At 42.9% G+C, this 71067-nt stretch overlaps 3 protein-coding genes across 3 annotated transcripts; 1 reads left to right on the forward strand and 2 right to left on the reverse strand.

The window, feature by feature from the left end:
- Positions 1-2308: 2308 nt before the first annotated feature.
- TMEM14C (transmembrane protein 14C) lies at positions 2309-9427 on the reverse strand. The gene is made up of 6 exons (XM_007073110.3): positions 9311-9427; positions 8250-8312; positions 7855-7931; positions 6903-7004; positions 3731-3818; positions 2309-2808 (listed from the first exon to the last, which is right to left on the reverse strand). The coding sequence occupies exons 2-6, from the start codon at positions 8270-8272 to the stop codon at positions 2754-2756; spliced, it is 345 nt and encodes a 114-aa protein (XP_007073172.1). The 5' UTR covers positions 8273-8312; positions 9311-9427; the 3' UTR covers positions 2309-2753.
- Positions 9428-16542: 7115 nt separating this feature from the next.
- Positions 16543-29243, reverse strand: PAK1IP1 (PAK1 interacting protein 1). The gene is made up of 10 exons (XM_015534702.2): positions 28995-29243; positions 26576-26741; positions 22962-23082; positions 22812-22886; positions 22224-22276; positions 21677-21822; positions 21485-21582; positions 19247-19346; positions 17887-18010; positions 16543-17518 (listed from the first exon to the last, which is right to left on the reverse strand). Exons 1-10 carry the CDS (start codon positions 29076-29078, stop codon positions 17319-17321), a joined length of 1167 nt encoding a protein of 388 aa, XP_015390188.1. The 5' UTR covers positions 29079-29243; the 3' UTR covers positions 16543-17318.
- Positions 29244-34742: 5499 nt separating this feature from the next.
- Positions 34743-43672, forward strand: CB2H6orf52 (chromosome B2 C6orf52 homolog). Its single transcript, XM_007073182.2, has 4 exons — positions 34743-34813; positions 35033-35210; positions 40066-40111; positions 43357-43672. The coding sequence occupies exons 1-4, from the start codon at positions 34743-34745 to the stop codon at positions 43503-43505; spliced, it is 444 nt and encodes a 147-aa protein (XP_007073244.1). The 3' UTR covers positions 43506-43672.
- The last annotated feature ends 27395 nt before the right edge of the window (positions 43673-71067 follow it).

Consider the following 71067-nt stretch of genomic DNA (forward strand, 5'->3'; position numbering starts at 1 on the left):
CAGTCTCCTGTCCTGCTGTCCTGGTCATAACCACACGACTTGCTGTTGCCCAACTGTGCCAGATAGCGTCATGCCTCTGAGGCACTGTGCATATTTTCCCTTCCTGCAACATTTGTCAGTCCTTGTTTATGAATTCCTCATTTTTCAAGGCGTGGCTCAACCATCAACTCTTCTAGAGTCCTTCAACAGAACTGACCATTCCCTTTTTTTGTGCTCTGGCTGCAGTATCCATCTATCTCTATTAAGCATTTATTCCTATTATTGCCTCTGGTGGTTTAGATTTCAGTCTTCTCCACTAGATTCCAAGAAGGCAAGTCATCGCTTGTTCTTTTCCTTCTAGGACCCAGCACAATCTTAGGACAGTAAGTACTGGGGAAATTCTGCAAGGAAGGGGCAACAGAAACTTGGCAAGGGCACTACCCGGGCGGCTAGGCATTGAAGACCATCCCACCCACCCTCTAACCCCAGTCTGTGGACAGCCTTAAACCTTTCGGAGCTGACCACTGGGATCAAACAGTTACACGGGGATCTACTGTGGACCTAAATAAATTCCCACCTCCAGGGACCCCTGTTTTCAGAGTTTGATGCTAGAACTGAAGGTGACCAAAATTGGTGCCTTTGGAAACACTCCACAACAGATGAACTGAGGCCAACACGGTGATTCAAAATCCTATCTATGAAAGCCTGGACGGATGGCAGCTTTGGGTGGCCCCATGCACATGTCACTGGCGTACGTGCATATGTGGCTGGGCTCGGATGGAGAAGACAGAAAATATAGATGAGGATTACTAAATGGATCTAACCATATTTCAAGAAGCTATTTATCAAAATGATCATAGAAAGGCTAGCTTGGAACCCAAAATGTGTCTGATGAATAAATACAGAATGAGTATTGGGGTTTTTTTTGTTAGTGTTTTGTTTTTTTTTTTTTTTTTTTTAGAATAATCTTTTTTCTGTGCTTCTGCTCTTATACTTCATAGGATTCAAACACCTGGGGAACAAGTCCACCTGGCTTTCACATAGCAGGGTTTTGGGGAAAAAAGCACTGAAGATGAAGGTTAGCTCTATGAACATATACAATACACACACTGCTCTTTGCTGCTCAAGAGAACACCCAGGTCTGATCTTTGTAACACTAACTACAAACAGTTGTTTCTTTTCTCCCCCAACACATTTCCATAAAAATCCATTCTTAAGATATCAAAAACATAATGCAATGTTCTACCTACCTGATTTTATCTGTTTTCTTCTTAGACCATAAAAGACTAATGTTTGAGAACAGTTCATAATAATCTGATCCACCAGGGCATGAAATCCTATCACACACCAATGAACTATTTGTAAATGGATTTGTCTTTGTAATTTAAAGCATGAATTTGGTAGCACTACAGGATAAAAGGCAATTACTGACTATGCCAGGAATTAATGGGGCACTGTAATTTAATCAATGTATTTGCAAGTATGTGACATCAAGCAATAACCCCTTCTGATCTGTGAGTAGTTATTAATAGCAGCCTGCAAGAAAAGGGCCTGAAGTCTCAGTAGACCAAAAGCGTAATGAGTCACTGCTGTGATGGGGCTGTCCAAAAATCTTATTTTGATCCCAGCTGCATTAACAGAAATGCAGAGTCTCAGACACGGTACCTTGGTCGCACCCAACTTGTGCAGAGCTCCAGGCATTACGACTGAAGAGCAGGCCCAGGCAGAAATGTCAAAACCATGTTACATAAAACGAGAATGAGAAAACCAGGACTCCTTTCAAAGAGTTTAAGGAGACACATGATACTGATCAGTAAGTGCCTGAATTACACTATAAATACAATCAACAGCAGTTAGGGAGGAGGGAAGCCGCAAATATCCCTTTTTTTCGAAAGAGGGGGAAGCTAAAGTAAGAAGGACCAGATGGGAGTTAATTCTCAATGCTGAAAAAAGGAAAGTGAAGTGAAAATGTGTCAGTACCCAGTTAATGTGTGTAGAGACCAAATTAGATAACTCAAGTTTCCCACAGGTCTTTTCGTTTCACATTTATAGGTTAGCTAATTAACCACAATTTCATTTTTTCTTTTTCATTCTGTTGCTGTTGTTACACAGTCCTAACCATAGAAATCCTCACTAAAGATCACCTTTAAAACAAGCTTCGATGCAATGTACAATCAAGTCATACATAGCTTTCCTTGGTTCTTAAATTATTCAAAATACATAATTACTAAATAAAACATTAACTGAACACTTCCACGTTCCCATAGCTTCCTGCCATTCACATCCCAGTCTATGTTCTAGACAACTCTGGCAACGAAGACACCATAGAAAATATTAATGGTAAATTTTATTTTCATTGGTATTTCATTTAACATAATTTCAAAGTAGGTCTGTGCTCTAAGATGAGCCAAAAAACAGAAACCCTAAAGCTCATAAGAGATGTTTTTCACACTGTTCTGAGTAGGGCATGGGGTTTGGGGGTCCCCAAAGTTGATACCTAACGTTTTACCCTTTGAGGTTTTACCTATAGACACAGAAAGAAGAGAGAACATCAACACACAAGAATCAAAGTGTAATAAGGAGCTCTTGGGTTACAAACTACCACCTCTTTAAGGCTGTAGTGAAATGAATGATTTCTTCTGCAAAGTTCAATGTCATTTTTTTTTTTTAAGTAAAATGTCAGAATATGTGAAAATGCTGCACTTGTTTCTCTTAATACACTGATATTGGAGAAGTTTGTAAAATCTTCATGAGTCCAAGCTGGGACATGACTACTACTGATGGGGTCTATTCAACACGCTAATTCCAAGTTTGGCGACCATCAGCAAACTGTTCAAAAGAAACACATAAACAAAAACACATCAGGTAAAGAACACAACAGGTACTCGACTGTTTTTTTTTTTTTTTTAAGAAACTAAGACTACAGGCCCTTCGCAACTACATGAGGAGACGCCGAGGCCGAGCAGGCAGAGGTGGAGACTTCATTCTTGGAAACACGAAAGTAGTAACATGCGAAGGGGCAGTCTTGCCCTGCACCCGCCTCAAAATGGTACGTGTGAATTGGGAGTTCCTAATCTCACTGCCAATAATTCAAAGAGATGAGCAAACTGAAGGCTGAAAGACCAAGGTCTCTCGGGGTCACTGAGCTAGTTAATGGTAGATTTCCGGTCTCCCAGTTTACTGCTCTTGACCTTGGTGTACACGGACTATAAAGCATTATGCCTGACAGCATAACTATGACTGAAGTCAGGTTAGTGATCTTCTTTCGAACAGATTTTTAAAAATTCTGTCCTCAGAGTATCTTTATCACACGTAAGGAAAACGTTTTTAAAAACAATCTGGTCTGAGTTTTGTAACTCAAGTTAGCCAGCAGGATTCAGTCAAAACTCCCTTTTAACAAAATGGTCAGTGATAAAGGACACCCACACGTCTAAGAAATCTGGAATGCACGCTGAAAGTCGCAGAAAGAGCCGCTGTCAGGGCTTTGCCTGAAGCTCCTTCTGACGGAGGCAGGAGCCAGGATGGACCAGATTGCAAACGTGACAGCAAAGCCATGAACTTACTTACTTCATTCTGACATCAAATCAACTACTGTTTTTGCAGCCTCTCCTATTTGTGTGTAAATTAAATCATTTCGGTTGATGTCCAGCATCAGGTATACCAACACAAGTAAATTCTGGAATGTACAGTGTATCTGGGGCCCTAAACTCAACTCCATCCCGGTGACGAACGGCAAGGGAACAGAAAATACCTGGCACCCGCGATTAAGCCCGCAGGCAGAAATTTCCCAGAGTGGTAGAATCTCATCCCCATAATGCCAGCTAAGGTTCCAGATGTAGCTGAGGGGAAAGACAGAAAGAATCGAGTATCATTACATCTTCTATACGGGAGAACCAATGTCCCACCCACCTTTCAAGGGCCAGATCCCCTCTCATACCATCTCCTCCACGCTGGGGGAGCGCTGGGGGTGCTCCGTGGCCACCCGCGCCCTATAGGACTAAGTACAAAGACTGGAATATAAGGCCCTCACCATCTGGGCCAAACCTGCCTTCCCGGCCTCACTACCCACCATTCTTCCGCCATAGTTTTCTCCACATTTGCGGTAGGTCTTCTTCTATTCCCTGTTGATGTATTTACCTTAACTGTATGCTCTGCTAGTCAGCATGTGAAGACCTATTACATGTATTCCCATGCACTCACTGCACTAGGTGCTGGAGGGCAAAACTACCATCATAAAAGGCCTCTAAGAGGATCCCGCCTATTCGGGAAAATGAGGAAAGGATTTGCTGAGGAAACGAAGACCAAAAAGCCAAGATCTGAAAAGGAGTGAAGAGCTAAAAGGGGGAAGAAAGCACATTCCAAGAGAGGGGATAATAATGGTGGGGCCTTGTGGTGAGAGGGAACCGAAGGCTCAACTGTGGCCAGTGAGGAAGAGGGGCCAGAGCACAGAGCCCTGACAGCCATACTGAGGACTATGTTCTTCGGCCCAAGAGCAATGAGAAGCCAACAAAGCATACCAAGCAGAGGGATACGTGAACATAAGAGGACTGTAAAATCAGAACTCGAGCTGCTCCATGGAGAACAATCCGGAGGGAAACCAGAGCATGTCGGGATACCACTGAAGAACCTCCTCAAGAATGCAGGTCAGATAAGGGGTACTGGGATGAGAACGGTGGCCATGGAGACACAGAAGGAGACACTTCAGGGTATGGGCTGGAGGTAGTGCAAATAGGGACTGACTGCTGAAGGAGACAGAAAGATGGGAGGAGGACAAGATCTAAATGGATGGAAAACACCGGCACCAAACACATCTGTAAGGACATGAGGTTACGTTTGGGCAGATGCCTGGAGACAAGATTTCAAGCACACAACCTTTACTTATGAGTAAAGCTTGGAGGAGTGATGCCTTTCTGAATCAATTTTCCGTTTCAATGGTAATTTAAGGCCTAGACCCCAATAACACTGCCAAGCAAGACGGTATAAAGAAGATACGGGGCGCCTGGGTGGCTCAGTCGGTTAAGTGTCCGACTTCGGCTCAGGTCATGATCTCAAGGTCCCGGAGTTCGAGCCCCGCGTCAGGCTCTGTGCTGACAGCTCAGAGCCTGGAGCCTGCTTGGGATTCTGTGTCTCCCTCTCTCTCTGCTCCCTCCCCCGCTCATGCTCTATCTCTGTCTTAAAAATAAACATTAAAAAAATTAAAAACAAACAAAAAAAATATACAAAGAGCCAGGTCTTAAGAACTTAAATATTTAATGGCCAAGAAGAAAGATGGGTCAACAAAAGAGAACGAGAAAATAAGAAGGAAAACAGGAGAGTGGAAAATGGCTTGGTCTCCTATGCTGAAAAAGCTAAAAGGACAACTAGAATGAGGATTAAAAAATGTACAGTCGGGTTGCCTGGGTGGCTCAGCTGGTTAAACATCTGAGTCTTGATTCCAGCTCAGGTCATGATCCCAGGGTCATGGGATTGAACCCCGTGTCGGACTCCACACTGAGCATGGAGCTTGCTTGGGATTCGCTCTCTCTCTTGCTCTTCCCCAGCTCAGGCACACGCTCTTTCTAATAAGTAAATAAACACTAAAAGTATATACACTGGATTTTGAAAATCCAGGTCACTGACAGGCTCAAGGAAAGCTATTTCCATGGACAAAGGACACAAAAAGGGGGGTCGAGAATGTGAGAGGTGAAGAAGTAAAAACAGGGAGTAGAACGGATTGTTTTAGGGAAGTTGCTGAAGGGGAAGAAGAAGGGCAGGCAACTGGAGAAGGAAGTGGGGTCACGAGAGGTCCTTTCTTTTTTAATGGGTAAGAGAGGACACCTTTGAACATGAGTGGGAGGGATTCACCCGCAGGGCAGAACACAAATAAGAGATGACATCTCTGGCAGCATAACACCCCAAGAAGGTGGGGAGAAGAGACCCAAAGCGTGGGTGGAGGGATTGGCCTTTGAGAGAGAAACAGCACAGCGGAAGGCCTGGGTGATGATGGCATGCTGGAGCCTCCGTGTGATGACTGCTGTTTTCCTTTACGTAGGCAGCGAGGGCAGTTGCTGAGAGCAGGAGTAGAATCAGACACGAGGATAAAGGAAGCCTAAAAGTCATTCAGGAGCTTGAGCGAGGGAGCTGGGAGGCAGAGCTGAGAGCGGGGCGCCTCCTCCTTCCACGGGCATGCCCCAAATCAGCCGCCACGACCTCCCTTCCCAACCCGTGCCAACTTGCACGAGCCACTCGGTCAACACACTTGTTCTCCCCACCACTCTTCTAAGGGCCGGCACTGCACGTGTTCCCACTCTGCGTATCTGGGGAGACGGCGAGATGTCCACGCTCCCGGCAGAATGGCTGATGTGTGGGGAGAGCTCAGTGAAAATGCACCCCAGGCCACGCTGATAAGAAGTGATCTTCCTCCCCGGTGCTGCTGTTTGGGCTGCTCACGGGGCACTTCAGCAGCCCCGCAGTCACCCCAACAGCATCAGTCAACGTAAAGGCTCCTCGAAGGCAAGGCCTATGCCAGACATTCAGCTTAGTTTTAAAGGGCTAACACGTGACTTGCAAAGGCAAACAAACGCACTATTGAGGCAAACCTCACCCAGGCACGTGATCCTCCGGTAACGGTCAAGCACATGCTCTTCAGTGGGCAGACATAATGATTACGAGACGTCTACTTGCCTTGTACAAGCTTAACACTAATTCCGTTGGCTAGACCTAAATTGTGAGTCATGAAAACCTTTCCGTATTCTGTACATAGAAAGTAAACAGAAATCAGCACCACTCTCCCCACTCCCAGTTTTAAAACTTCCCCAGCACTTGGGCAGAAGTAGTAAAACTGTCTTCATGTGAAGATCCTGCCACATGCCACCGAACCAGAGCCTTTGGGTAGAATGTTCTGGATACATAACTGTACCAGAGAGACAGGGAAGTGGACGTACCTAGGAAAACCCAAATGTTCCTCGGATCCTGAGACAGCTGATAGGCACCCAGGCCTGCTAAACTTCCGAAAAGAAGGCCAGCAGCCAGTGACGGGACGCTACCTGCAGAGAAGCAAACACAGTCCTGCATTATAACGTCAGACACTCATCAACAGAAGTCACCAGATTTCCTTTCCCTCCAGGGGAAAACAGCCAAGAGAATTTCTCTCAACACAGCTCATAACCAAGGAGCTCTCAAGCAGGCAAATGTGTGCGGCGTTTGCTATTTTACGGAGAAGTCGGGGTAACGTCACATTATTCCTCTCCTTTTTAATATTCAGACACTTGCATCTGGGGACCAAAGAAGGGCTCCTGACCAGGCCTGATGAACCTGTCAAGCGTTGGAACTGTCCACAGGCAGAACCTCAGGCAAATCCCCAAAGGAGAAGGAAATAGGGGCAGTGAATTAAAACAAAACAAAGCCTGGAGAGTAAGAATTCTGGTGTGTGTGTGTGTGTGTGTGTGTGTGTGTGTGTGTGTGTGTGTGTGTGTGTGTTGGGGTGGGGAATGCAGGCTAGGAAAGAGGTAGAAACAGCAGGTTTGCTGATAGAACTATGCCTGATGAGAAAAGAGGTTTCTGCCTACTCCAAAGAGCACAGAGATAATAACACCCTGGGGTCAAGGCAGATGTGTGGTAGTCGATGATAATAACAATCTACTACCACTCCTGCCCGGCATCTTAGATAAAGACACCAAGAACAAGGGAGTAGACAAGAAGCTTGACTTAGGTCAGCCAGATAATGGGAAAGCAAGTGCAGGGGCAGCTACGGGACTGAAAAGGAGCCTGTACCCCAGCTAGAGGGCTTCAAACAAACCTGACTCAAACAAGACTGAACTCTGGGGACCCCGGGGACTCACTCTCTACCAGCAACAACGTGAAGATCTTAAGAGGTCAGGTAGCTACAAACCATACCTGCTTTCGCATAGCCAATGATCCCACCAGAAGCGACCAGTGCTGCATAGCCAAAGCCAATCCAGTGTAAAGGCACTCTGAAAATAAAAGAGTAAGAAACCAGTGCCAACCATGTCTAAAAAATAAAAACCACAATCACAGGATGGGACTAAAACGTCATCATTCCAGAACAGTCATATCACTGTACAAATGAAAATAAAGCCTAGAGGTTAGAGGACTTGCCTGGAGACAGTGACGGAGCCGGGACTCAAACTCAGGTTCCCAGCCTACATGACCAATGCTCAGATACCCCAGGCTGTCCGGCACTCTACACTTAGTGCACTTTTCAGATCAGGAAAGAAGCTCTGGTTTTGAGAAGTTCTTGGCTATTCTACTCCCAATCACTGTGTACTTACAGCGGGCCAGAGTCCTTCTGCATTGTTCTCTTTCACTCCAACAGAAGAGTACACCTGCTGCACCTGGGAACGAGGGACTGGATCAGAGGTGGTAAACAGCACGTCTCTCTAGCAGTCAGAAAGAAGTGGATCCTAGTTCCAGCTCCACTCCTTAGCAGCTAAGAAGTAATGGACAAGCTCCCAACCTCTCTTAACCCTCAGTTTCCTTCATTGTACCATGAGGATAAGAATGGTACAAATTTCCTACAGCTGCTGTGGGCATTAAACAAAATAATAAGTAAACGTGCTTAGCCGCTAGTAAATGCTGAGCAGATACCAACCATTTTGGTAATAACCTCCATTCCAATAGCACAGGACTACAGGAAACAGCAAAATTCACGGACCAGCTCTGTCCAGGTGATAAGTTTACCTTTTCACCAGCTAACCAAATTATTACTGAATCGGAAACTAAGTATCTCCTGTAACCTTAATTCAACTATTTCAGTTACCCCTTTCCACTCCTGCCCAAAGAACTGAATTCTTTCAAAACTCAACACTTGCAAAACTTTCAGACAGCTATTTAATTTTGCATCCAATTCCTAACTCTTGTTAGACTGGGGACGGTGAGGGGGGGTAAAATACAGGAAAGTCCAAATCATAATTAACGTGGAACACTTCGCTCTTGGCAAAGAAATGCATCTGGTATGGTTTAACTTGAAAGCAATACAACCTTTTGTTTAAATTTTTAATTGTCGGGCAGGGGCTACTTGGAATTGTGCCAGTCATTAATTGCAAGTAGCACTCAGCGAGATTTTCAAGCAGCAAAAGCAATAAAACCCCCAGGAAACTAATCACCGCTACGCTACACTGGTAAGCACTGGCCTCCAGAGCTCAGGGGTTCTGCAAGATTCACGACTACTTTAAGGAAAGCAGAAAATGCACGACTAGAAAGGAAACTGTGACGCAGCCTAAAGCCCCTGCCTGGATCCGGGGGACAACGAGTAAGCGGCAGCAAAGCCTCTTATATAACCCCAAACAAGTCAAAATGATATAAAATAGTAATTAATTCCCAAGCACCGAACCTCTTTCCCCTACGACTGCACCGGTCGACCGCGGGGTACCAGCGGCGAGGCGTGGGAGTCCGGGCCCCGCCGGAAACGTCGCGACGCGCTCTGCGTCCCGAAGGCAAGGCGGACCGAGGGGTGGGGCGGAGCATGGGGCGGGGCTTGAGGGGGAGGTGTCGCGGCGCGCGCATGCGTTCCAGGAACGGGAGACGCCTGGGGCGGGGCTTGGGAGGTAGCGTCCAGGCGAGCGCTCTGCGTCCGGGAGGTGGGGCGGAGAGTCGCGGCGCGAGACTGGAGTCCCTACGCCGGTGTTCCCAATCGCCGCTCCGGCCGTGCTGATCGGCCTTCGAAGCTCGGCTCGCCAGCAGCCCGCCTGAAACCCAGAATTTGAGTCGGGTCTTTCCAAGTGGCTTCGCGAGCTGGGCCAGGTTAACCTGGTGTAAACCAAAGGCATGCCATCCGGGAGGATTCTCACTCCCCGAATCACGGTTTTTGCCTGCCATGGTTAAGAACTACTTTCTTCCTGCAGAGCTGGTGGCCACAAGCCAGACAATAATGTGGCTTTATTGTTATCTGAGAAGCAACTTAAAGGAAGGGAGAGGATAAGTGAAATATAATTTCCTACTACCGCAGTATGCGCCAGTGTCCACGAAACATCATCTCCACTCCCTCTCCAGATTGCGTCTCTTCCCTGCGTTTCCTGCGCGACCACTCAATCGCTGTAAACCAGAATTTGGATGTTATCCTTGACGTCTCTCTCCCCTTCATCCCCTGTAAGGATCAACGTAGATAAATCTTATAAATACAGTCTTCAGTGAAAAAAAGGAGATTGCAGCTCCCGCATCTTCCAAAACAAAACCTTGTCACTTGCAACATCTCTTAACCTTTCAGATACCCAAACTGAACCCTGTGGTTACCATCGCTGATTCTTACCAGCCAAAGCAGATAAGGACTAAGAAGAACCATTGGTAATTCTAGTAGGCCAGATCCTCACCAAATTACTGGAAGACTCCGCTTAACAACCAACAACGGGACCTATCTTAACCACCTCGGAACGGACTTAGGGATGCACGCCTCCCGATACAGGTGTATACGTAAACCTTAGTTATCACCACCATGATCTTACCCCTGCCCTTTAGACTTAAATTGAACCACAGAGGATTAAGTTAATTACCTACAACTGTAATGCTTGGTAGAGCTGTTATTTGAAGTAAGGTCTTTCAAAACCTACACCCTCACCTTTATGTTGTATTGCCTCGTCATTCCTCAACCCGTAGCACACCCCATTTCTCTGTGTGTAGCCCCAAAATTTATTGTCAAATACATTGGCTCTCTGCTCTGTTTCAGTTAGTTACAGAGTAAACCAAATTAACGATTTGTGTTCAGTAATGTTTCTCATTGGCATTAACATATTTTAGGAGATAGCTCAGTTCTCAGCTAGGAACCCCTGAGCCACAAATGTGTCAATGGAGTGTGACCAAGATCGTGTGAGGGAGAAGTTTTTAGTCCTCTGGTCACTGGGGCTTCTTAACAGGTTGTTTCTGTTTGTTTCTTTCACAGAGGCCTAGGGTCCAGACCATGTTCGGTAGACAGACAAACGTAGCCACGCACATAACCAGAGCAGTAAAGTCCGTCGGCCAAAACGGAAGAGCTTGTGAAGAAGAAGGAATAGTGCCTCAGTTTCAGCATTATTTGACCCTTTTTGGAACCTCATTCATGTGTGACTTCACACATTAAGAAATCCCAAAACAAAAATGTCAAAAACAAATTCCCGGTTGCAGTGTTTCACCTGACGTCTACTGAGGATCTACAATACCAGTTTCTAGGTGTTCAGGATTATTTTGTAGCTTTGAAGAGGACCATCATCCATCAATAAAACCTTTCCCCAGGAAATTGATGAGTGAGGTTATGAAAAAATATTGCCTGCGTTCTCAACCCACCCTATCTGCCACATGCTTCTGGGACCTCATTTATCAGAAAGAAAACATGCGGCGTGTTAATTGTAAGCCAGACACTGCATGAAGTGCTTTCCGTAGATGAACTCGTCTAATCTTCATACTAACCCTTGGACTAGAGACTCTTATTATCTCTTGCTTTCAAACACAAGAGGAGAAAGAGGTTACCTAATAGGGACATGGCCACTGGCCTTAATAAATGGCAGAGCTGCCCTAACTCCTTTCGTCTGTTCTCGATACAGTGACCAGAGCACTCCTGTTATGAGTCAGTTGTGGATACATATGCTCAAATCCCTCCAATGGCCCCCTTTCTCGCGCCCACCTCTGAGCACCTGCACGTGCTGCTTCATCAGCCCAGAGCTTCTCCCCAGATCATCTCCCAGCTCACTTCCTCACCTCCTTTGTCTTCATTCGAAGGTCACCCGCTCAGTGAGGCCTTCCCGGATTATCTGGGTTAAAACTGCAATCCCTCCGCAGTTCCCTCCACGGCTTATTTTTCTCCATGACGCTTACCTCCATACACAGTATGCTGTAAAACTTACTGACTGCACAATCATCCTCCCACCCAGCACGTAAGTTCCTTGAGAAGGATGTTTATGCGGCGCTTGGAATGGTGCTTGGCACACAACGGCTGCTCAGTGAGCATGGACTGAGTGAGAACAGACGTGGAGTAAGAGAGGCCGGTCTGCAGAGAGAAGCGTGAAGACAACGCGTGGAGTTGGAGACAAGGTGGAGAGACCGCCCTGACTGCACCCTCTCCCTTTCTGAGCTCTGGTTCTCTTCTGTCCGACGCACCTGTGTCTTTGTTAAAACTCCAGCCCCGTGCCCTCTGTTTAGAATAGCCAGAGCAGCTTTTTTGTGTCTCGCAGCTAAGTCTCTCTTAGCTGAGACAGCACCCCATTTCCTCTGCCAGAAATGCCCTTTTATCCTTGTCTAAAAACTCACATCTCCTTTTTTTTATTAAAGTCCTCAGTCAAGCGGCCCCTGACCATCCCAGGCCATTACAGGTGTTCTGCGAAAGGGAGGTGACTGCCAAAAGACCTCCAAAGACCAAAGGAGCCGCTAGACCAAACAGAAAGGCCGACGAGTCTAGCTTGACAAGAAATGGCCCCTTAGTAGGGGGCTTGTGGACGGAGTGTTCCTTTGGCTGCCACAAGACAAGTAGGTCTCTTGGATCCCACTCGCCCTAAGACTTGCTTTTCGAGTGCCAGGGGCAGGGAGTATGATAGGAAAAGATAGGATTCAGTAGGCAGAGAGGGAAAGGTGAGGACCGGAGGTCCCTGGGTGTGGAAACACATATTTTGGGACAATGCTGGGAGCATCTGACCACAGAAAAACTCCCTCCGGCGTACGGTTCCTCTTAAGAATGTAACAGTCACCACCTCCTCCCTCTCAGGTTCCCCTCAGGAATTTCACAAAAGGTCTTTTGTGAAAGACAGACCATAAAAGGTATGACCCACAAGGAATGATATGGCCACATAGCACCCACAATGGAATCGAGCCAATAAGGAATGGACAACCCAGCACCTAGAGTTCTCTCACCGATAAGAGGAGGACCTAAGAAGGAACCCGGGGGAAGGGAAGGGAGGGCTGACCAGAATTATAAAACAAAGATCCTTACCTAGTGTTGTGGGTATTCACCTCCAAATGCCCCCGTCTATAAAGAGACATTTCATACTATTTTTTTTAACTTTTTTTAACTTTTATTTTTGAGGGACAGAGCGTGAGCAGGGGAGGGGCAGAAAGAGAGGGAGACACAGAATCTGAAGCAGGCTCCAGGCTCCGAGCCGTCAGTAGCCGTCAGCAGAGAGACCGACGCGGGGCTCAAATTCACAAACTGCGAGATCATGACCTGAGCCACCCAGGCGCCCCCTAGTCTTACTTTCTAATCTTCTACGCGAATAAACTTTTGCCTGCTGCTCATTTTGTGTCCACTTCTTCATTCTTCAAAGCGCCGAGACAACAAAACCCGGGGTATTGAGGCCAAAAAAAAAAAAAAAAAAAAAAAAAAAAAATCCTGCAACAGAGTATGTGCTGAGGGACCACCCAAGAGGAGGATGTTAAAGACTAGGTATGTTTCTTAAATTCCACATATGAGTGAAATCATATCTTTGCCTTTCTGACTTATTTCACTTACAAACATAGGCGAAAGGAAGGAAAAAAATAAAAACGGAGGGAGGCAAACCGTAAGACACTTTTAAATACGGAGAACAAACAGGGTTGCTTGGGGATGTTGGGAAGATGGGCTAAATGGGCGATGGACAAGAAGGAGAGCACTTGTGATGAGCACTGGGTGTTATTATAAGTGATGAATCACTAAATCCTACTCCTGAAACCATTATTATACTGTATATTAACTTGGATTTAAATTTTAAGTAACTGGGTGCCTGGGCAGCTCAGTCAAACATCCAACTCTTGATTTAGGCTCAGGTCATAATCTCACGATTCATGGATTCGAGCCCCACGCTGGGCTCTGCGCTGACCCTGTTTGGGATTCTCTCTCTCTGCCCTTGCCCTGCTCGCACACTCTCTCTCTTAAAATCAGTAAACTTAAGCTTAAAAAAAAAAAAAGAATAGGTATGTGTCAGTCATATTTGCAGGGCAGATCAAGGATGTTATGCACCGAGGGTATACTTAAGGGTGTGGTTCAACAAAAGGAAAGAAGGGAGGGGTGCTCAAAAAGGCTTCAGGCTATAGGAGAGTCATCCAGGCAGATCTGTTCACGTAATGTGTAATTATTTACCAACTTTCGTCCTTTAGGCTGGGATCACACTTTTCCTTTCAGCACCCAGAATCTAGGGTAGCGCCTGGCACAGGGCTAGTGAACAAAGGAGGGGGAGATATAGGTGACATGGTGCATTCTGAATTGGGAAAGAGTGAATCTGGGAAGAGAATCTGCTCAGACACCAGTATCAAAGTGGATAATTCGACATGTAGATGGCCAAGACTATGTGCAGACTGTACATAGAGGGGAAGGACAAGTAGATCAACAGAACAGAATAGAGGGCCCAGAAATAGACCACCACAAATACAGATGACTTTTGAACAGCTCAGTTATGGGCCCTGACCCTTCAGGCAGTCAAAAAATCTGCATATTAACTTTTGTCTCTCCTCAAAGTTAATTAAAAGTCTACTGCTGACCAGAAGCCTTACTGATAACACAGTTAACACATATTTTGTATGTTATATGTGAATTATATATGTGTTCTTACAATAAAGCTAGAGAAAAGAACATGCTAGGAAAACACAAGAGAAAATGCATTTACAATACTGTATTTATTGAAAAAAATCAGTAAATGGACCCATACAGTTCAAACCCACATTGTCCAAGAGTCAACTGTACAACCAACTGATTTTTGACAAAGGAGCAGAGGTAATACTACAAAACAAAAATAATCTCTTCAACAAATGGTGAACTGAACATCTATGTGTAAAAAAAAAAAAAAATATCTAGACACAGACCTAACATCTTTCACAAAACTTAACTCAGGATGGATCACAGACCTAAATGGAAAATGCAAAACTGTAAAACTCCCATAAAGAAACTTAAGAGAAAACTTAGATGACATTCGGGGATGGTGAAGCCTTTTTAGATACATCAAAAATATGACCCGTGAAAGAAATAATTGATTAGCTAGGCTTCATTAAAATTAAAAACTTCTGCAAAAGATAATATTATCAAGAGAATGAGAAGACAAGCCACTGACAGGGAAAAAAATATTTCCAAAGACACATCTGATAAAGGATTGCTATCCAAAATACAAAGAACTCGTTTGTGTGTGTGTGTGTGTGTACATACATATACACACTTTTCATTTTTTTTTTTTTTGAGACAGAAACAGAGCATGAGTGGGGGAGGGCCAGAGAGAGAGGGAGACACAGAATCTGAAGCAGGCTCTAGGCTGTCAGCACAGAGCCTGATGCGGGACTAGAACCCACGAACTGTGAGACCATGACCTGAGCTGAAGTCGGACACTTAACCAACTGAGCCACCCAGGCGCCCCTGAAGTACAAAGAACTCTTAAAACTCAATAGTAAGGAAACTATTTAACTAAAAAATAGGCCAAGTAGCTTGACGCTTTACCAAAGATATCCAGATGGCACATAAGCATAGGAAAAGCTCCACGTAGGTCCTCAGGGAAATGCAAATTAAAATAACGAGATCCCACTACACACAAGATTGGCCAAGATCCAGAACACTGACAAATGTTCTGGACTGAAAAATGGTACAGCTACTTTGGAAGGCAGGATGGCCGTTCCTCACAAACCTACACATACACTCACCATACAGTCCATCAGTCACACTACTTAGTATTTACCCAAAGGAGTTGAAAACACATCCACCCCAAAACTTGCAGATGTTTACGGCAAGTTCGTAACTGCCAAAACTTGGGAGGCAACCAAGATGTCCTCCAGCAGTGAATGAGTGGTAATGTGTGACACATACGATGGAATACTATTGAGCATTAAAAAGAAATGAGCTATCAAGCTATGAAAAGACACAGAAGAGACTTAAATGCATATTCCTAAGTGAAAGAAGCCAATCTGAAAAGGATACAGTACTGTAGGATTCTAAGTACATGCCATTCTGGACAAGGCGAAACTATGGAGGCAATAAAAAGATCAGTGATCGTGGAAGGTTGGGTAGGGGAGAGATGAACAGGCAGAACACAAGAGTTGTTGCAGAGCAGTGGAAATGCTCTGTGCATTATAATAGGTCATTCTTCCAAACCCATCCAGTGTTCAGCACCAAGAGTGATCCCTAAGGTAAGCCATGAACTTTGGGTGAATCGATCGCGTCAGTGTAGGTTCATCCCTGGTAAAAAGTGTACCATTCTAATGAGTGATGTGGATATCAGGTGTGGCTGTGCATGGTAGAGGCAGTGGGTACATGGGAAATCTCTGCACCTTCTCCCTTTTGTTATAAACCTCAAACTGCTCTAAAAAATATTAAATATTTAAACAAAAACATTAACAAAAAACCCAAATCTATATTCATCTTTGTTTGTAGGTCTGAAGTTAACGAGGAGGTAGCCTGAAATGTCAGACACGGATTCTGGCTCACTTCCTAGATGATTTCCTCCTGTGAAGTGAGTGGCAATTCCAGTGTCCAAATGCTTGATGTTTTAATTAGCCTGAACAGGAGGGATTCCCCTGTCGGCTTTAGGTATTTGACATCTGGTCAGCTAATTCACATCTATGAATCCTCTATTAATGTGTCTTTTCAAAATACCCAGGAATCTACGGGGGGGGGGGGGGGGGTGGGCAAGGAAGAGAGAGATGACAAGATTATAATTAACAGGCTGAATTTAAGATTATCTTTATTGGATTAACTAAATGACTGTTTTTGTTGGCCTGAAACAGATGGGGGAAAAAAAAATAACATACCCGGAAAATGTCATTTTCCAAACCTTCAGTTATCTTCTCATCCACAGCATGGAAGCAGAGTAGTCTGATGAGGTTTGGCAATCTAAGAACCTTAAGGACATAGCCCTGAATTTAAGCATACACTTTATGCATACATATTTTACGTGCCCATGAGTTTTGAGTTGGTCTTAATATATACTTACTGGTATGAAAATCTTTTTATACCTTGGTTACGAAAAGGATCAAAATCTGCATTAAAAGTACTAGAACCATCTGAAGAAGCCAAAGGAAGGCTAAGTTTTATTCTTCCCCCATTTAGGAGAAAAATCTGAAAAACAACTTTTTTATCCATCTCTGGTAAAGAATGTGTTCAAAACTGTGCATATTTTAAACTAAATATTTTAAGATCTTTATTTGCTTTATACAATGGTAAAAATTATATATTACACATTAACATACTATATATCACGATATATAATATATAATAGAACACTGCCTACCAAAAATTGTTTTACCATTGTTAAAAATAAAAAACAAAAATAGAAAACATCTAAATGTGTTTGTTTTTTTAAGCTGTACATCTTCTCCAAAAGAAGAAATTTCTAGCTTTTACTCGTGGAGGGGAGGAGGCAGGCACATTTGAAAAGAATGATTCCATCTAGTAAGTTTTTCTCATAGAAGGAATGTGGGATTGACTGTATCACTTATATTTTCTTTTTTCTCTTCTTTTTTTCCAACATTTCTACCATTTTCCTCTTCTTGGTTGACACCAGGCTATTTCCTTTCGTTGGCTTATTACTGTCATCAGTTAAACCACATTTCTTCGTATTAGGTTTGGACTGCCTTTCTTCTTCCTGCACTACATTGCCAGCTTCCTTTTTGATTCTGGACTCTTCTTTACTTACTAAAACACAAGAGACAGTGCATTTATTTATTTTTAATATTTTATTTACGTTTGAGAGACAGAGAGAAACAGAGCACAAGCAAGGGAGGGGCAGAGAAGAGGGACACAGAATCCAAAGCAAGCTCCAGGCTCTGAGCTGTCAGCACACAGCCCGACGCGGGGCTCGAACTCATGAATCGTGAGATCATGACCTGAGCCGAAGTCGGATGCTTAACCGACTGAGCCACGCAGGTGCCCCGAGACAGTGCATTTAAAGACTGCTTTTTCCTTCTTGAAATAAACACAACCTGATGATGAAGTGAAGTTATCTGAATGTCCTCCACCTCAACAATTCAAGAGCTAATTAAAAAACAATCACTTTCACTTACCAGGAGAAGGCTCTGCAGCCGGAGGAAGGCTTTCTTTTGTGTCTGTCACTCGGTCTAGCCACACTCCAAGGCATGTCAGCCTGGCATTAGTTTTTACTTCACAGAGTAAAGATGGAGGAACTTTCTAAAACAGAAGAAAGAAGAATTCTTAACATGGGGGAATTTTAAATACTTTTCTTTTTCCATAATCAAGTGAACTTTTTTTCAAAGGTTTTATTTTACATTTTTAAGTAATCTCTACACCCAACGTGAGGCTCAAACTTACAACCCCAAGACCAAGAGTCACATTCTCTACTGACTGAGTCAGTCAGGCACCCCTGAGTGAACTTAATTCAAAACTTACTATATTTTCTTGAGAATAAAATACACTGTTTAGAAGAATTCTATTATCTTGATCCATGTTTGGTCTGACTATGCCCTTCGCAAGGCACTTTCTGAATATTCAGAAATTGTAAATTCACCAAGGAAAAGGATCGTGTCTCGTTCATTTCTAGGTTTTAACAAAGAATCTTGCACAAAGCACACACTCGACAAACCACATTTGTAGAATGGGTTTATAAGAGAACCAAGCAAAACAAGTAAAAACAAGAAAATCTGTTAAGAGTGAGACCACTAAAGGGATTTAATTTTCCACTTATCTGGTTCAAAACTATTCTAAGATTACTGATCAGGAATTTTCGAGTTTTTAGTAATGGCAGTATTTTTTTTTTTAAATAGGCTCCACACCCAATATGCGGCTTAAACTCACAACCCTGAGATCAAGAGTCACGTGTTTTACCGACCAGCCAGGCACCCCAGTAATGGCAGCATTTTTATCTAACAAAATCTTACAGAGAACACCAATCTATACACAAAAGAGAAGAAAGCAGCATTTCTCTGATTGAAAAAGCACGAGTTCTCGTATCCTGCCAGCTGAGACTCACAACACCAACCCCCACCGTGGCTCTTGGAACCCTAACTTTAAAACTATGAGTATCCGGGGGCGCCTGGGTGGCTCAGTCGGTTAAGCGTCCGACTTCGGCTCAGGTCATGATCTCGCAGTCCGTGAGTTCAAGCCCCGCGTCGGGCTCTGTGCTGACCGCTCAGAGCCTGGAGCCTGCTTCACATTTTGTGTCTCCCTCTCTCTCTGACCCTCCCCTGTTCATGCTCTGTCTCTCTCTGTCTCTAAAATAAATAAACGTTAAAAAAAAAAATTTTTTTTTAAACTATGAGTATCAATCACGCGTGGAAGAGATTTCAGGTTTTTTTAAAGATCTCTGCCTTATGACCTTTGGAAAATATTCCACCTCACTTCACTCAAAACAATACCGATAGTAAAGACTTGCATTAAAGCCCATTCACATTGTGCTGAGACACCAACCTTATTCTGCTTAAGCTTCCACATTTTGACGAAACCATCACTTGATGCTGTAACAATAACATGATGCTCTGGAATTTCAAAACTGAACATGTCCTTTATCCTAAAATAGAAATATTAACACCATAAAGGATCCTTTCTTCCAGATAGTACAATACCATTGTAGAGCTTCTACGCACACAATCTCTCAATTTTTCAATGTTTCAAGTGCTTCCAAACTGCTCAAGGAACGGTGCTAAAATAGAACTGTGCTTCACATCCCCATCAGTCAGTGCGCCATTTTCAGGGTCTAAGTTCTAAGATAAAGTGGATTATTAACGATATGTTAAGAAAAAGTGGAAAAGATGATCATGATAACCATAAGTAATTAGGTTATCACAAATGACATAAAGATACTGAAAGTCCTTCACCTCAAGATACTCCAAGATCAGTATGAAGAGCCAAGTAAGACAACGAAGACGAACCACGGGCTTCCTCCTACGCACCTGTTTCTACCCCCCCTCCAATGCCACCACCCTAGTCTAAGCCACTACCCCTGTTCTTCTGGATTACCAGCGAGCCTAACTGGTCTCTCTGCTTCCATTTTTGCTAACAATTTTTTAAAACTATCAATCAAATCATGTTACTCCCAGGCTTAAAATCCTACAAAACTAGGATCTTTTTTAAAATAACACAGGATAAGGGTGTCTGGGTGGATCTCGCGGTTCGTGGTTTCAAGCCCCGTGTCGGGCTCTGTGCTGACAGCTCGGAGCCTGGAGCCTGCTTTGGATTCTGTGTCTCCCTCTCTCTGCCCCTCCCCCACTCATGGCTTTGGTTCTTTCTCTCTCTCTCAAAAATAAATAGACATTAAAAAAATTTTTTTTTTAAGTAACACAGGAGAGGAGGAAGGGTCTGGGGGTATATATAAAGCATGTCTGGCCATAAACTGACAACTGCTGAAGCTGGGTGGTGGGTCTATGGGGGTTGCTTCCTTAAACTGGTCTATTGGCCTTTACATTTTTCCACAGTAAGAAACAAAAAATCTACAAAGGCCCTTAGCTAAAATCTAAACTCTTCACCAGTCTACAAGGCCATGTACCATTTGGCTCACTCTGATCTAGTCACAAAGTTCTTCCATCTCTTGTTAAAATACATCCAGCTCTTTCCTCCCTCAGGTGACTGCGTGTCATCACTTGTCTCTTCAGAAACGGCTCCCTTTTACCCCTCTCAAGTCCTACCCCCTCCCCGCTTCTGGATCAAACTGTGCAAGTTATGTCTGTTATTCTTACAGCACACATTTCTATTCCTGTTCTAATTACCTGCTTACTTGTTCATTGTCTGTCTGTTGCTCTACGACTAGAGCCACTAAATGCAACTTCTTGTCTTTTCCATTCATCATTAAATACTAAGTGCAGTTCTTAATGGATGCTCAATGAATACTTGTTAAATGAATAAACAGCCAAATATCCTAAGTGTTAGCTTAAGTGTACTAGTGTTATTAAGTACCTTTGACATGGCCTTGAATGAACACTTCCTAATGCAGGGGAAAACCAGGGCCGGTACACTGCAGTATTTGAGTATTGCCAAGAGATTTCTTAAAAACTGTTATTTGGAAAGTAAAAACTAGGACTTACTTAAGACATAAAAGGACAAGTAAATGAAGCACATTAAAGTAGAACAGTGCATTATCACCCTTCCCAAAACTGTAGTAGAAAAAGCAGAGGCAGACAGGACTGGGTTTGGATCCCAGCTCCAGCACCCAACAGTGGGGTAACCTTGGCCAAGTCACTTAGCCTTTACTCTGAACGGCAGTGTCTACCCACAGAGATACAGTGAGCCGTGACAGGTAAGAAAGACTGGCATAAAACAGAAGTCATTGCTGTCACATATTTCTCCTGCAGGAAAAACAAGTAGTGTGCACAGGGAGAAGTGGAAAAGAGGAATAAAATAAAAGGACAAGAGAGATCCTGGCAAAGCTCAAGATCGTTTTTTTTTTGTTCCTCTTCAAATATGACTGATTTTAGGCCCCAAGCCTAATATTATTGGAAAAACATCTTGTGCAAATCACTAGTCCTGATGACAACTTCCCTACTTTTGCACTAAGGCCAAGACATTTCTACCATCCTCTCAGACTCCAGAAATCATATATATGTAGGAATGTACCCTACCTTATGAAACTGTTGCATACGTGACACTTACTGGAGACTCTACACTTACATACACACATACACATAGAGACTGGCAAGGAAAAAAAAAAAATACCTGTTATCATGAGCTTTAAATTCACAGAGACACATTAGTGAATCACAGTCAAAAAACCTTACAACTTCTTCATCTCCAGCCACTGCAAGGACAGACTCCTAGAAGAGAGAAAAAGAATATCCGGAATGTCATCAACAGTTGCAACCATCATCATATACACTAAGATTCCACCACTGATTTCTCATCACTTACTGAAAGAAACGTAACAGAAGATATTCTCTTTTCATTTGTGATGGTGCCACTAACGGATGCAGTGTCAAGTTGATAGATATCTATTTTATTCAGCATAACAACTACGTATTTCTCTCCTCTTGGGGACCATTCCACTATGTGAGCATCTGCAAGTTAAAAAAAAAGCTTTTTTTATTTCATAAACAATGACCAGAGTAATAACAAAAATAGCAAACAGCTGTACCATGCATTTCACATCCACTGTCCTATTTACCCTTCATAAGAAATTTCTGATGCATATTTTGCAAGTTAAGTTTTAGAAAATAAACTGGATTAAAGAATCATCAAATGTCAGAGACCTGGTAGGTGACAGAGTCACAACAAGAATCCCAATCTAAAATGGGAAAAAAAAGAAAATGGGAAAAGTAACCCAAAGCATTGCTCTAGGAGGTAACCACCATCATGCAGGGGAAACAAAGGTGAGCACGCACGCACACACACAAGAATGTGTGTGTCTACATTCATATTCCATCAAGTTATAAAAAACATTCCAAATAAAAGTACTCACTTTGCTTTATGTTTTTTATGAATGCTGATCTTCCTTCCACAAGATTCCATGTTCTGCAAAACAGGAAGCTCACTTATGGCATGGTAACTTTTACTAGGTGTAAAGGTAAGCGTAATGAACACTTACTCGAATGACAATTTACTACAGATGCCGCTATTTGGAACTGTCATGTTTCTTACAACAACACTGGAAATATTTACCATTAAGCAAGATTAATGCATCCATTCCCACACCCCTTTCACCTACTTAAAATGTTTAATATATTTTCAAAAGGTTTCACCTCTTAAAACATTGCTTTTTAGGACCATCCTCTTTGCTTCCCAACTCCGAATGAATGACTGGGATGTAATGTGTATGTCTGAACACAGAGTCTGTCCTTTTTTTTCCTCTACCGTCACGAAAAGGTTCACTGGCTTTCAGCTTTTCCTTGTACTGCAGTATCTCTAAGTAGCTGACAGCCAGGACACAAGACAGAAGTGTATCTAATTATTGTAGTAAAAAATACCCTGATGGTTAGGTTCCTGCTATTGTACTTGGAGAACAAAGACCACAACTGAGAAAAGATGCTCTTGGCATTAATGACCTTACCTCAATGTCTTATCCGTACCCACAGACAGGGCCAACTTGCCAGATGGGTGAATAGAAAGGAAGGTCACGTGTCCTCTACAAGGAAACCAACAGTTAGCCCCCAACTTGACTGGTACCTGGAGACCACCAATGGGAAAGGACTAGACTCACTTGTGAGCTTTAATGGACTTCAGGCACTCCCATTTCTTTGCATCCCAGACACAAATGACTCCATCTTCTGCCCCACTGATTAAGTGCCTGTTGCCATAGAATTTCAGGCAAGTTATTGTGCCTGTGGAAAAACCGAAATAGACCAACTTAATGTTCATTTTGAATGCAAACTCCATTCCTGGTTTGAAGGCTATGCTGTGGTAAGTAAAAATCTAACGTCAGCATTAGTGAAATAAACCTTAAAGTCTTAGGTGAAGAAATTAATTTTTTCATATCAGAACATACAATTTCAAGGCTGTGCAAATACTTTCAACAGAATTTCTCTAGTTGTAGATACAGACTAGAGCTAATCAGTTCATTTACTTGCTCTATGGGTCCAGAATCATAAATTTAGGAGACGGCTGGCTAGGATTGTTTGAGCAGAAGTCAAAAAAAACCAACTAATAAACCAGCTAATCTGGGGAACAAACCAAGATATACAACCATATAACTTCTTCCTTTCCTTTCCCTTTTCTTTGTTTTGGTTTTTGTTTTTGCTTTGTGTGGGTTTTGTTTTTGTTTTTGTTTTTGTTTTGAGAGAGAGAGAGAGAGAAAACACAAGTGGGAAAGAGGGGCATCAAGCAGGCTCCACGCTCAATGCAGCTGGATCCCAGGACCTGGGATCTTGACCTGAGCCAAAATCAAGAGTTGGAGGCCACCCAGGCACCCTGGCTCCCTCCCTTTCTTTCTTTATTGAAAGAGAAGAGAGGAATGAATGATTATTACTTTCTAATCAGTTAGTTAGCTACCCAATCATCCACAATCCAATTATTATCACTCCGGAGCTGTTTTCTATTTGATTTCTACAGCTTTCATTCACTGTCCTAAGAATTTATTACAGGGGAACCCGGCTGGCTCAGTTGGCAGAGCAGATGACTCTTGATCTCGGGGTTGTAAGTTTGAGCCCCCACAATGGGTTTAGAGATTACTTAAAAATAAAATCTTTAAAAAAATAACTAAAAATTTTTTTAAATCTTAAAACACAAAGAATTTATGAAAACAATTTTATAAACTGTCCTACTGTTCAACTATGCCTTCTGTAATCTCCTTTGTATGGTTCACAAATTTTCCTACAGCTTTTCAACTTCTTCACAAACAACTCCACTCCCCTCTGCCCAAAAATTAAAACCTGAATCTCCCATGAATTTCTTCTACAGCTCTTGAGATAGAGAGACAAACATGTTCTATACCCTCAAATATTAACCTCGCTGGAAGGAGGTTAAGGTGATAGAGGAACCCAGCATTCTTCTGACCCCCAAAAGCAGTCCCTGTATATGGACAATGCATGATACCCTGACCCTCAAATAAAACTCCCTATCCTTTAAAGCTTGTGTCCGTCAGCTTACTCTTCCTATAGCTCAGTGGTCAACAAACTACTGTCTCTAAGCTAAATCTGGCTGGTGGCCTGTTTTAATAAATGCAGTTTTCCAGAACACAGACTTGCTTGTTCAGTTCCCAAATGTCTATGGCTGTTTTCTGCACTGCAACAGCAGAGCTGAGTAATCAAAACAGAGACCATATGGCTGCAGAGCCTAAATATTTACTATCTTGTCCTTTTCAAATAAGAATATGAACCCTTGGGTCACTGTTGTTCACCTGCCACCTCCTGGTCAGTCCTTTACATTGTCCTTTATAGGGAAGGGTAAAAGTTCTCTGATAAATATAATTTTGCACACTGCCCAGCCCCATCCCCAAATATATGGGGTAATATACAACCTTATCAAAGTGGGAGTCTTTAGCCACCTTTGTCCATTTTCCTTTCTATCAACTTATTTCCTACCTTGGTAAAGATCTTATCTATTACCAACTGTTAGATAAACAGGAGTTATACAAAGAATGAAGGAAGTTAGGAACCGTACTTCATCCCCATCCAAACTCCTTCTAAGTCAGTCTCATCCTTATTGTGCAACACCTGTACCAATGGCTTTAGGCAGACCAGATTGATTTAAATTATTTCTTCCACACCTAAGGGAGAGAGGACTTTCTTGAAGGAACTGGGAATAGGAGGCAGAAGGGAAAAAGAACATATGTTGAACTCACTCAAAGTCTAGCTTCTGTTGAAAAGCAAAAACTTGTCAAAGTAGCTAAGGACCATCTGAGAAAGACACTGAACACTCCAAATTACTGCTAGAAATCAGTGCGTAGCTGTCTTATCTCCCTTTAATCGCAGGAAATCAACAACCTGAGCAGAGCTTCCCCAAACTAAGCACATATCTAACTGATTCTACTATTTTGAGTTCTTCCTTTCCATTTCCCTTCTCCTGGAACACGTGTTAAACCTCATTCTTTGTGCCTTGGGAAAATACAATAAAAACAGAATAATGTTCAATACTGGAAAAACACACACCTATTCAGTCTTCTTATCCCTAAATCCTACCACTATCCTGGACAACTTCACCATCAGTGCGGAAAACCCAAGCATGACTGGAGAATCACCAGGCCCTGACCTCCACTCCAGTGACCTTTGCTTCCTCTCTAGTTCAGTCCCTCGCACCTACACCCAGGACATGTTACCACCTAGAGCTGCTCCACATTACAACTCTTGAAGAATCTCTTCCCTGCCTGCAACCTCACCTTTCACCAGCCCCTTCTTGCCCCCTTCATTCACTCCACGTGCTTTTTTATTTCAGAGATCTGCAGGCCCTTAACACTCCATTTTCTCTAGACTGACAACTTAAACCATCTTTCATCAAAATCCTTTGTAAATCAATCCTTCCGTTGCATGGGTACCGGGTAACTTTCTGCTCCCCACAAAAATGCCTGGAGCTTAGTGCAAACGGATGTTACTCGGGCCACAGCCTCCAACTTCAATCAGGCAGACTCTCACTAGTCCTTCTGCTTGTCCTTGGTCAGCATCTCTCGTATGCCAGGTGCCAGCACTTTCCTCAAGCCCACACCGCCCCTCCCTACCATTCAATCCCTAACCTCTTCTTCTCAAGGACCATCCAGGACGTGGCCTGTCTAATTCCCCAATCACCTTAACCTCCGTTCTAACCTTCTCGTAATACTGACTTGCTTACAGGTCCCCATGCACCCAGTGGTTAACGACATGGGCTCCACACCTAGGTCTGAGTTCCAGTTCCACTGTTTTGTGACTATGGGCAACTTACAAAACATCTCTGAGTCTTGGTTTTCTCTTCTAGGAAGCCGAAGATGCAACTGTACCTTACTGGCAAACTGCTGGGTACGTGGTACTCCCTCAACGAAGTCAGCCATCAGCATGAGGCTGCTACTGTGCTCCGTGCACTTCCCGTGCTGCCTGGGATGCCCTCTCTCCCACCTTGAAACTTCACCTGGCTAACAACTGGCACTTCTCTTCTAAGATAATTCAGTCAGATGTCATTTTAGGGAACTTTCTGCTTCCTCCCACTCCCTCCAGATGCAGTTAAGTGCCCCCCTTCTGTCTCTCAATATGGACCGTGAAGAACTTGAAAACAAAAGACATGTTTTTTTTCATTTCTGTATTTCCTAGCACAGAATCTACTATGTAATAGGCACTTAATGAATTGTTCAACTCAAGTCAAACTGTCAAGTAATGACGCCTCACCACTGTTTTAAGGATATAATTTTCTTACCGTTGTGATGCACTAGAGCCCCATGGTCTACCTTCTTTTTCATGTCATATATGTGAATTGTTTCATCTTTGCTCCCAGTGACTACAAAACGACTATTTACAGCCACCGCTGACAAGGAGGCAGTGTGGGCATGGTGAGTGAAGTCAGCCACGGGAGTCCATTTTTGCTGAAGAGTAAAACACGCAATCAGTGTCACAATCACATCACAGTTCTCCAGAAACACGTTAAGTGGTTCCACAATCCATGAAAACTACCAGTGGATACTTACAAATTGAGAAAAAACTATGCAAGGATAGCAGACTAAGAAAAACAAAGACCCTGAGAATTAAAAAAGGCAGGCAGCAAGGAGACAGGACGGCAATCAAGACTCCAAAACAATTATGGAGACCGGATTACTTTAAGGTCCTATTCCAATCCTTAACTCCTTCATATATGTACTTATATGTGAGACTTCACTATTCATTCATTCAAATGTTCAGATTTGATTTGAATTTATTCGTTCAAATACTAAATGACTACTATGTGCTTGGCATCATTTTGGACAGTTGATACGTAACAGTGAAGAAAAGAAAGCGGTAATTCTAATGTAACTGCCATCCCTGTGGGAGAGACAAACTGTAAATAAATATGGTATCACATAGAGAGGAGTATAAATGACAAGTCTTATAAAGAAAAATAAACAGGATAAACACTGTGTCTCCCTTAGTACTAAAATAAGCCCTAGAGAATGACCAATGATGAGATCTCAAGAACTCTACGCTTACTGATATGCAACTTTTGGACAAAATAAGTGAGACTGGTTGAGTGCGAGGAATAAGAGAGCTGAATACATACACACACCTCAAACTGAGGGAGACGCATCAAGAAGTATTAGCAAATTGGGGCACCTGGGTGGCTCAGTCAGTTAACTGTCCGACTTCGGCTCAGGTCATATCTCGCGGTTCGTGGGTCTGAGTCCCACATCGGGCTTTGTGCTGACAGCTCAGAGCCTGGAGCCTGCTTGGGATTCTTGTCTCCCTCTCTCTCTGTCCCTCCCCCACTCGCACTCTGTCTCTCTCAAAAATAAACATTAAAAGTTTTTTTAAAAAAGGAGTATTAGCAAATCAAACAAACCACGGAAGAAGAATCCATCAGATTTCTTTGAACACACTTAAGATGTGTCATTGCAAATTAATTTCTAAATAACTACAGCATCAGACAGTCCTTCCATCAATCAGGACCAAGGGAGGCTCTTTTGAGTAAAGGCACAATATTCCTGAGGGGCTGCTATGACCATAAATCAAAGACAATCTTTGCTTGTGACTTTACAGAAGGAATGTTGATTATCTGAGCTCTGGTCTGTCTCGGTTTAGAAGCAGCAGCGGGTAGTATAAGAGCTTCATGTTTCAGAGACATCTAGGGACTTGAGTCCCAGGTCTCCCAATATTAGTTGTGTGGCACTGCGCAGGTCACTTAACCTATCTCAACTTCAGGCTCCTTATCTGTAACATGGGGATAACTGTATTTGCCTCAGGAGGCTGCTGGGAAGACCACTACGTGTCTGGAACAATGTAGTGACTTTATTACAAAGAGAACACAATGGCATCATCTTTAAGATACAAGAGATGGCACCTTCCAGCCAAAAAGATTAATAAGCAGGAGGAGACAAAGTAATTATTCAAGTTATATCCCTCCAGTTTTCTGGTTAATTCAAGACTGACACCTTGACTTTTTCACAAAGAAGTACTGAAAAGAATGGGTTTCTAGGAGATACTTAGGTTTGCTTAGGAAAAAATACTACTGGATTAAAAGTTAAGAGATCTTATTTCTAATCCTGGGTATGTCCTATCTGTTTGACTAACGGCAATTTACTTAACCTTTCTGCTCACACATCCAGTAAAAATACTTCTATTTTGTTCTAATTTGCCTCCACGCATTTGTCTCCTTTGCCCTTATGTCGGCAAGCTCTCTAGCGCTGTACCCATTCCTTTGGCTTCTTTGCACCTCCACTACCAATTAACGGCTCCGTGGTAAGGGTTCAAAAACACTGAATGAACTGGAGACACTTTATCAACGAGAGGTTTACCCGACCCAGATCTAACATTGTGTCAAATTCAAGGACAAAAACTCAGTAAAAGCGAACTGTTCTTTCTTTAAATCCTGAACGCGTACACCGGCTGTCAACGGACTCATTTGCCAGCTTCCTTCCTGCACCGTGGCCAGAATGTCTACTAAACCCAACAAACATGATCTCGTTTTACGAAAATGCCTACTCCAGGTTTTAAAAAGCTAAATTATACGTTTGAGTTTGATTCATCAATTAATCCCTAAGAGATCAGTGTGTTTACCTGTGATGATGTGCTTACCACGGCCGTGCGGGAACCCGACCAGACCTTCCCGCGCCCCTCCTCCCGCAGTCCCTCCCGGCGCGCGCTCTTACCTCGTGGTCGTCGCCTGCAGCTGGCTCGGGGCGTACTGCGAACCCAAAAAGGACCTGTTCGTAACAACCAGCGACCAGCTCCATTCAGCAGCGCACGTGCCCCTTCAACCAGCGCCGCTCAGCTGAGACAGTGACGAAAGCGGATGCCAGAGCAAGTGGGGTCCTTCCTGCGTCGGCGCTCAAATTACGTCATGGGCGCAGGGCTGCCTTTAGGGCGCCTGTCTCCGTGGAAGCGGTTTCAGAGCTCGAAGATCACGCGGAACTTCCAAAAGGAAAAAAAGAAAGGATGTCACACGAGGAAGTTCTCACGGCGAGGAGAAAAATGTTGGGGGCAAGCAGGCATATTCTAGGTGGCTGTGAGGTAGGCAGGTCTAAAGGGGAATGGGGCGGGACATCCTCTGCGGAAGCCCCTCATTTCCGTGACGTCACGAGCAGGGCGGGACCTCTTCCGGTCTGGGCGGGGCCCCTGGCGGTGTCGCGTGCTGAGTGCTGAGCCCGCTGCGCTGTGGGCTGTCAGACGGTGGACAGGAGTTGGGTTTCCTTTTTGCGCAGGCAACATAAGCAAGCGTTTGTCTCTCACGTTCTCTCGTAACAGGGCAGAGAGGGGTCGGCATTCATGGTTAGCGGCTTCTAAAGCAGGCCGCACACCTTTCCTTCTAGCTTGATTGGTTTGTCTGACTTCGGGGTCACATTGGCCAACGTCGCCGCACATCCCGGGGAGGGAGGAGGACGCTTTACCTGAAGTGATAACACGGGCTGCTTGAGGACGAAGTCCGCAGTCATCGTAGGTGAATGTACCGAAAAGAGATCTCCCATTTCACTTTGACCACCCCCCGCCCCCGCAGTTTAGGGACCACATGAAACATGCATGAAAGCCAAGATCGCCTTAATTAGCATTTGCAATTCTCATAACGTGTGGAGATTCAGAGGTCTGTTGAAATGACAGCTTTGCACAAATCGGAGTAAATCCTGAAGCGTCATAATGAGCCTCATAAAGGCGACAGCAGGTGGATTTGACAAGCAGGAATTCGGATGGCATCCTCGGTGTCAGTTCTTCAACCCCCGCTTGAGTGCTGATCCTGCAGCATCCTACAGGATCAGCACTTTGACCCTTTTGTTTTCAAGACTATGTGTTTCTCTGGTATTCTGAACTGTCGCTACGTGTCTAACTCGTGTTTGTTTTAATTTCCGCTGGTTTGGGTCTTGTAGAAATGATTACTCTTTGAATGCTTTGGGTGTCATTGCAATTCAGGGAAGGCTTTGTCTTCTGCAGGCTTTAGCGACTCCACGTGTAAGCGCTCCCCAGGCACTGAAAATGCTGTAGTCAAACTAACCCTCTGTCTCGGAAACACGTGTAGTCATTCACTGTTTTAAACTAATTCCTTCGCTTTGTGCTGGTTATCTTTATTATGTTAAAAAAAAAAAAAAAAGTCAAGTTATCTTACTATTTATTTTCCTATTCACCATCTCTTTCCTGTGTCCACCAGAGACCTACCAAAGTGAGAGGGGTGTGAATAGGTGCAGTGGATGTTGGCTGGGCATGGGACAAAGAATGAGTGAATAGGACATTTCTTTGAAGTCTCATGTTTTATCTTGAAAACTGTTAGAATGGGGCGCCTGGGTGGCTCAGTCGGTTAAGCGTCCGACTTCAGCTCAGGTCACGATCTCGCGGTCGGTGAGTTCGAGCCCTGCGTCGGGCTCTGGGCTGATGGCTCAGAGCCTGGAGCCTGCTTCCGATTCAGTGTCTCCCTCTCTCTCTGCCCCTCCCCCATTCGTGCTCTGTCTCTCTCTCTCTGTATCAAAAATAAATAAACGTTAAAAAAAATTAAAAAAAAAAGAAAAAAGAAAAAAAGAAAACTGTTAGAAATCGTTGGAACCAATTCTAGAGCTCAGAAGACCTTAGAGAAGCATTTATCCAGGTGATCCCACTCTAGGGCAGTTTATGGATAAGTTCTGAGGGCTCTCCAGCCCTTGAAATTAGATGCACAATTGTTTCTGTACATTTTTGAAGGAGAGCATTGATAAAATTTCATTACATTTTCAAAAGGATTAGTGCCTCTAAAGTTAAAATGCACTAATCCTGGGGCGCCTTGGTGGCTCAGTTGAGCAGTTGAGCTTCCGACCGGCTCAGGTCATGATCTCGTAGTCTGTGGGTTCGAACCCTGCTTCGGGCCCTGTGCTAACAGCTCAGAGCCTGGAGCCTGCTTTGGATCCTGTGTCTCGCTCTCTCTCTGCCCCTCCCCTGCTCATGCTCTGTCTCTCTCTCTCTGTCAAAAATAAACATTAAAAAAAAATTGTTTTAATGCACTAATCCAGTCTGAGGTTATAAATGTGAAATAGGTCTAGAAAAGTAACTCAAAACCACCCAGCTAAGGGACAGTAGACCTATAATGCTACTACTTTTTACATTTCCTTGGGCTCAAACTTTCTCTTTAACAAAGAAGAAAGAAAAGCAGTTTTTCACTGTCTAAAGAAAAACAATACAAAATTACAAACTTGTTCAACTAGATTCGAGCTGAGCATACTTCCTGCAAACCTCCTGGTCTCTTTCCAAACACAGGATGCAAAAAACCATTTAATCCTCTTCTTGTGAAAACTGCAGTTGCCAAGAAACAACCAACTGTTAAGAGTTCATTAACACCAGAGCACAACAGGATTTTTTTTTTTTAGTTTTGCTTTTAAATTATTGATCAAAAAGCTTTTTACACTTGAGCTGTGTGTTGATTTATTCATTCATTCAACAAATATTTATGGAGTGCCTGGCTTTGTTTGGTTTGCTGAAGAAAAAAACAGTTTTTTTGGTGGGGGGGGTGGGTAGTAAGGTGGATATGCTGTGCTAAAAAGCAGGATACAGCAGAGAAAAATCAGCCATGTTAGAAATATGAGAGTCTCATATTTTTGCTCAATTACCCCTCCCCACCACCCCACTTTCTCACTGTGGCAGGTAGCAAGTCTTAACTTTTAGGACTACAGAGGTACATGTGCATATTCCCAGAGGACTTTTTGTCTCCTTTGCACGTAGAAGCTGAGAGTGGGCTACTTCCCCCTGGACACTGGCCAATTGTCTCTCCTGGTATAAATTTGCTTCAACTGCTTCAAGGGAATAAGACAGGTGAAATATGAGGAGTTGGCCTTTGGGGCTTTTAAAGAGCAAAACAGCATTTGTGAACCCTTCCTTGTCGCTGTCATCAACAAAGCCCCTGAGTGTCCATCTTCTCTGGAGCTTTGCTCCTGGCCCTCTGTCCCCAGCTCCTGCCACGCTGCTGGGGGATTCAGACACACGACATTAACTTCCTTCCCCAGCCTCTGTAACCACCTTATTATAAACGTCTAACTTCTGCTTTCTTTTCCAGCGATGGCTCTCTCACCCATTTATAGGCAACATTCTGATTTTCCTTTTACAAAATCCAGCTCTAAAGAGAAGGAACAAAACACTGATGAAAGTTTTACAAAAAGAATCCTCAACTGATAGGTTTTATTTGAAGGCTAAGCTGCTCTAGCAGTTAGGAATTGTGTTTAACTTCATACAGTAACCTAAATCAGCCGTGGCTTAAACAAGACATTTATCTCGTAAGTAAAAGAAATCTGGAGGGAGTCAATCTAGTGCTGGTACAAGGAGTCATCAGGCACGCAGACACATTCTCTCTTTCAGATCCTATATTCCGGTGTATGGCTTCCCCTTTGATGTCACCTCATAGGCCAAAATAGGTGCAGCTTTTGGGTTCCAGCCATCATATCTCTAATCCTAGCCCTAGGTCCGGAGAAAGGGTGGAGTACCACAGGTCTCCTTCCAGTTAAGCAAACACCCTTGGCCCACACAGCTGTCCTCAATCCTCTTATAATAGTCCTATTTACGTCTTATTAGCCAGACTTTGGCCGCTCGGCCACATCTACCTGCACTTGGGGAACTAGGAAATGTCTTTTAGTGAGGCCTATCTCTGCCCCCAAATAAAATCAGGGTGCTGTTATTTCCCCCCCTAAATTTTTATTTAACGTTTATTCATTTTTGAGAGACAGGGAGACACAGAATCCGAAGCAGGCTCCAGGCTGTAAGCACTCAGCACAGAGTTTGATGTGGGGCTCGAACCCACAAACCATGAGACCATGACCTGAGCCAAAGTCGGACGCTTAACTGACTGAGCCCCCCAGGTGCCCCTGAGATTTGTTATTAAGGAAGAAAAGGAAACTGAATAGTGGCTGGCACCCAGCAAGCTGAGGCAGAGCTGCTAATCAGTAACCTCTCCCAGGAAGCATGGGGACATCTGGAGTGTAGGCCCCACTCTATCACCCTGCTTTGCACAAGTAGCTGTTCAGTAAATAATGGGTGAATAACTGAATGATTTGAATTCATGATTATTATTCTTTACAACACCGGCAAATATAGACTACATCAAGCACTTATTAACAAGCTGCAGGGAAATGGCCAGACCCGAAGTGCCCCTATTTGGACTCAAAAGTTACCTTCTCACATTTGGACACTGTGTAGGCTGGCTACTTAGGCGGAATCTGAGTGAGGCTCTAATCCAAACCTATGGAATCAGAACCTACGTTTTAAACAACGTGCTGAGGTGATTCATATGCACGTTGAAATTTGGGAAAGCATGCTGTATTTGGTGTTTTTAAATAATTTTGAGCCACAGTATTATTTCTTTAAAATGTTTTCCTGTAAACCAAAGTATAGTAAAAAGAATGGTGATTTTTTTTTAAATCCTCCATATGAAGTAGTTTCATGCACATAAGAAATACATTTGACATTTATTTGGAAAGCTATAATTTACAGAATTCTTTAGAGCTGTACCATAATCCTTAAAGGCAGGCAGAGAAGATTCTATTATCCTCACCTTAAAAATCATGGAAGAACCATGACTCATTAGGGATATTTGTTTCTGCCATAATCACAGTTATGAAGAGGTAGAGTCAGGATTTGAACCTTGGTCTTCTGACTCCTGGATCCTATATACTTTCTACTCTATTTGATCCTTGTTTCTCATATAAAAGAAATGTTCAGTCAATGTTTGGCAAGTGAATGTATGCAATGTATGAATAAATCAGATCTCACCAAAAATAAAAAATAAAAAAAAAATAAAATGTTTTCCTGTACCCACATTAAGAGGGTAGGTTAGTGTGTGTGTGTGTGTGTGTGTGTGTGTGTGTGTGTGTGTGTGCGCGCGCGCGCGTGTGTTCCTTCTAGGACTTCTTTCCACTGGTTGGTCGGGGTAATGATTTCAACCTGCAAGAGCTATTAAAAAAAAAAAAAGTCCACTAATTGCTGCTTCCAATAGTTAGCAGATAAGTGAACTGAGGAGGGAAACATCAACAGTGCGGTACTTCTTTTACGGTTTTCGTTGTTACAAATGACTCAATAATTGTAGAGGGTGGGATGGAGACTTCAGTGGGTTTCACAGTTGCTCAACACGCACTCCTCTGTGCCCCCGCTGGCTTTCGGCTGCCTTCCCCTGGGCCTGGAGCTGGGAGAGGCCGCTGGCAAGCTTAGAGCCAGCTGCTAGCGTGCAGAAGGTCCCCCCAGGTGACCCCTATAGACTCCTACCCCACCCATGCCTTAACCCCATTGTAACAAAAGTCAAGCAATTCATCACCCAGCAGGAACTGCTTCTATGTTAATTGCTCTCTCTGGCAGTGGGGAGAGAGATTTGCTGGGTGAGAGGCTTTAGCCCCCAGAGCTGGAGTTATTGCTTCCCGAATAAAAACTGTGGATACCTGGTCTCTTTTTGCAAAGTTTCTGGATAAATGGCTGGGCAGGAGAGTTTTGCAGGCTGTGGCATAGCTCAACCAAGTACTTATTACTGGCACTGGCAAAGGTGAGCTGGTCTGTCCTACTCCCAGTGAAAATGAAGGGCGTCCATGCTCTGTTTCTTCCGTGCTTTTTGGCAATTTCCAAACCATCGCTTTGGAAATTGGTGTCCTTAAACAGTTAACGCAGAAATCATCTTTACCACAGCCTCCTGGGAAAGAAGAAAGAGTTTTGAGTGATTCTACCTTGTTGGTGATGTCGTTCTTGTCTCCCCTCCACTCATTAGGGGGAAGCCCGTGTTCCAGCCCTGCCTGGGTTACCAATCGGGCAGCTGGTTTGAGCAGCAGCACAGCGGTTACTCCCTCTCTGGCTATGACTACGGCTGTGCAGCAGAGAGAGATGGACACAACCTTTCTGTGCGTGAGACCTCCGGACGCCCAGCTGCAAGTCTGGTCACACCTAAGGTACCCCTCCCTGAAATGAATCCTGTGTCGTCCGTGAGCCCAGCATGGAGGTATCTTTTTCCTACCTTCACACCTCCGGATGCTCTCATTCAAATTCCCACAGCCATGGCTTTTGCTCCCCATTTCAATGCCAGAGAGGAAAAGCTGATGATTTGCCCACAATTTAAGTCATCACTGTCTTCCAAAAACAAAATTATAGGCTGATGAAGTCCGTGCTTAAATTCTTACTGCTAAATTTTAGATTACCACTCATTTGATTTTACTCTTTTTAGAAAAAAAAATGTTTATTTTTGAGAGAGAGAGAAGAGAAACAGAGTGTGAGTTGGGGGAGGGGCAGAGAGAGAGGGAGACACAGAATCCGAAGTAGGCTCCAGGCTCTGAGCTGTGGGCACAGAGCCGGACGTGGGGCTCGAACTCATGAACTGTGAGACCATGAGCTGAGCCAAAGTCAGAGGCTTAACCCACCGAGCCACCCAGGTGCCCCTTGATTTTACTCTTAAACACTTAAAATAGGACTAGAGATAGTTTTTGTTTTGTAATAGCAGAAAACATGAACATACTTTTAAGAGCTGTTCCAGGGGCATCTGTGTGGCTCAGTCGGTTAAACGCCTGACTTCGGTTCAGGTCATGGTCTCACAGCTCGTGAATTAGGGGCTCTGTGCTGACAGCCCCGTGCCTGGGGCCTGCTTCAGATTCTCTCTCTCTCTCTCTCTCTCTCTCTCTCTGCCCTTTCCCCACTCATACTCTGCCTCTCTCTCTCAAGATTAAATAAGCATTTTTAAAAAATTAAAAAGAACTGTTCTAATGTTTTGGTTACTAATGCGAGCTATTTCTGAAATTGCACAGATTTCTGTGTTAGAATAAGAGAAAGCTTCCCCCGTCCTTGTCCTTTCCTCTTCCCCATTTCCTCCCCAGTTAGAAGAAACCCCTGTTCAAGGACACCCATGTCCTCTAGATTTTTCCCTTCTTCTCTTGCTAAATCAGGGTGATTGGGCTTTATTTCTGTTTGCGGAGAATTGAACAAGAATGAACTTGTGTAGTACATACTGGTTTACTCCTTGCTTGCTTCTGCTGACAGGTGGCATTAGCAGATGTTCCCCTTTAATTTTTTTTTGAATGTTTATTTTTGAGAGAGAGAGCGTGCACACGCACAAGCGCACAAATGCGCGCAAGCAGGGGAGGAACAGAGAGAGAGGGACAGAGGCGCACTGATAGCACAGAGCCCGGTGGGGGTCTCGAACTCAAGAACCATGAGATTGTGACGTGAGTGGAAGTCAAGACTCAGACATTTAACCAACTGAGCCACCCCGCCTCCCCGAGACGTACCCGCTTTGAAAGAGCTTTCTTTAAAAGTTGCCCATTTGGACGAGCTGTGATATTAGCTCATCCCTTGGGGGCTAACATTTTAAATGTTCTTAGCACTTCAACAAACGTTTACTGATCTCCAAGCATTTGTCAGAGTGTTCTTTGCCTAAGGATAGATTGCCGGAAGTAGAAGGTCGGGATTAAAGGATGTAACATTGAAAATTTCGGATCGCGAATTACTCACCAAAAAGCCTGTCTACGTTTACACTTCTCATTGCTGTTGTGAGTGTGCTTGCCTCTCCGTGTGCAATTTACCAACATGACAGGTGTGGAAGGCGTTTGCTTATCATTGAGGGCAAATACCTTTTAAGGTGTTGCCTGATGATACCTGCGTTCTGTGACCTCATCGATGTTCTTTGTCTACCTCTCTTTCTGTTAGTTATACCCCCTTTTATCTGACTGTGCAGATGCTTGCCTATTATGGAAATTAGCACTGAGCAAAGTGTTAGTGTTCTCTCCAGTTTGCTTCCTAGTGTTCCTCATGGGATGGCCTGTACCTTAAACCCAGAGTTGGATTTAATATTTCAACCCTCAGTTTTTAGAACTTACATTTGCTTGGTATCTTCTTTTTTTTTTTTTGCCCAAACTTTCATTTTCAATTTTTCAAGTATGTTTTAGGCGTGCCTTCTTTTATATAAAATATCTTGTTATATTTCTTGTTTTTTTTTTCTTTTTAAACCCAGATCGGGTTTTACCCTGTTAGCAGATGTTTGATGTTGCATCACTTAAAAAAGAAAATTTTGCTATATTACCTGAGGTTTTAGCACATTTTTTTCTTCTACCCCTTCTCTTTTTCACTAGTTTGGGAGATAGTCTATGTGTCTTCCTGTGGTTACCCTTATCTTTAAATAGAGAAGTATAGGTTTGACTGCATTATCAACTTCAAAAATGAAAGTATTTCTTGATTTCTGCCCACTCATGAGAAAACAAAATTAACACCAAAGAAAGAAAAGACAGTAAGAAACAACACCACCAAAGGAACAAAGAAACATAAATAAATAAAAACGTTTTTAATGTTTATTTATTTATTTTGAGAGACAGAAATCAGGTGAGCAGAAGAGAAGAAGAGCTATTTATTTATTTTGAGAGCAGAAATCAGGTGTCCCTCAGAGAGAGAGGGACAGAGAGAATCCCAGGTAGGCGCTGTGCTGTTAGCACAGAGCTCGACTCGGGGCTCAAATCCCCGAACCCTGAGATCATGACCCAAGCTGAAATCAAGAGTCAGATGCTTAACCCACTGAGCCACCCAGGTGCCCCATAAATAAATAAAAATTTTAAAAGAAATTAACCATTTTTTGTCTCCTTGTCCCCTGCCTCTTTCTTCTCGTTTTTGTTGATACCTGCTGGGATTTTCATCCCACTTTCCTGTCAAATTATTACCGTAACATGCAGTTTCTTTCTTTCTTTCCTTCTTTCCTTCTTTCCTTCTTTCCTTCTTTCCTTCTTTCTTCCTTTCCTTCTTTCCTTCTTTCCTTCTTTCCTTCTTTCTTTCCTTCTTTCTTTCCTTTCTTTTTTTCTTTTCTTCTTTCCTTTCTTTCTTTCTTTCCTTTTTTTCCTTTCTTTCTTTCTTTCCTTTTCTTTTCTTTCCTTTTCTTCTTTCCTTCTTTCTTTTTTCTTTCTTTTCTTTCTATCCTTTTATTTCCTTCTTTCTTTTTTTTCTTTCTTTCTTTCTTTTCTTTCCTTCTTTCTTTCCTTTTCTTTCTTTCTTTCCTTCTTTTCTTTCTTTCTTTCTTTCTTTCTTTCCTTTTCATCCTTTCTTTCTTTCTTTCTTTCCTTTTCTTTCTTTCTTCCTTTTCTTTCTTTCTTCTTTCCTTCTTTCTTTCTATCCTTTTCTTTCCTTCTTTCTTTCTCTTTCTTTTCTTTCTTTCTTTCTTTCTTTCTTTCTTCCCTCCTTCCTTCCTTTCTTAACACACGGTGTCAAGAATTAGAAATCTATCCACTTTCGTGGCTGTGGTTAGCACACTTGTGCCACCTGCCTGCTTTCCTGGCGGGAGTCCCCAGTTATGAAGCTGTTCAGCAGTATTCACAATGGTGAGGCTTTGCCGTGGGCCTCTTTTACTCCCGAGTGCCCTCGCTTTATTCTCGCCTAAGAAAGGATGACCTCTGCCAGATGTCCCAGCTCTATTGTCCATTTCCCCCTCTGGGGCACGCTGGTGTTCTTAACGCTTGTGTCTCCAGGATAAGAGGTTAGCCTCCCAAGAGCCCTGTGCGTTTTGACATTGTGTCTTTAGATCAGAGGGAGTGGATGTGTTCAAAATGATTCTCAGGTCTTTGGGCTCCTTCAGCACAATGGTCCCACACTCTCACCCGCAGAGTTAGCACTCTGCTAGCAGAACATTAGCAAAACCACTAGCGAAATTTAGTAGATGTGCCCTTCTTCAAGAACAGCAGGTACTGCCCAGGTGACCCTCACACCAGAGAGAATGCTCTGTCTCCATAGAGCACCTGCTCCCTGCATCCTGGTCAGGTGAGATCCACAGTTACCTGAGCACACATTGCAAAGGAGGAAATGTGAGGTTACTCGGGCATTGTGTTATGAGAAAGGCCTCCTTTAAGCCCAGATTCTGGCTGTCTTAGCTGTTTCTAAACAGGAAAAAATACACCAATGGTGAGATTAAACTTATGGTAACTACATAATTTATTTTCCAAACCAGGACCTATTTCAGAGTGAAAGGGAGGGATGCTTTCTGACAGATTGAAAAGAAGAGACAGTGGCTCTTTGGTTTTCAGTATAAACTTGTTCTTCTTAGCAAGGGAGGCTTCATGAAGTTCATTGGGTCCCAAGAGCTACCTGGGCTATTCCTGGATGGCTTGGTTCCTCGGAACAGCTGTACATGTTTAACAGAAACACTTCCCAGCAGGTGCCTATGGAGAGGAGTCATAGAAACTTAGCCTGTCCCAGGAGAGCCAATAGGGTCTGGGTTAACCAAACAAAATTTATTTGGGGAGTGCTTCTCGAATTCACTTCTCTCATTGACTAGTTAGCTCTTCTATAGTCTCTGTTATCTGCTTAAGCACCTATTGTCCTGGTCCTTAGCTGAGCTGTGGGGTCCGGGTGTGATTAGAAGGCTCTAGGGAGAATGTGCTCGTGAAGATTTTACAAGTCGTCATCTGGAAATAGGGGCAGAGGTCCAGACAGAGAGTTGGGCATTTAGTGCAGGGACCGTGGAGTCTGGATGCCAGGGTCCCTGGTGTCTAGTTCCTAGCCCAGGCCCTAGGATGCCAGTTAGTTCCAGAAGCTTCAGGGAGGCCAGAGGCCTTGGTTAGGCATGCTCCTCCTTTGTGACTTTTCATCTGTTGACTCAGATTACCTATTTCATAACTGTGGTCATTATTACTTAAAGATTCTTCAAATCAAAATTCAAAACAAATTTGATCTAAAGGGAGTTCAGTGTCTTAGATATTATTTTTGACAGAGAGTGTTTTCTTTAAAAGCATGTGTTGATAGTAAATCTTTATTTTTTTTCCTAACATACTGATTTCCTTGTAGGAAAGCACGGCTCTGGCAGAAAAGCAAGATGAAAACCCACTGGAAGGTAACGTAAACCCTGTGTTGCCATGGTTGAAAACAAAACTAATCCATTCCCAAGGTTACTCATTACTCAACTGGCTCGAAACTGAGAGATTCTACTGGAAAATTCCTACGTAGGTTGCGTAAGCCATTTTCTTCAGCAGTTCATCTGGTTTTTGGAAATTGTTTTTGTGGGAAGCTTGAGCTAAGCCACCTGTTTGGGTCTTTCTGAAGGACTAGGAAATAGGGACATTTCCAAACAATAAAAAGACAATAAATTGTTTTTAAGATCAGTTTCCTCCATAAATTTAAACTTTGGGATTAGTAATGCTTTAATTTTGATTTTTAAGGGGAGAAGTAGGAGGTGATCACTGTGACTTTGGCTTCCTAACTTCCCTCAGGGTTATTGTTTCCTGGGGGACCTCACAGGCCCAGTCTGTAGGGTTAGGCAGTGCTGCTTGTAGTTCCTGATCTATTTTGAAAGAAAGAAAGTGCATGGGTACGAAATGCCCAGAGCAGGACCCTATTATTAATTGAGGAAGGGGAGAAAATGTGTGGCTTGTTTTACTTAAGTTACAGGCAAGAAAAATAGAAGAGACTCTCAGAGAGAACACCTTTGCCAGTTTCTTACCACCTGCCTGTGTTATCACATGGCCATCTGGTGGTTTCCTCCACCCCCAGGGGACCCCCAGCAGACCAACCCCCCCCCCCCACTGCCTCATGACTGCATCAAAGGTGAGAACAGCTGTCTTTGTAGTCCCAGTGACTAATACAAAGTCAGCAAGTCAACAGGTGCTCAGTGTTCAAATGAAATGAAACTGATGTTTAAAAGAAATCTTTAAATGCTATGGGGGAGTTCTAGTTTTATCCAAATACATTTGATTGAAATGTGAAGAAAAGGTACGCATTCCATCTCTCAGGGGAATTTCATTCTGGTTAAAGCCTGAGTCCATTCTCCCTGCCTTCTCCAGTCCTGCGGACGGTATAAAAATTACAGAGAAAGACCCACAATAAGTGTACTTTCTGGATGCAGACCGCCTGGGTTCAAATCACCCTGACAAGCTCTGTAATTCCAGGCAAATTCCCCTCTAGGACATCAGTGCCCCATCTGTGGAATGGGATGTGAAAACGAACCTCCTACAAAGTGTGACAATAGCTCTAAACTGTTTTTAAGTGTCTTAACTTCATCTGGCAGGTAATAGCAATTTTGGTGGTTAGTATAAGCTCTTCATAGAGCGGGGGGAGTTCTGTCCAGGGCAAATGTGATTTAAACACAAATCCAACCACATAGAGAGTTTTAAATTTTCTAGTAGCCAAATTAAAAAAAAAAAAACTAAAAACTAAAAAGGAACAGATGAAATTAATTTCAATGCTTGAAATATTTCTGTCGGCACAGAGCCTGATGCAGGGCTCGAACTCACGGACTGTGAGATTATGACCTGAGCCAAAGTCAGATGCTCAACCGACTGAGCCACCCAGGCACCCCAGGAATTTAAAAAGCGTATACCAAGTTTTTGCAATGCAGTGCATATTTACATCACCTCTCTGATAAGGACTAACCTCATTTCCAGTGCTGAATAACCACATGTGGATAGGGGCTGCTGGATTAGCTTGGTCTAGAGGTCCACCAGGCTTAGGGAAGATGTATTCGTTTGTCTTTTATGGGCTTCTTCTACCACTAGGGTCAATGTCACTGGAAGGGCCTAAATCGTTAATCTGGGGTTCATAGCTGACCACACTGTGTCTGTTTCTAGGCCACAGGTTAGAGGACAGGCAGTACTTATATGGATGTGGTCCTGACACCTTTCCTGTGACCAGGAACCTAAGTCAGGAGCCTTTTCACAAATACCTGCCCATAACGGTGAAGGAAAGAACCCTGGGGCATGACCTTAAGAAAGAGAATTTCAGAAAGCTCAGAAAAAAAAAAAAAAAATCTAATTTTATGACCAGATGTTCTCAAAGGAAAGATAAAAAGGGAGGGGAAGCTCTAAACAATAAAAATCAGACAACACAGTCACGAATGACTCCAGGGAAGAAAAGTAGGAAGTAGCTCATGAAAGTTATATGATGCTTTAGGCCTATGATGACGGTTGATAATCTTGGTTCTAAAATAAGCACAGAAGGATGTTAGTCAGCTCAGGCTGCTGTAACAAAATACCACAGATGGGGTGGCTTGAATAACAAATTTATTTTTCATAGTTCTGGACACTGAGAAGTCCAATATCAAGGTACTGGCTGCTTCAGTGCCTGGTGAGGGCTCTCTTCCTGGCTTGCAGACGGCCACCTTCCTTCTCATTATGTCCTCATATGGTGGGGGAAACATAAAACACCATCACTGGTGTCCTTTCTTATAAGGGCACTAATCCCATCAGACTAGGGCCCAACCCTTATGACCTCATCCAACCCTGATTGTCTCCCAAAGGCCTCGTCTCCAAAATGCCATCACATTGGAAGTAAGTGTCTCAATGAATTTTAGGGGGCACAAATATTTAGTCCAGGACAGGCATACAAATACAAATGAATAGTGTGGTCCCTTATGAGTATTGGGAAGTAAAAATTATGGTCCTGAGTGAGCTAAGGCTTGCAAACATTACAGAGGAACACAGCAAGGGCTGCTTCAATTACATTCAGTACAAGGAGAGGAAAAAACGGATGGCATTCAGCACCTTGGAAACCTGACAAGTTGGAATGAATATCTAGGTCTGACGCTTTCATGGTAACTTAACACCACCTCACCATAGGGTTCCAGGTTTCAGAGAAGGAAGCCTGTGCCCCCCTCTGTTTCTGAATGGGCTGCTATAAACAATTTGTTCACTTACGTCAATCTGTTAATTAAGCAAATAAAGCAACATGTTTATTGTTTCAAAGCCCCGTTCTGCGGATTTAGTCCTGGCTCGCTGGTGTCCTGTCCACCCAGGTGCTCGTGCTGGAAACTTAGGGCTCATCCTTGACCCTCCCTTTCTCTTTTGCCCCAAATTGAACCCATTTCCAAATGCTGTCCATCCATCTCCAAAACATCTCTTTATCCGTCCATTTTCTCCATCTCTTCCACCACGGGGACGCTGGTTGAGCCTGGTCATGCTACTTTCCCAGCTCCCATTTGTATTTTCAAATCTTCTTGAAAGGAAACGCGCAGATTAAAAACTCTAACGTGAAACGTCTGCAATATTTTCCTGCTGATGTTTTTATGAAACTCTCATTTCAAGCCATTTCTAATATGTGTCCTGTAACACTTTTTTTTTTTTCCATATGCGTTATTGGCTTCTGCAGATCCAGATCTTCATTTGAATATTGAAGAACTGAACAAGGAGTTTATGGTGAAAAGTGAGGAACTCTATGACTCTCTCATGAGTTGCCACTGGCAGCCTTTGGATACGGTTCATTCTAAAATCCCAGATGAGACCCCCAAAGAAGCATGATGCTCACTAAGCTACCCAACTGTCAGATCAATTGCATCTTGTTTTGTTGGGGTTTTTTGTTTGTTTCTTTGCTTTTGTTTTTGTTTTGCTAAGACAAAAAGAATTCTGCCAGGAATGTACTCTATGCTATATGTAAATACAAATCTCCAGGACTTAAATGTGACTGACATGATAGAATGTAATGTAAATAAACTTTACCAGCATATCCATTTCTGGAAGTGTGTTCTATTAAATAAATGCCAGAAGAGGTCCCATAACTATCATGGTAGAGTAAGCTGCACTGTAAGACATTTGAAAATAGGTTTGGAGCCCCTGGGTGGCTCAGTCAGTTAAGAAACTGACTCTTGAATTCAGCTCAGGTCACAGTCTCACAGTTCATGAGTTTGAGTCCCACATTGGGCTCTGCACTGACAGCGTGGAGCCTACTTAGGATTCTCTCTTCCCTCTCTCTCGCTCTCTCTCCCAAAATAAATAAACTTTTTTTTTTTTTTAATGACATTTGAAAATAGGTTTAATAAGAGGCGAGCCTGACCTGAACTGGTTGGGGCATTAGTGGATAGATGTGTAAATGGGTAAAGAGTGTGGAATCACATAATCTGGCTTGATGGCAATTGATGGCCAGAAGTTAGCAGGAGAATGATTATGCTTGAAAATTTGGGGGCTGCTCTGTAATTGAAGCTCAGTTTGGTGGGGCAATATATATTATGACATGCAGAAGTTGGTGACATTTGATTCAGAAGATCTAGATTTAGAAGAAGATAAGTGAGTGAAAGATAAAGCGAAAGCATCAGCATAAATGCATATGGTGAACAGTCTCCCGTCCTGTGGCTGGAATAGTCCAGACTGCCGCTGCTTTCCTTCTGCTGGTCACTATTAATCCTGTGAAAGGATAAACATCCAGCCCAAGCACGAGGATGTCTTTACATTCTCTAATACCAAGTGGAACGAGGGTAACTTGGGAGGTAGCAAATGCTGGGTCGTGGGGCAGAGAAAGCAAGAACGGCCCGATACCTCCGTTGGAGATGAACGGATTCTTCCGAATTTTCAAATTAGCAATGATGGGGACAAAGTGTAGCGTGAGCAGCAAAGGACCCCTCTCGTGATTGTAACCAGACAGTGGCAAAGGGAGTGTGAAAAGCAACGATTGCTGCCAATTGGAACAAATTCCAACCTCAAAAAGGGGCAGGAGCTCTAATTCTAAAAGAAAGAGGAACAAAAAGCTCCTCACAGGGCGTCAACATTGTTTACCAGAGGTATTGGTAAATGGTATTACCAATGGTATTGTTTACCATTGTATTTACCAGAGGTTGGTGTAGTTAGATGCGTCTACTAAAGTTCTGGGTAAACAGTGATCATCAGTCACTGGTTGGTGTGATCAGACCTGTTCAGTCCTTCTGCTGAGGGTTAACAGTCAGTCATCTAACTGGTTGTGATAACCCCCATTGGGCCTATTTTGTGGATCAGTGCGGGCCATAGGTAATCAACAGTGGACTTTGCAGTTCTGTTTGTGGTTATCGTGTCCAAGCAGACGAGCCCCTGAGAGCAAGGGTAGGCGATATTTCCGTGCTGCAAGTAGAGAGATAAGAAAGCCGAAGATGGAAACTTGTGCTCCATTCTTAGAGATGACTGCTTGGAAAAATGTCTTAATTTCTAGTGCTGCTGTGTTTTGCTCTAGGAAGAACAAGAAAACCAGGGGGCCGGTGGGATGGAATCCCCAGTGTCTGATGAGGCAAGGTTAGGATTGTGTGGACCTACGGACCCTTGCCTCTCATTAAGTAGCCTTCATGGAGATGGGGACTGGGAAGATTAGGCTCCTTCTTGTGATGCAAGAGGGAGGAGGTGCTGAGAGCTGACTAGGGGGTGGGCATCTGGCGGTATACACTGATCGTTGTGGGGTGCTTTGAGACCCAATGGAATGCTTCGGCTTTCCCTGAGTGAACTCCGTTAGGGTTTCAGCAGCAGAAGCCACAGCCCAACAGGAGTCCCGTAGTTACCGAGATGTGATCTGTCTTCAAAACCTGAGGGAGAGGGGATGTGGCTGGCCTCACTACCTCCTTTCTCCACTGTACCTTCTATAAACAGGCTTCTGCCTCAAGAATCTGCATGTTGTACAGTCGGCACTTGGTTTTGTCAGTCAACTTATCTTTTCTAGGAAATCTTTTTCTGACTCACATCTTGGGATTCTGGTGACATCTTTCCTGTCCTTGGTGACCCTTCCTTTTGATCACAACTGATGAGTGTTCTATCCCTGGGCTCCAATGCAGCCTAAGCCACAGTACCTGCCTCAGCTGATTGGCCAGAGTGATCTCACGACCCTGTTCAATCCATCAGACCTTTCCTCGAATTTTTGAAGACACTCAGTCCTTCTCTGGTGGTGAAGCTAGGAGAGATGGGGCCCAGGAGCTGCTGTAGCAATGTCTCCTCCTGTGGGATACGGTGAATTTACAGAGAGAAGCAGATAGAAGGGCTAGCAGGAGAGAGTCAGGTGCTGTGTATTCTCTCACTTTTCTTTTTTGCACACTATTGTTTTCAGGAATCCCTACATTTCCGACGCAATTCCCTTGTTGGTTCAGCTTCCTTCATTGCAACCCAAAGTGTCTGAATTTAATCAAGTTCTTAATTTGGTCATCCCATGGGGGCAGGTTAGAAAGACTTGGGTGGCGCTCTCTATTTCCATTCTGCTAGTTAACAACCTCCCAGGACACATGTTCTATCTACATTTTTCTCAGGGTGTGTTCATCCACTTCCTGTACCAGAAACCCACACATATGTTTGCAGCACAGACCTTTCTTTCGAGCTTCACATTAAGTGCATCTTACCGCTTACTTGATTACTCACCTCGTGTGCCGACAGGCGTGCTGAAATGACCAGATGTGTAAAGGATTGTTCTTTTACCCATGTTAAGAAACGTCACATTCAATCAAACGGTGCTTACACTCATGCACTTCCCATGGAGGGATTTAGACATGGGAGAGGGGAGATGGATGGCTTCATGAATTTACTGCTGTTACTGGAGGGTAAGTTTCGGGCTTTCAGCTCTAGAGAAAGGTAGAGACTGGGGTTACGGGGTGGCAAAGCTCCCACCCGCTCTAGTGAAGATCTGGCCCAGGTTGGGGGGTGGGAACTGACCTCTCTGCAGTGGCTGCCCTCACAGGTGCTGGAACAGAACACTTTTTGCAACAGGTTTAATTTTCTTCTTTTTTGGGGGGGGGGGCGGTAAAATACACATAACATAAAATTTACTGTCATACCCATTTTTAACTGTGCAATTAGGTGATATTAAGTACACTCACCTTGACACACTACCATTACCACCATTGGTCTCCGGAACTCTTTTCAACCTGCAAAACTTAAAACTCAGTACGTCAATACTACGTCCACAATTCTTGCTTCTCCACTCCTGGCAGCCACCATTCTACTTTGTGTCTCTGTGGATTTGCCTAGTCTGGCTATTTCATATAAATGGAATCATATAATACGTGACCTTTTGTATCTGGCTTATTTTCCTTAGCATAATGCCCTCGAGGTTCATCCACGTTGTTGCAAATGGCAAGAACTCATCCTTTTTTATGGCTGTGCAATATTCCATTGTGCGTATACACCACAGTTTGTTTCTTCCTTCATCCATCAGTGGACGTTCTTGGTTTGCTTCCACCTTTCAGCCATTGCAAATACTGCTGATATGAATGTCCCAGGTTTTGAAGGCAAAGCAGTGTCTGGGAATTACATTCTCTTATGACGGCACCTGGGAGAAATAGGCCTGAGCTCTGAGTAATAGGGCTCTTGGCCATCAGTGTTCTCAGCTCACTAGCACACTCCCCAAGTGCCATCTGGCCATGGAAGGACCCAGAGGATCACCACCTCAAGGGCCGGTTCCACTGTCTTCTTTCTTCCTGGTGACCAATTCTTCTGCTAAGAAGTAAGACCAATTTTCACAAAGCTCTCAAAATTCTCCTAGGACCTTTCTCCTAGGATAACAAGGCTCTTGGCCTATACTTCTTTTTTAAATTTTTTTTTATGTTTATTTATTTCTGAGACAGAGAGAGACAGAGCATGAGTGGGGAAGGGGCAGAGAGAGAGGGAGACACAGAATCGGAAGCAGGCTCCAGGCTCTGAGCTGTCAGCACAGAGCCCGACGCGGGGCTCGAACCCACGCCCCGTGAGATTATGCCCTGAGCCCAGGTCAGACGCTCGACCGACTGAGCCACCCAGGTGCCCCATCTTGGCCCGTACTTCTATGACTATCCAGTCACCTAGTGATTTTTGACACAACCAGAAAGATCTGCTTTGCTTTACGATGACTTTCTATCCATGTATGAAATAGTTGGACCCTCGTCTCATGAAGATGGGGAAAGGCACCCAATTTTATCTCCTTCATTGGGACAACCCACAAAATACATAGTGACTTTGGTTAAATGAGTTAGATTTATAGTTAAACACTAGGAAGAAGCCACTTGTGACTAGGTACCAAGTGCAGAAGATTGAAATTTGTTGTAATGTTATCTGCCTTGGGAGTGACCTTGAGGATATTGTTACTGCAAGTTCACAGGCTGGCCACAGGTCTGCAATGTGTCGTAGGCAAGATCTATGATGAAAATAGAGCACATATTCCAAAATGAGAGTTACTGTTTCTAATTGTAATATAGTAAAACCTTGGTTTGCGAGCATAATTCATTCGGGAAACATGCTTGTAATCTAAAGCACTTGTATATCAAAGCGAATTTCAAGAACCATTGTGATCACGTGACACCCGGCATCACGTACTACTCATATGGCAAGACATCGCTCATTTATCAAGTTAAAATTTGTTAGAAATGTTTGTCTTGCAGAGTGCTCACAGAACAAGTTACTCACAATTCAAGGTTTTACTGTATATTATTATTTGTAGCATGTTCTTTAAGAAACAAAACAGATGCGGGGCACCTGGGTGGCTCAGTCAGTTGGGCGTCCAGCTTCGGCCTAAGTCATGATCTCTCGGTTCGTGGGTTTGAGCCCCAAGTCGGGCTCTATGCTGACAGCTCGGAGCCTGGAGCCTGCTTCGGATTCTGTGTCTCCTTCTGTCTCTGCCCCTCCCCTGCTAATGCTCTGTCTCTGTCTCTGAAAAAATAAATAAACGTTAAAAAATTAAAAAAAAAAAAGAAACAAAACAGATGAACCTAGGGAAAGGGAAGGAAAAAATAAGATAAAAAGAGAGAGGGAAGCAAACCATAAGAGGCTCTTAAATACAGAGAAAAAACTGAGGGTTGCTGGAGGGGAGGTTCGTGGGGGGATGGGCTAAATGGGTGGTGGGCATTAAGGAGGGCACTTGCTTGGCTGAGCACTGGGTGTTATATGTAAGCGATGAATCACTGGGTTCTACTCCTGAAACCAATGCTACACTGTATGTTAACCAACTGGAATTTAAAGAAATACATTTTTGAAAAAGTAGCTCATAATTTGGGAGCAAATACCAATCTGACTCCACTGGGACTTCAGCTTGATTTAGGGCTCTCTCTTGAATCCTCACTTCTAGGCATTCCTATGGATATGACTCCAATCCAAACTTGTTAGCAAACTTGCTAGAAGATTTACAGATCCACTTTAAGTCACCAGGTCCATAGACACTCATATCTTGGTAACAGTGACCATGCATGAACACAAAATCAAGACACACGCAGTAAAATGATAACCAAAACAAAAACATCTTACATTTCTGAAAAAGAAGGCCTTTTAGATTCTTTGGACTCGCTAAAATGAGTAAATTTATTATACAAGGTCTGCTTTTTCTTCATTTTCAATGAACAGGTCATTGCAAGTGAATCTATCAACTGCATTTGTTTGCGTGAGCAGCAGGGGTGAATCTCAAATAGAATTCTGTGGAGAACGGAAGTTTCAAATTGAGAAGTCGCAGAAATTTATAGCACTAATTTATTCAATAAACACCTATTACTATACATTACACTTTAGATTTGCAAGATGAATCAGGCATCTGATCATACCTGGAAAGGCTCATCAGCTGAGGAAACTTCCCAAACGGCTAAAATATAAGATAAAATGTAATGCATGCCCCAGAGATTACAGAGTGCTGTGGGAGTTCTTAATGGGATAAGGTGTAGAAATAAATCTCGATGGGAGGTAGTCGATCTTATTTCGTTTTCTATTGTCTCAGATTGTACCTTAGTTTCAACTAACCATCTTTGTATAGTTCAGGAAGCAAGGGTTTGGGTGATTCGATGTTCACTGTGAGGGGACTTCCTTAAAGTTATCAGTGGCTTTGTGGCCCCTACGACCGTGCTTTATGACGGCACAATAGTTATGCTGTGTGTACAGTTGGAAGTTTTGGAAGTGAAGGGCTTCCCTTCTCCCAGTGGATCTGAGGTCATTACATCCTTTCCAAAGAAGCTACTCTTCTTCTTGTAGTCCCTTCTTGTCAAGTACCTCCTCTGTCCAAGGTAGAACTTTGGAAGAACTTTAGAAGCCATACATTGCTCTCTTCCTCCCCACAACTGTCTGCCTTGACAGAAACCCAGGGTATCCCAGAGGTGATGCTGCTAGCCCCTTGGGAAGTCTGATCTCAAAATGTCCTGTGCTCCTCTAGCCTTTTTTCATCTCTCTTACTCCTTTAGCTGCCATCCTACCCTGCGGTGAAACTCACCTGAAGGGCTCCCAGGTTCTGACCACACAATGGCAGGCGGAGATAGTCCAGAGTTGGGAGGCATGGGGCTCAGATGCTCTTGTCCCTTGTCAAAGGACTCTAACGAGAAGGTAGGGAAGCACTGGAAGCAGAGGCATGCCATGCTTGGATTTGGGGCTTTTAAAAAGACTCTGGCAACAGCGTAAAGGAAGAATTTAAAGGCTAAAGATGGCTTCGCCTGACAACCAAGTGAGGAATTCACGGGCCCAACAGAAAAGCATGAGGGAAAATGGCTACGGGAAGGAACTGGTTGGGCTAAGAGAAAGGGGAAAGGTTCTCAAGGCTCAGGAGTTTCACTGGAACAGCAGGTGTAGTAATAGAAGTAAAGCAAGGTTCACAGGTGATATCAGTTGGCACAGGGAGTGGAAAACACTGGATTAATTTTGCTTCTTAATGAGGTGCAGTCATGGGAAGAAGTGTGGGCACACCAAAACATCCACACGTTTCCGGTATGGCTCGTTTCGGAGCCCCAAATGGAAAGTTAGCATGAGGAAGGTGACATGAGTTGTCTCCTCCAAGTGACAGGCACATGCTATGTTCCAGAGCGCCATTTCCCAAACTGCGATCTATGGAACGCCAGAGTTCAGAGAAAGACACTAAAAAGTTACTTGAGGCATCTGGCTGGCTCAGTTGGTGGAGCACGTGGTTCTGGATCTCAGGGTTGTGAGTCGAGCCCCACGTTAGGTGTAGACTGCTTAAAAATAAAACCTTAAAAGAAAAAAAAAAAAAAAGATGAACTACCAAAGAAGGGAGTGGTAGTTCTGTGGCCAGATAAGTTCAAGAAATACTGTAATATTACTCCGCATATCAGCAGGTGAAAGGCTCTGAGCGTTTCCTGAATGGATTGGACCGTAGAACCCCTTCACCCATCACACCTTTGCAGGGCCTGGTGTTGTAAAGAGTGTTATGCTGAAAATTAAACATTTAGTGTACTGAAAATGTGTTCTGCCGACCTGTGCTGGTCCTCCGACTCCTTGCCGATCTGCAGCAAGATTAACCCAGAAACTGAGCAGGTATAGAAACTTTTATAGCAATCTAATATTACTGCAGCATTTCTAATAACTTATTCATTATCTTTTACAAAGACATCGCTCCACAACTGATCGGAGCGAAAAAAAAACTGGCTTTTCATCACAGATTATTTTACTTTATTTATTTTATTTTATTTTATTTTATTTTATTTTATTTTATTTTATTTTTTAATGTAATTTAATTTAATTTAATTTTTAAATTAAATTAAATTTAATTTAATTTAATTTTATTTTACTTTATAAGAAGTACTTTCAAAGGAGCAATGGCTGGAGATGTCGTTCTCACAGACATTTTGATTTCATGGATCAGAACAAAAATTTTTAAGTGAAATCTGTATATAATGGCCAACCCTTGGTTTTATTATTTCAGTGATTTCCATCATCCACTCCCATCATTTCATTTTTAAATATGGCATCTGAATGTCAAAACAAAAGAGGAAGAACTTACTTTCAAAGAAAGGACAGCACTTTAAACCTAAGAAATCCAGCTTTAGAAAAAACTAGCTACGCTTTGTTTTTCTTCTTATTTTGCCAAGGACCAGTGAGACTTTGTCACCCAGCTGTGAAAACCACTGACTGAGAAAAATGAGTTATTGGGTTCTGGCACAGAGAGGAAGGGGAAGGGTGTAGGGAGGAAGGGCTTTCCACAGACTGTTCCTTTGAACGTGACTGAGAACAAAACCAGAGAGGACCTCTATTGTGTTTCACAAATAGGAGGTCATTTTCCTATTTGTATAGCCATTAAGGGAGATGCCCGAGCAGAGAAGACGATATATACCAAAGAATTTTATAAATGGTCCTGCATCAAACAAATACGTACACGAGTGGAGAAGGCTCATCAAAGTTAGCATTTACAGCGATCTCCTAGTGCAAGGGATTTCTGGGGTTTATGTAGTTACTACTACAAAAAAACCGTAGATTTTAGGGGAAGCACGTTATAGTGACAAAATCCTACACTCCAAGTTAGGATGGCCACGTTCTGTGGTCTGTTCCTGGTTCTGCCTCTCACCGTGGAGTCATTTAGTCTCTTGGTTTCCAAATAGATAAAATGAGGAAGATTAGAGGATTTCCAAAGATCCCGAGAGTCCTAAAACTCTAAAGCTCCAAGATAAGAGAGGGGAAAATGGGGGATGGGCACTTGTTGGGATGAGCCCTGGGTGTTGTATGTAAGTGATGAATCACGAGAATCTACCCCCCAAACCAAGAGCCCACTGTACTCGATGTTGGTTAGCCAATTTGACAATAAATTATATTGAAAAAAACATAAATAAATCTCTAAGATGAAGTAGTTACTGCGGATCTGCTGGCATGTTTTCAGAGCCGTTCATTCTTGACCACTTGCTCTATGACCCAGACACAATTATTCTAGCTAGAGTCTATCATTCTAAACGCCTTTACATCCCCTGTGGGGCTCCTGTGTGGCTCAGTTGCTTAGCATCCAACTCTTGGTTTCAGATCAGGTCATGATCTCATGGTTCATGGGATCGAGCCCGAAGTCAGGCTCTGCACAGACAGCCCAGGACCTGCTTGGGATTCTCTCTCTCCCCCTCCCTCTCTGCCCCTCTGCCCTCTAGCACGTGTGCTCTCTCAAAATAAATAAATAAACCTTAGGGGCACCTGGGTGGCGCAGTCGGTTGAGCGTCCGACTTCAGCCAGGTCACGATCTCACGGTCCGTGAGTTCGAGCCCCGCGTCAGGCTCTGGGCTGATGGCTCAGAGCCTGGAGCCTGTTTCCGATTCTGTGTCTCCCTCTCTCTCTGCCCCTCCCCCGTTCATGCTCTGTCTCTCTCTGTCCCAAAAATAAATTTAAAAAAGTTGAAAAAAAAAATAAATAAAACATTAAAGAAAAATTAAAAAAAAAATAAAATAAAATAAACTTTAAAAGAAAAAAAAAAGCAGACAAACCAACTAACCCAGAACCACTCTCTTCCTGGTCCACCTCTGTTCATCTTTTACTTAATGAGATATGGAAATTTAATACATTACAGATTTCATTTTTTATTATTTTTTAAAGTTTATTTATTTATTTTGAGGGAGAGACAGAGTGTACATGCATGAGTGCAAGTGAGGGTGAGGCAGAGACAGAGGGAGAGAGAGAATCCCAAGCAGGCATGGAGCCTGATGCAGGGCTTGAACTCATGAACTGTGAGATCATGACCTGAGCCGAAATCAAAGGGCAGATGCTTAACCAACAGAATCACCCAGGTGCCCTGAGATTTCATTTTTTAAATGTAATATGTCATTAGCATTTTAATAAATATGACTTAATATATACAACAGGGATTCAAACACATAAGCCACTTAGTTGGATTTCTCATGAAACAATAAAGGAAGATTTTAGCAATGACAGCAGTTCTCGAAGGTGAACATGCATCAGACTATCACCTGGCCAGTGAATTAAACACACATGACTTTCCTCATACCCCTTAGGGCTTCTGATTGTATAAATCTAGGCTCGAACCTGAGAATTTGCATTTCCAGCAAGTTCCCAGGTGGTGCTGATGCTTCTCCAGGGACCATACATAATCTAAGAATCGCTGAGGTACCAAAAACCCTACATCTCGATGAATTCTTATAATACATGTCGTACACGCTTATTCTGTAGAGGAAAAGAAATGATCCCAACAATACTCCCCCCACCCAAACTGGAAACACATCATCTTTCGAAGACAAAGAAGGAGTTGGGGAGATTGGGTCCTGTCAGGTTCCCTTTTAACTAGAGAGTTTCACACATAAATACTAAATCTGCCACTTGACCGTCTCCTTCCTCGCTCCTGGTTATTTCCATGGAAACATCTGTGGAGTGGTCTGGACTCAACTCCCCTCACACCCTCCTCTTCTTTCGGAAACTGCCTGTTGATGTCATTTGTGCAATTTTCCATGGAGATAGTCCTCTCGTTGATTCATAACTGCCCTCTTCATATAAACAGAGAATATTAAATCTTCGTCAGTCACATATGCTGAAACTACTTTTCCCACTTTGCCTTTTTTTTTAAAGTTTATTCATTTATTTTTTGGGGGGGAGAAACAGAGAACGAGGGAGAGAGAGAATCCCAAGCAGGATCTGCACTGTCAGCAGGGAACTGGATGCGGGGCTCAATCCCACGAACCCGTGGGTTCAGCTCATGACCTGAGCTGAAATCAAGAGTCAGATGCTTAATGACTGAGCCACCCAGGTGGCCCTCCCACCTTGCCTTTTATAGTGAATATTTCGTGTTCCGATTATTTATGGATACTTCATGTTAGGAAGACCTTCCCCCATTATGTTTCTTAGAAATAGTCCAAGAAAGCAAGTGAATTTCTTATGTTTCTGTTTGCTAATTTGGCCAACTTTGCAAACTCTCTTTTTATTTCGAAGGCAGTTCACTTAGCCAAGTAAGGTGTACTAATGTCCATCTTTTTAGGAAGTCACATAAAGTTGGGATGAAATCAGTAGGTTCCCGGTAACTCAGAGATTGCCCAGCCCTCTGATCAGTTCCAAGATAGCCATTTGGTCGGCCTCTGCTCTGATTGAAAAAAAAAAAAAATGCAGCTTGTGGGTTTGAGCCTCGCTTGGGTTCTCTCTCTCTCCCTCTCTCTGCCCCTCCCCTAATCCCTCTCACCTCTCAAAATAACTAAATAAACTTTTTAAAATATAAAGTTTTTAATAAAATGTATAAATTTATCTATTAAGGCCTTGCACATTTTTTGTTAGATTTATCCTTAATGCCTTAGCGTTTTATCATTGCTCTGAATATTCTTTGCTTGTATATATGAACACCATTCACTTACATGTAATGCTTTTATATCCAACAAATTACTGATGTTGCCTATGGCTCCAAAAAGGTTTTTTTTTTTTTTTTTTTTTTGCAGATTCGTAGGCTACATACGTCACATCTTCATTATCTATTCATCCATCAATGAACACTTAGGTTGTTTCCATATCTTAGCTACTATGAATAATGCTACCGTAAACATGGGAGTGCAGATATCTCTCTGATGCCCCGTTTTCATTGCTTCTGAACGTATACCCAGAAGTGGAATTCCTGGATCATATGGTAGATGTATTTTTAATTTTTTGAAGAACCTCCATGTTGATTTCCATAATGGTTGAACAAATTTACATTCCCATCAGCAGTGTAGACGGGTTTCCTTTTCTCCACATCCTCCCCAGCACTAAGCTCCTCTTTCTCATAATAGCCATTCTGACAGGTGGGAGGTGATATCCCATTGTGGTTTTGATTTGCATTGCCCTGAGGGGCAGTGATGTTGAGTGTCTTTTCATGTACCCACTGGCCATTATATGCGGCTGATCTAGAGTAACTCTTGTGTCTCTCTGAATATGATCAGGAACTTTGTGGAGTCCTATGGACCTTGTAGTTAACTGTAGGGTAAGAGCCTGACATAAGCTTTTTGATTGTGAAGTGGCTGACATTAAGCTTTTATTCCTGGGACATCCATTTCAAAAGGCGTCCATATCGGATATTGCCATACATTGCCAGTTGCATGACACAATTAATGGCAAAACCAGATGAGGAAACTGGCTGCCCCCGTTCATGAAGTTCCTTCTTTCAGAAAGCCCTGGATAACCTAGATAACTGACCTCCTGAGTCACCCTGCTTCTCCCTTTCTGTACCCTAATTCCTGCTCCTATGACTTTAAATTAGCTAATAAAGACGGAACCCACAAAACCCTAGGAAACGCAGCACCTGCGCCCTCCGCGTGTGTGTGTATGTCTCTCTTTCTCTTTCCATGACCTTGCTCAGGTGTACCATGCACCCTCCAGAACCTATGAGTGATAAATCTTGTTCTTCACCATGTGCGGGGACGTGGATGGAGCTAGAGGGTATAATGCCACGCGATGTATGTGCAATCACTATATTGTACACCTGAAACTAATATAACACTGTATGTCACTGACTGGAATTAAAATAAAAACTTAAGAAAAATCTTGTTCCTCCAAGTTCCCCAATGATTTTTTTTTTTTTTTCTGAAGTGCGTCCTGCAATCAGAAGAATCCCAAGGGCCAGTCCAGCCATGACATTGGCCCTGTGGGTAATACAGTAGAGAAAGTGCCTCAGGCGTTGCCAGCCAAGAGCATCATGATCAACAGGCTGGGACCCACACCGCATTAACGCTTATTACAAAAGTGGCCTCACATCTTCCCGAGCATCCTTGTTCTAGTCTGCCTTGTTCTAGTCTGTGAAATATTGCCGTGTAAATTTTTTCCTACGTCTTACATCAGATTAAGATTGCTAGCACATACTGAATTTAAGATTTTAAACATTTTATTATATTAACTATCTTCAGTACATAAATATATTAAATATAATCCAATCACTAATAAAGAAGAACTAGAAATACACCACTTATTCAAATACTTATCCTACTCATTCACGTGTTAGTATTGTCTGTAAGGGAAACAGTCATTCAACAGTGAGCATCTAATGCAATCAGGTGTAAGGAATTTAGGGCAGCAAATAAAACTTCATTTCTTCTAGAAAGATTTGCACCCTGGATATGAAGAGAAATAGACAGTAAGTATATAATGGGATAAATCCAATCGCAGAGGAATAAAAGCTGATGAGTATTCTGACTCTCTGGGAGAGTCAGAGGGATGAACCTGCATTCCTAGTTCTATTTGTTTCAAGCCTACTCAACATTCTCCATTCTGGAACCTTCTCTGGCTAGGGCAGTGTGCTATGCACAGAGAAGAATCCGATACAAGAAATGCTCCTTGTTTAGAAACCAACTGGAATGTGGGAATCAGTGAAAAGGGAAGAATGAGAAATATCTCAGAACATTTTGTTTGGAAGATGAATAAATAAGGAAGAGCAAATTTGGGGGGGGGGGAGGAGTGTGGGTGGATTCTCCTGGGGATACGTTTATGGGGCAGTTAAAGGAAGTGAATCTTCCTGAAGTCACTTGTGTATTTTTACACCCCTAAAGTGGAGATATTCAGACATTGTATATATCCTGATTCCGTGCAAGAGGCTCCCCTTGCCCTCCTAGCCGATCAAATCGTAATTTAATCAAGATTTTAGATCTAATTTCCAGTCTGTAAGAAATGCATGGGATAGACAAATTAAAAATGAAACAAGGAAGTAATCAGTCAAATCTAGAATGTGGGATGTTCTACATGACTGAAGATCTGTTCTAGAAAAAAGTAACTTAAAAGAGCTTTGAGACATCATAAATTCAATTCAGAGAGTGAAACTTGTTCAGATCCTTATTTCAACAAACTAAGAGTATAAATTTTTTTTAGACAGGAAATTTGATTTTGAATTGGGTATTCAATTACACTAGAGAATTAGTACTAATTTTGTTATATGTGTTAATGGTGTTCTCTTGAGTAAGAAAACGGTCTCTTTTTTCTTTTAAGAAGCACACTGAAGTTTTTAGGGTTGCAAAAGACACACTAGCTTGGGATTTGCTTCCAAATATGGAAGTTAAAGAAAATTGTGGTGGGCATTAATTGAATCAAGTATAGATAGTATTATATGGATGATTCTTAAAGCTGATTGATAGGATTCTGGGGTTTGTCATACTCTATATTCAAAGTATGTTTGGACACTTTTCTCTTTTTTTTAATGTTAATTTTTAAGAGAGAGACAGAGAGAGAGTGAGGAAGGGGCAGACACACACACACACACACACACACACACACACAGAATCTGAAGCAGGTTCCAGGCTCTGAGCTGTCAACACAGAGCCCGACATGGGGTTTGAACTCACGAACCATAAGATCATGACCTGAGCCAAAGTCGGACGCTTAACCGACTGAGCCACCCAGGTGCCCCTGTTGGGACACTTTCCTATTGAAACATTAAAAATAAATTACACCAGAAAAAAGGCTGGATATGGAGCTGAGGGGAGAGGTGGGGCTAGTCATAGAAACACAGGGTGTGGGGGAGGGAGTGCCTGGGTGGCTCAGTCGGTTAAGCGTCCAACTTCAGCTCAGGTCAAGTTCTCACTGTTTGTGAGTTCTAGCCCTGAAGAGGGCTCCGTGCTGACAGCTCAGAGCCTGGAGCCTGCTTTAGATTCAGTGTCTCCCTCTCTCTTCCCCTCTCCCGCTCCCGCTCTGTCTCTGTCTCTCAAAAATAGATAAACATTAAAAAGAAATACAGAGTAGGGTTACACCAATTAGAGTGAACAGCTACAGTGTTATAATAGCAGTCAGGGGCGACTCTGAAGGGTAGTGCTAATGGGAAATTCTCCAAAAGGCAGAACTTGGAGTACATTTGGTAGTTTGCTTTGTCTGAAAGGAGAGATGGCCGGAAGTATGGATCTGTACTCACTACATGGGCAGTGGCATAGCTGGGCTGGATGTTAGGGACTTGGGAGAAATAGGATTGAAGATTGGTGACAAGGAAGTCTGGGGATGAATGGATGGGTCTGTCAGAATGGGAAACGACTATGAAGACATTTGTGTCTTCTGTGAATGCTCACCAAACCGCATGCACTGCAGAGGAGGCTCTCAATTATCAGGTGAGGCAAATGATACATTCTGTGTACATTAGCCAGCCACTTACCCCCATCACCCAATCCTTTCTCATTGGGCCCATGAAAAGAGTGGCTCTGGTGGTGGGGATGGGAGCTAAGTATGGGCTCAACAATACGGACTTTCCATTACCAAGGCTGACCTGAATGCCTAATCTACTGACGGCAGGGACCAACACGGAGCCCTGAAATGGTACTATTGTCTATGGGGCCAGTCCGCTATCAGGTGTCAGGTTGATTGCACTGGACCTCTTTCATCACTGGTCGTAGAGATATGCCCTCACCAGAATAAATGTACATTCTGAATATGAAATATGGATTTGCCTTCCCTGCCCATAATGCTTCTTCTAGCACCACAATCCCTGAACTCATAGGATGACTTCTCTATCACCATGTCATTTTGTACAAAGATCAAGGAACTCATTTCGGAGCAAAGGAGGTTTGGCAATTTGCTTATGTCCATGGAATTAACTGGTCTTGCCACATACCTCCTCAAGTCCAAGTGGCTGGCCTAATTCAAATTTGTAATGGCTTTCTGAAAACTCAGTGCCAGCTCCTCTTGAGATGCAAAATCCTGGAAGATTTCTCTCTGAATAGGGTTCTCTCATAGAGGATGCCATATATACTCTGAATCAGAGACTATTTATATGGCGGTCTTCTCCTTAGCCGGAATACGTGGGTTTGGGAAATCGAGGACTGAATCCCACAGTATTTTCACTTCTTATCCTGACAACTTTGACTTCTGTGATTTGGAAGTCTTGGTTTCTAAGGCCGAATGCTCCCTCTAAGGGACACAACAATGGTTCCATTGAATTCAGAGAGGAGATTTCCACTTGGTCTTTCCGAACTCCTTATGCCACTGAACCAATAGGGAGAAAAAAATCACTCTAAAAGAAAAAAAAAAAGCATCACTCTACTGGGGGGGTGGGGGATGATTACCATTTTCAAAGGTAATTGCAATGCACTACCCAGTGTGGGCAAGGTGGACACTTCTGGGAACCAAGGCAGTTCTCTGGGGATCACCTCTTAACGTTTCCATGCCCAATAATAAATGTTAATGGAAAACTACAGAAACCAAAAAAAAAAAAAAAAAAAAAAAAAAAAAAGACTAGATGATAAAATTTCAGGACGGAAGATTTGGATCACTCCACCAGGTAAAGAACCCTGAGCACCTGAAGTTCTTGCTGAAAGCACGAGAGATATAGAATCGGTAGTGGAAGGAGAAAGTCATAGCTATAATGTGTAAACTGGTGACTGATTAAAAAGTGAGGATTGTAATTGAGGATGAATGTAAAATGGTATAGTCACTATGGAAAAGAATATGGAGTTTCCTCAAAAATGTTAAAAACAGAATTATTGTATAATCCAGCAATCCCACTTGTGGGTACACACTCAAAATAATTAAAAGTAGGACCTTAAAGATATATTTCCATACCGTTGTTTTTCCAGCATTATTATTCTTACTAGCCAAAAGGTGGAGGCAATTCGCATTTCCATCAATGGAGGAATGGATAAAGAGAACGTGGTCTATACATACAGTGGAATATTATATGGTCTTTGCAAAGGAGATCCTTGGGGCGCCTGGGTGGCTCAGTCGGTTGAGCGGCCGACTTGGGCTCAGGTCATGATCTCGTGGTCTGTGAGTTCGAGTCCCGCGTCGGGCTCTGTGCTGGCAGCTCAGAGCCTGGAGCTTGTTTCGGATTCTGTGTCTCCCTCTCTCTCTGACCCTCCCCCATTCATGCTCTGTCTCTCTCTGTCTCAAAATAAATAAACGTTAAAAAAAAATTTTTTTTTTTAAAAAAAGGAGATCCTGTCACACACTACAACATGGATGGAACATGAGGGCATTATACTAAGTGAAATAAGCCAGTCACAAAAGGGCAAACACTGTATTATTCTACTTAGATGAGGTATCTCCAAATAGTCAACTCCTAGAAACAGAAAATAGAATGTTGGTTGCCAGGAGCTAGCAGGAGGGAAAACGGAGAGTTGTTGTTCAATGGGTATAGAGTTTCAGTTTTACAGGGTGAAAAAGTTCTAGAGCTCGGTTTCACAATACTGTGAATATACTTAACACAATCGAACTGTACGCTTAAAAATGGTTAGGACGGTAAATTTTATGTTATGTGTTTTTAAGCGCAATTTAAGTAAATGATAGAAACATTGAGGACTGTGGTAGCTTTGCATGTTTTCCCATTGCTTATGTTTATCTGTATATATTAACCATTTTTTCCTCATTCTTCCCATTATTATTATTATTATGTATATATTTTTAAATTTTTTTAATGTTTATTTATTTTTGAGACAGAGAGACACAGAGCATGAATGAGGGAGGGTCAGAGAGAGAGGGAGACACAGAATCTGAAACAGGCTCCAGGCTCCGAGCTGTCCGCACAGAACCTGACGCGGGGCTCGAACTCACGGGCCGTGAGATCGTGACCTGAGCCGAAGTCGGACGCTCAACCGACTGAGCCACCCAGGCGCCCCTATTAGGTATATATTTTTATACATACAAGTCATTGAAGGTCAACTTTACAATGTTTTCCTTAGGCAGTGGAATATTCAGTGCGACGTGAATAGAGCCAGTGATGGATACAATAGCTGTTTTGACTTTGTGTCTCCCAATTTTGGAGAAGCGTGAGGTCCTCTTACTTACCCAAAAGGTAGCCAGATCTTGTTTCGTTGCATGGAGAAGTTCAAACGTGTGTAGAAAAAAATTACCTCTAAGCTCCAAATGTATCCTTTTTGATGCTGGAACTGGATCCTCATTTTCTCGTATCATTTAGCTAATTCAGCAATAAGTGAAGACTTGAGTGATTCACGTAAGAATATAAAGGACGTTTTCCTTCATAGATGTGTGTGTGTGTGTGTGTGTGTGTGGGTGGGTACGAGGGTGTGTTCCAATCCGTTAACACTGGCACGTATAGCCAGAAAGACTAAACAGATGGACTCCGGATGAGTGAAGTGTTACTATACATCGACAGTGAGTTTTCGGTCTCCACCCAGTGATATAAACACTAAAGCTTCTCCTCCCAGCAGTCATGGCCCCTAAATGCACTGCTTCATTTTGTTTTAAGTATTGTTGTTTACCTTTATTAACAATACACAAATCATCCCTTGAATACATACAACAAATACCTGCAGAACTGAACAGGATATTTTTAATGTCTTTTTATTTATTTTTGACAGAGCACAAGCAGGAGAGGGGCAGAGGGAGAGAGGGACAGAAGATCCAAAGCAGGCTCTGCGCTGACAGCAGCGAGCCTGAAATGGGGCTCAAACTCACACGCCTCGAGATCGTGACCTGAGCTGAAGTCGGTTGCTCAACGGACTGAGTCACCAGGTGCCCCAGGATATTGTTAACAAAGGAAAATAATCACAACTTAGTGTACACATCTTTATACAAGCTATCAAGGAATGTACACCGGCCATTTTAATCACGTGATTGAGAACTAACAAGCTATAGTTGGAAATATTCTTTTTTTTTTTTTTTAATTTAAATTCAAGTTAGTTGACATGCCGTGTAGCCCTGGCTTCAGGAGTAGAGCCAAGTGATTCATCTCTTACATTGACACCCAAGGCTCACCCTGAAAAGTGCCCTCCTCAATGCCAATCACCCCTTCGGCCTATCCCCCCACCCACCTCCCCTCCAGCAACCCCCAGTTTGTTCTCCGCATTTAAGAGTCTCTTATGGTTTGCCTCCCTCTCTGTTTTTATCTTATTTTTTCCTTCTCTTCCACTATGTTCATCTATTGTGTTTCTCAGATTCTACACATGAGTGAAATCGCATAATGTACCACTTTAAATTTCCCTTTCTGGGGCACCTGGCTGGCTCAGTTGGGAGAGCATCCAACTTTTGATCATGTGGTCATTAGTTCGAGCCCCACATTAGATATAGAGATTACTTAAATAAACTATAACATAACATAAAATAAAATAAAATAAAATAAAATAAAATAAAATAAAATAAAATAAAATAAATCTCCCTTTCTTCTCCGTAGCAGATTCCTTAATAAATAGCACCTTGAGCAGATTCCAGAACTTCCAGGTCACCTTCGGTTATTGAAAAATCCATTCCCTGAAAACCGGTGCAGCCACTCTGGAAAACAGTACGGAGGTTTCTCAAAAAACTAGGTATTGTGCTAAGCGAAGTTAGTCAGAGAAAGACAAATATCCTATGACTTCAGTCATATGAGGACTTTAAGAGACAAAACAGATGAACATAAGGGAAGTAAAAATAATATAAAAACTAGGAGGGGGACAAAACAGAAGAGACTCTTAAATACAGAGAACAAACAGAGGGTTGCTGGAGGGGTTGTGGGAGGGGGTTGGGCTACATGGGTAAGGGGCGTTGAGGAAGGCACTTGTTTGGGATGAGCTCTGGGTGTTATACATAGGGGATGAATCCCTGGAATCTACTCCTGAAGTCACTGTTGCACTATATGCTAACTCACTTGGACGTAAATTTAAAAATTAATTAATAAAAAATAAATAAAATAAAATAAAACTTAAAAAAAAGAAAGAAAGAAAGAAAAAGAAAACTCCATGCCCTTTAAAGCTATAACCTCATTCCAATCTAAAGCTTTCCTTACCTTGTCACTGACCAAACTCCTGGATCGAGGGAGGCTGAAGCATGGTGGGAGGCAAGGTCTTGTTCTTTGAGCCCCCTTCACTCTTCGTCACCTCCGAGTGTGTGGTTTGATGGGGATGAGAGGACACGTCATCTTGCCTGTCTCTTCTTGGGAACAGATGAGTGTCTCGTACTGATCTGCCTGCTGATGTGGCCTTTTGTTGGCTGCGGCTGTCTCTGTTTTTCATTCCAACTGGTTATGGATACCCTACTTCATGGCGGGTCACCAGACACTCTATCTCTGCAGCATCGTGTGTATTCTTGGGAAAGCCTACAAGCCTGCCTATTGACCGGGTTCTCTGATGTGAGAGGTCTGGTCCCTCCTCAAAAGGAGTCTTTGGGCAAAGATGCAAATCCTCTTAGATAAAATTAGGGCAAAACCAATCAAGCTCAGTTTCGTTCCATAATGACCCCTGGAACTAAGGGAATTTTACATGTCTTTGTCACCAGATGGTTGCTCATTCCTTGGTTTTACTATCTCTTGCTGCCCTGCCAATTCTTTCCAGTTCTTTTCCTTGTTTCCTTCTCTTCCTTCTTTTCTTTTCATTCCTGAAGTGCAGAGCCATAAATTCACTCCTTGGGCAAAGATCTAACTAGAGAAGGAGATGCCAGTCTTCCCTTTGTGCACACCTTGTATTTTCAAGTGATTCTCTTCTCTTCCTCATTTTGCGTGGGAGTAGGAGGTGGGGGGCAACCACAGCAGTCCCGTTGGGCTGATAATTCACATTTATGATGATACTCTTTCTCCCTCATCAGTCTTAGCCTGATATTAGGGAGGAGGGAATGTGTATATCTGGAGTCCACAAATTACAGCCCATGGGACAAATCAGGCCCACTGCCTGTTTCTGTAAATAAAGTTTTATTGGAACACAGCCACGTTCATCTATTGTCTATGGTTGCTTCTGCACTACAAGGCAGAGTTGAGTATTTTTTTAATAGTCCCAAGCTGAGTGTGGAGCCTGCTTGGGATTCTCTCTTTCCCTCTCTCTCTATCTCTGCCCCTCCCCTGCTCTCATGTGCACTGGAGCTCTCTCTCTCAAAAAATAAAATAAAATAAAATAAAATAAAATAAAATAAAATAAAAATAAACGTTTTAGAAAAAGAAATAAACATTTTAGGAGCGTCTGGGTGGCTGAGTCAGTTAACTGTCCCACTTGGGCTCAGGTCATGATTTCACAGTTCGTGAGTTTGAGCCCCGCATCAGGCTCTGTGCTGACAACTCAGAGCCTGGAGCCTGCTTCTGATTCTATCTACCTCTCTCTCTGCCCCTCCCCAGCTTGTGCTCTGTCTCTCTGTCTCTCTCTCAAAAATAAACATTAAAAAAAAATTTTTTTTAAGAAAAATAAACACTAAAAAAAGAAAAAGACTGTTTTTGCCATCTCTTAAGAATCTCTTATGGGGATTTATGACCCTAATTGTATGAAACTTAACACCCCTTTGACCACTCTCCATTCCATGGACAAGAGCTTAATCCTATTTAATATTTTGTTACAATTGCTTAGACACACACACACACATACACACACAAACACACACTCCCCATTTGAAGTTTGACTCTTTGCTTGATACTTTAGTCTTTGGAACATAGACTTAAAGTCACCAAATAATATTACTTGAATTTTTTTTAAGATTTAATTTTTAAGTAATCTCTGCACCCGTTGTGGACTCAAACTCACAACCCTGAGATCAAGAGTCACACGCTCTGCCAACAGAGCCAGCCAGGCTCCCCTAGTTGAATTATTTATAGCCAAGATTCAATGTGACTTTCAGAGACAGAGAGAAATAGAATTATTTCTTACTCTATCCCTCAAGAAACTTATGTTTGAGATCTCTGAATAACGAAGAATTAGCTAGCCCCTGACTTTGTTGATTTTCTTTACAGTATAGTGTTTCCTATTTAATTAATTTCTGCTACCTTTATAATTTGTTTTTCTACTTTCTTGGGTTTATTCGGTGTTCATTGTCTACTTCCTTTTTTTTTTTTTTTTTTTAGTTCTATTTATTTATTTTGAGAGAGAGAGAGAGGCAGACAGAGAAGGAGAAAGAGAATCCCAAGCAGGCTCTGTATTGTCAACATGGAACCCGACAGGGCTTGGATTCATGAACCGTGAGATCATGACCTGAGCCAAAATCAAGAGCAGAGACCTTAACCAACTGAGCCACCCAGGCGCCCCTGAACTCTTGCTTTTAAGGATGAGTCCAGGACCCTCATGCAGTTCCTATTTAAGATTTTTTATTTTGGTTTTGTTTTGGGTTTTCTGCAGCTTAGCTATGGTGTCTCTGGGTGTAGAATACTATTTGCCAAATTTCATTGACTTTAAAGTTCACTTTTTTCCTTCATGTTTTAATATTTCTGAAATCAGGATGCGTCTTACAACTAAAGGCCTTTTACAATAAGCTGCTGGTCAGACAGCCATCATGGTATGATTGTCATTGCCACATGGGCAAGCATGGGTTAAGCTTGGGTGACTTCAGGGCTTCCATAACCAATCTCTTTGGACTTTGACTTTTGTCCCCCAGCCCAGGCTTCAGCAAACTGTGGTTCACAGGCTGGCTGCCTATTTTTGTAGGCAAACTGTACAAAACACGGTAAAGTTTTATTGGACCTGTTTTTGTACAAGCAAACTGTAAAAAACGTTGTAAAATTTTATTGGAACACACCCACGCTTATTTGTTTACATATTTTTTATGACCACTTCTTTTTTTTTTTAATATGAAATTTATTGTCAAATTGGTTTCCATACAACACCCAGGGCTCATCCCAACAGGTGCCCTCCTCAATGCCCATCACCCACCCTCCTCTCCCTCCTACCCCCCATCATCCCTCAGTTTATTCTCAGTTTTTTGAGAGTCTATGACCACTTCTTTAAAAACCTTTTTTGAATATTTTGATCTACATTAACAACCTCATTGATATTCTTTTCTGGTATTACTGCCTTTCTTTCTTTCTTTCTTTCTTTCTTTCTTTCTTTCTTTCTTTCTCTTTCTTTCTTTTTTGATAGATAGAAGGAGTGCAAACAGGAGAGAAGGGCAGAGGGAGAGAGAGAATCTTACGTGCCATAGTCAGTGCGGAGCCAGACTCAGGGCTCAATCCCACAACACTGTGATCATGACCTGAGCTGAAATCAACTGGCGGATGCTCAACTGACTGAGCCACCCGTGCACCCCTGCATACATTCTTTATTGCGGTTAAAAAAAATAATGACATAAAATTTACCCTCTTGACTATTTTTAATGTATAGTTCAATAGTGTGAAATATGTTCACATGGTTGTAAAATAGATCTCCAGACCTTTTTCATCTTATTAGCCTGAAATTCTATATTCATTAAATAGCAATTTACCTTTTCCCCCCTTCCCCAGCCCCACAGAGTCACTTTCTATGTCTATGACTTTCCTTCCTTTTCAAGGCCGAATTTTCTCATCCACTTATCTGTCACCGGGCATTTGAGTTGCATTCATGTCTTCGCTATTAGGAGTAGTGCTAGTTAACATGGGGGGTGCAAACATCTCTAACCATAAACTGCTTTTGTACTGCAATGGTGGAAATGAATAATTATGACAGAGAACCAGAGACTATATGGTCTGCAACCCTAAAATATTTAACATCTGGACTCCTTTTTTTTAATGTTTTAATGTTTATTTTGAGAGACAGACAGACAGAGTGTGAGTGGGGGAGGAGCAGAGAGAGAGGGAGACACAGAATCCGAAGCAGGCCCCAGGCTCCGAGCTGTCAGCGCAGAGCCCGACGCGGGGCTCGAACTCACAAACCCTGAGATCATGACCTGAGCCGAAGTCAGACGCTTAACCTACTGAGCCACCCAGGCACCCCTTAATATCTGGCCCCTTAAGAAAATGTTCCAGACCCCTGATCTTAGGCCAGTAAGCCTCTCAGCTGTTTTTCTCAAATCACAAATCTCTGGACGTCCATTTCTCTGGTATCTTGGCTTACTAATGCCTCAACATCTTGCTGTGTCTTTCATGCTGTTAGAAAGGATGCATTTATATTTCCTCCAGCTTCTTGGTTGTTTTCAGTAGAAGGGTTGGTCTGAATTGCACAGTCCATTAAAAAAGTAAAAGTCAGCTCTAGCACCTTTTAATAAATTCTTTTTCTCTTTAAATCAACCGGAATCAGTTTCTGGGAATTTTTTTTTTAACGTTTATTCATAATCTTTGAGAGAGAGAGGCAGAGACAGAGCGCGAGTAGGGTAGGGGCAGAAAGAGAGGAGACACAGAATCCGAAACAGGCTCCAGGCTCTGAGCTGTTGGCACAGAGCCCGATGTGGGGCTTGAACTGTGAGGTCATGACCTGAGCTGAAGTTGGATGCTTAACCCACTGAGTCACACAGGAGCCCCTCTAAATTTTTATTTTCATGCTCAGAGCGTCCCATGTTAGCCAGTAGAGGCCCTTCAAGGTGACTCTGGTGCCTTTGAAAGGTTCTCATCCTTCTTGGAGCACTACCCAACTTTCTGTGCCACCTTGTTTTGCAGACTTATCTTACACTTTCCCTGGCCAAGCTCTGGAACTGGTCTTTTCTCCAAGGAGCTTTAGATTAGCTGAAATGTTAGCAAAGCCCAGGAACACATTGGTACAAGCAAGTCTTAACATCCAACTACAGTTTTTGTGCTCAATTGCAAATAGCAAGACTCTAATCTCAAAATAAGCCTTGCCTGACAGCCTCTTTTTTTTTTTTAATTTTTTTAATGTTGATATTTATTTTTGAGACAGAGAGAGACAGAGCATGAGCAGGGGAGGGGCAGAGAGAGAGAGACACAGAATCCGAGGCAGGCTCCAGGCTCCGAGCTGTCAGCACAGAGCCCGAAACTGCGAGATCATGACCTGATCTGAAGTCGGACGCTCACCCAACTGATCCACCCAGGCGTCCCCTTGACAGCCTAAACTTTGAACATATAAAGCACCATGATCACCGTGATAAGTCCACTTACCTCCTGTCAGCATACAAAGTTGTTACAATATTTTGCCTATATTCCCTATGGTATACTTTATACTTTATATCCCTGTGACTCATTTATTTTATAACTGGAAGTTTGTATCTCTTTTTCAAATGTTTATTTGAAAGAGAGTCAGAGAGAGGGGGAGAATCTCGAGGCTCCAGGCTGACAGCAATATTTCTATTTTTAGTGTTTTGTGGAAACTCCATACTGTTTCCTATGGAGCCTGAACCAACTTACATTCCCACCAACAGTGCCCAAGGGTTCCCTCCTCCCCACATCCTCACCAATATTTGTGATTTCTTGTCTTTTTGATACTAGTCATTCTGACTGGCGTGAGGTGGTATCTCACGTGGTTTTGGTTTGCATTTCCCTGGTGATTAGCGACGGTGAGCATCTTTTCGTGTATCTGTTGGCCATCTGGATGTCTTCTTTGGAAAAATGTCTATTCAGGTCCTCTGCCCATTTTCAAATTAGAGTGGGGGAGGGTTGTTTGTTTGTTTCTGGTGTTGAGCTGTATGTGTTCTTTATGTATTTTGGATGTTAACTCCTTATTGGATATGTCATTTGCAAATATCTTCTCCCGTTCAGTAGGTTGCATGTTTTGTTTTCTCGAAGATTTCCTTAGCTGTGCAAAGTTTTTGACTTTGATGTAGTCCCAACTGTTTACTTTTGCTTTTGATGCCCTTGCCTGAGGAGATGATAAAAAAAAAAAAAAAAAAATGTATTGCTAAGACCCATGTGTAAGAGTTCATGGCCTGCGTTTTCTTTTAGGATGAACAGCCTAATCTAAAGGACCCCGTCTCCCTCCATGTCTGTTGATCTCTGTCACCTCACTTTGTTTTATTCTCTTCCCAGAACTGACTCACGGTCTAAAATTGTCTTGCTTGCTGATATATTCTTATAGTTTTTCTATCTCTTCACCGTGGCTATAAAAGATCTATCTGTTTAAATACACAGGAAAATTGCCAGCGCGTGAAACTGGCACAATTTCTTTGCGAAATATATAAGTGAATAAGTGGAATCTTCTTGCTTAAAAATCCCATGAAAACACAACCTATTTCTTTACCCTTATTTTACATTTATGACTGTTTTTCCAATGGCATTTGCCCAGAGTCCCACCATTGCTTAGAAAAGTTTCTCAACTACATATCCAGATAGGAAAATTTGGATGCACGGTAATGACTACCCCGTTAGGGTTTTAGTAAATTTCCTACATTTTCCATATCTTTGCCTACCAGTCTACAATGTAGTCAAGTCACACTGTTGCTTTTTGTAACCGTATCCCCCATCAATCTCATGCTATTACTGTGGTTACTCTTTAAACCATTCTTCTTCCACTGGGTGGGTCATCTCTGATACGCAGCCATGCAAGTGGAAAGTCTAATTTAAACACTTCCTGTGGAGTCCTCTGTAAAGGCCACCACATGAATGCTAATTGTGGCGTCTCCATGCCTGGGCCACTCCGAGGTATGCGGAAAGGGATCACCAAAGGTGTTGAGCACCAGAGTTTAAGCGTGTAGACGTGGCAGTAATCAGTGCTTTTCCTCCGAGCTCTTCGTGACCCAGGAAATCTGCTTAGTGAAATCCTGAGAAAATGAATCTAAATGATAGTTTTCCAGCCAGTGATCCATGAGATGCAAGATGCACGTTAACCACCATGCACCCGTTTTCTCCTCCGCATTTTCTTAGTGATATAACTATGGATCTGCTCTTTTGTCTTCGTCTTTTATCTCACTTCCATAGTCTGGAATAGAGAACTACAGAGTTTTCTTTTCCGTAGTAAAATTTTCATGAGGAAAAAAAATCACTTGAGACCGGGCCCTTGCTTTCATTTGGTCTAATGTTCTACACTACACTACATGTTCTTGGGACTCACGTACTGTCTGCTCTGTCCTGGGCAAAGGTAAGAGGCAGCTGGCCACAGCTCTCAATACACAGCCAGCGTGGAATTAAAAACCAAACAAACCGGTTTCGATAATTCAGCTTTGGTTCTGTAAGATGTTAACATTGGAAGTAGTGGGCTGAAGGATATACAAGAACTCTCTGTAATTTTTGTAACTTTTTTCCAAATTTAAAGTTATTTCAAAATAGAAATTTTTAAGAAAGCCCTCGAAAACCCTACCGTTTTGCTTTGCGCACCCGGCCTGAAGTTCACTAAGAATTCACTTTAACTGAAATAAATGGCCCCAAGTTCATAAAAAATTCACTTTAATCTTGCACTAACTTTCTCACCTGTTTCTCTTAATAGTCTCAGCTCCTGATCACATTATGCCCGAGATTCACCTCTACAGTTTGACACTGGATGCTGGCCATCACTTTCTGAATTTTGTTTTCTTTTCCCAAGCACCCTTTATTTTTGGAGCCCATTTATCTGATATAGCTCCTGGGATCCTTCCCAAGATGTAGGTCAGGCTTCCCGGGGCTCACAACAGGACTCTCGTCTTCCAGATAGCTACCGTGGGTGCCCATCACTTTTAAGTTTGTAGGTTCTTCCCTCACGGAAGAATGAACATGGACAGCCCCTCACCCTCCTCTCAGAGACGTTGCTGACAGTCCTCCTTCACCAGTCAGAACTTGGCTCTGAGAGGTTGACCTCTGGTATGTTTCCCATTGGCGCTTAAGCCCTAAGCCACCTTGACCAGAAGAGGGAGTAGTTACAATAAGGAACCTTCCAGCTTGGTCATTAGTTTTCCCAACTCCAATTGTTTGCCTACTAGTCTGTTCAAAAGGATCCCTGATCCAGTTTCTCACTTGGCATAGACTGCTGCACTAAATTCTTACCGTTTAAAAAGATTA

Source organism: Panthera tigris, chromosome B2 (genome assembly GCF_018350195.1).
Source record: "Panthera tigris isolate Pti1 chromosome B2, P.tigris_Pti1_mat1.1, whole genome shotgun sequence".
In the NCBI taxonomy this organism is placed as follows: domain Eukaryota; kingdom Metazoa; phylum Chordata; class Mammalia; order Carnivora; family Felidae; genus Panthera; species Panthera tigris.

What these genes read in the sequence shown, in the direction of transcription:
- TMEM14C (XM_007073110.3), bottom strand. Translation starts at nt 8,272, where the DNA reads ATGCAGAAGGACTCTGGCCCGCT. An exon ending in CATTGGCTATGCGAAAGCAG is followed by an intron (nt 7,005 to 7,854) that starts GTATGGTTTGTA and finishes GCTTCTCTGCAG; the next exon opens with GTAGCGTCCCGTCACTGGCT. An exon ending in GGCTTAATCGCGGGTGCCAG is followed by an intron (nt 2,809 to 3,730) that starts GTATTTTCTGTT and finishes TCTTTTGAACAG; the next exon opens with TTTGCTGATGGTCGCCAAAC.
- CB2H6orf52 (XM_007073182.2), top strand. Translation starts at nt 34,743, where the DNA reads ATGGCTGGGCAGGAGAGTTTTGCAGGCTGTGGCATAGCTCAACCAAGT. An exon ending in TATTACTGGCACTGGCAAAG is followed by an intron (nt 34,814 to 35,032) that starts GTGAGCTGGTCT and finishes TCCACTCATTAG; the next exon opens with GGGGAAGCCCGTGTTCCAGC. An exon ending in CAAGTCTGGTCACACCTAAG is followed by an intron (nt 35,211 to 40,065) that starts GTACCCCTCCCT and finishes ATTTCCTTGTAG; the next exon opens with GAAAGCACGGCTCTGGCAGA.
- PAK1IP1 (XM_015534702.2), bottom strand. Translation starts at nt 29,078, where the DNA reads ATGGAGCTGGTCGCTGGTTGTTACGAACAGGTCCTTTTTGGGTTCGCA. An exon ending in AAGTCCATTAAAGCTCACAA is followed by an intron (nt 22,887 to 22,961) that starts GTGAGTCTAGTC and finishes GTTTCCTTGTAG; the next exon opens with AGGACACGTGACCTTCCTTT. An exon ending in GGCTGCAGAGCCTTCTCCTG is followed by an intron (nt 17,519 to 17,886) that starts GTAAGTGAAAGT and finishes CTTGTGTTTTAG; the next exon opens with TAAGTAAAGAAGAGTCCAGA.